The sequence below is a fragment of the Nelumbo nucifera genome, chromosome 3 (assembly GCF_055504915.1).
Source record: "Nelumbo nucifera cultivar China Antique chromosome 3, China Antique-T2T, whole genome shotgun sequence".
In the NCBI taxonomy this organism is placed as follows: domain Eukaryota; kingdom Viridiplantae; phylum Streptophyta; class Magnoliopsida; order Proteales; family Nelumbonaceae; genus Nelumbo; species Nelumbo nucifera.
Window position 1 is genome coordinate 40838319 of NC_142651.1, and position 60948 is coordinate 40899266.

At 37.9% G+C, this 60948-nt stretch overlaps 2 protein-coding genes, 1 long non-coding RNA gene, 1 other non-coding gene and 1 pseudogene across 5 annotated transcripts; 4 read left to right on the forward strand and 1 right to left on the reverse strand.

Annotated features, from left to right (window-relative positions):
- Positions 1 to 14378: 14378 nt before the first annotated feature.
- Positions 14379 to 14481, reverse strand: LOC148801150 (U6 spliceosomal RNA). Its single transcript, XR_016084820.1, has one exon. It is a non-coding gene; the product is annotated as a U6 spliceosomal RNA (small nuclear RNA).
- A 10053-nt stretch (positions 14482 to 24534) lies between these two features.
- LOC104603981 (subtilisin-like protease SBT2.5) lies at positions 24535 to 25402 on the forward strand. Its single transcript, XM_010268175.3, has 3 exons — positions 24535 to 24716; positions 24846 to 24993; positions 25122 to 25402. The coding sequence occupies exons 1-3, from the start codon at positions 24640 to 24642 to the stop codon at positions 25182 to 25184; spliced, it is 288 nt and encodes a 95-aa protein (XP_010266477.1). The 5' UTR covers positions 24535 to 24639; the 3' UTR covers positions 25185 to 25402.
- A 7645-nt stretch (positions 25403 to 33047) lies between these two features.
- LOC104603980 (uncharacterized) lies at positions 33048 to 37424 on the forward strand. 2 transcript variants are annotated; one of them, XR_736305.3, is made up of 6 exons: positions 33048 to 33180; positions 33333 to 33419; positions 33926 to 34338; positions 35028 to 35077; positions 36557 to 36654; positions 36740 to 37424. It is a non-coding gene; the product is annotated as an uncharacterized LOC104603980 (long non-coding RNA). The 2 variants fall into 2 exon arrangements; XR_736303.2 differs by lacking the exon at positions 35028 to 35077.
- A 4358-nt stretch (positions 37425 to 41782) lies between these two features.
- LOC104604095 (dynamin-related protein 4C-like) lies at positions 41783 to 45041 on the forward strand (annotated as a pseudogene).
- Positions 45042 to 45532: 491 nt separating this feature from the next.
- Positions 45533 to 57226, forward strand: LOC104603979 (alpha/beta-Hydrolases superfamily protein). Its single transcript, XM_010268173.3, has 6 exons — positions 45533 to 45820; positions 45937 to 45998; positions 46251 to 46386; positions 46489 to 46561; positions 55423 to 55488; positions 56849 to 57226. Exons 1-6 carry the CDS (start codon positions 45681 to 45683, stop codon positions 57062 to 57064), a joined length of 693 nt encoding a protein of 230 aa, XP_010266475.1. The 5' UTR covers positions 45533 to 45680; the 3' UTR covers positions 57065 to 57226.
- Positions 57227 to 60948: the final 3722 nt, after the last annotated feature.

Sequence of the window (60948 nt, forward strand, 5' to 3'; positions counted from 1 at the left end):
TAGAGCTCTTTGGCTTTCGTTCTGTTGGTTCTTTTAATCACTCGGTTCTTTCTGGTAGGTGAACTCTTCTATTCACGCCTTGGCGGCCCAGGTGGAGAGGAGCTCGAGGCAGGCGCGAGCTGCCGAAGAGGCTCTTCGCGCTGCTGAAGCGGCTGCTCGTGTTGCCGAAGAGGCTGCTCGTTTTGCACGGATCAGGCAGGCGAGGTCTTAGAGAGATGCCGAGGCCATGGGAGTGGTGGTGAAGCACATGGCAGACTTGAGGCTGGATTTGTAGCATCAGGTTGAGTACCTTCAGGAGGACATCAGGGAGAGGACGCAGATCTTTTCTCAAGGTATCGAAGATGCCAAGAAGAAGGCTGTCGATGAGTACATTGCTTCGCCGGGCTTCAATGATCTGATGGTGGATTCATACAGGAGGGGTTTTAAACTAAGCCGGTGGATGATCCGGAATATGTACCCCGAGCTCGATATCAGTGCTATATCCACTTCGCGCATCACTCAGGAGATGGCCAATGCTGCGGATGGTGAACCGGATTCCGAGGGCGAGGCAGGGCCTTCGGGTATCATTGAAGTGCCTTCCGATAATGAAGAAGTAGCTTCGGGCCTGTAAATTTGAAATGAAATGGCTTTTTTTTTTGAATGTACATTCCATCATTTGAAATGAAATGGCTTTTCTTTTGGTTAAGTGTTGGTTGTTCTTTCTCCGAACTGAACGTTTTTGCCGAACTGACCATTCGTCCGGTCTTTCCTGCCCGGGTTACCGTACTCGCGTGGCCTGTTTTGGTGTTAATACTGAGATGTCGATGTCCCTACTAGCTCGTTGTCTCTGCTTCGCCTTTGGCTCTTCTTTGCTCGCCTGTGCCTTGCTTCCTTTATTATCTCGGCATCTTGGGCCTTGGACTTTGGTGGCGATTTTATCCACCTTGCTTGGTGGTCTATAGGTAGTACCGCCTTAAGTAGACGATATTCCATGCTCGGGGTATTTGCTTACCCTCTAACGTTTCGAGCTCGTACGCCCCCCCGAGCGCTCCCTTTACTTTGTAGGGCCCTTCCCAATTTGGTCCGAGTTTGCCCACGCTGGGTTCGGGTACCATGATTTTACGGAGAACCAGGTCGCCAGCGCGGAAGCTCCGCTTCTTTACTCTGGCGTTGTAGTACCGAGCTACTTTTTGCTGGTAGGCCGTTGTCCGGATGTGCGCGAGGTTTCTTACCTTATCCAGTAGGTCGAGGTTGGTGCGTAATTCGTCTCCGTTTGTCTGATCGTCATATGCTTCCAGTCGTAGTGTAGGTATTTCGATTTCCACTAGGATTACCGCTTCGGTGCCGTAGGTGAGGTTAAAGGGGGTCTCTCCCGTGGCGGTTTTTTCCGTAGTTTGGTGAGCCCATAGAACACTTGGTAGATCGTCCGCCCACAATCCTTTAGCTCGGTCCAGTTGTGCTTTCAATCCGCAGAGGATGGCTCTGTTCATTACTTCTGTTTGACCGTTAGCTTGCGGGTGTGCGACCGATGTGAAGTTCTGACGAATTCCCATATCTTGGCACAATTCTTGGAACTTAATATCCTCGAACTGCTTGCCATTGTCGGAGATCAGTACCCGAGGTAGCCCGAAGCGACATACTATGTTCCTCCAAAAGAAGTTCTGTATGTTTCAGGTTGTGACCGTTGTCACAACCGTTCGTCTATTATGACGTATTTGGCTGCCTGGTGCTGCACCCTCTTGGTTGCATTGCGATCTGCGGGGAGGGATCCATCTAGCAAGAAGCCTGCGAGTGGGTCGATCCAACTCGGTTCTGCTTCAAGGACGGGAGCGACCTCCTCTGCCCCACCGAGAATGCTAGGCCGAGGTAAGTCTTCTATGTACACGGTTCTCATGGTGTTGTGACTCGTGCTGGCTAACCGGGACAGGGTGTCGACCTCAGTGTTCTCTGACCTTGGGATTTGTCTGATGAAGTGTGACTGGAAATTGAGCAGAGCCTTCTTTTCTTTTGCCAAGTATGCGATCATAGCGAGCTCGCGTGCTTCGTATTCGCCCGTAACCTGGTTGACCACGAGCTGGGAATCACTGCAGATGACTATGTGCTTTGCTCTTACCTTTTGCGCTAGGTTCAGCCCGGCTATCAGTGCCTCGTACTCTGCCTCGTTGTTGGATGCCGCGAACTCAAAGCGTAGTGTGTATTCCAGTTTCGCGCCACTTGGGCCGCACAGGACTATTCCAGCCCCGCTACCCTGCTGGTTCGAGGAGCAATCTACGTGAATGATCTAGGGCTCCTCATCCCAGTTCGCGTTTGGCCTAACCAGGAGAGATGCCACACTGGCTGTTGCTTCACGGGGTTCAGACTCTGTTGGCTTGGGAGCTCCGAGCTCAACCGAACTAGGGAACTCGGGCTCAACTGGCCCAGGGGCTTCAAGGCTGAACGTGCACTCAGCGATAAAGTCTACTAAGGCTTGGCCCTAATAGCAATTCGTGGCTTATACTGGAGGTCGTACTCGCTGAGCTCGATGGCCCACTTTGTTAGCCGACCGGAAACCTCGGGCTTAAGTAAGACTTGCCTCAGGGGTTGGTCAGTCAAGACCACGACGGTGTGGGCCTGGAAATACGGGCGGAGTTTCCGAGCTCCAATTACCAGTGCATACGCTAGCTCTTCTATCTGCGGGTACCTCGCATCTGCTCCTTGCAGGATTTTACTAACATAATAGACGGGTCGCTGGACCCGATCTGCTTCTTTTATAAGTACCGAACTGACCACCTCGTCGCTTGCCGAGAGGTACAGTTCTAAGACTTCGCCCTCCTCGGGCTTGGCCAGGGTTGGTACAGTAGCGAGGTAGTTTTTTAGCTGGTCGAACGTGAGCTGGCAGTCTTGTGTCCATTCGAACCCTTTGCCTTTGATTGCCTTAAAGAAAGGTAGACAGCGGTCTACAGATTTGGACATGAAGCAGCTCAGGGCGGCTATGCGGCCGTTTAGCCTCTGAACTTCTTTTACTTTTCGAGGTGGTCTCATGTCTAGGATAGCCTTTACTTTGTCCGGGTTGGCCTCAATACCACATCGGTTGACAACGTACCCTAGGAACTTACCCAAGGTGACACCGAAGACACACTTGTTTGGGTTTAGTTTCATGCTAAATCGACGCAGAATTTGGAAACAGAATCTAAGTCGTATTAACTCCTGTGAGAATTGCGTCTTGACGACCATGTCGTCTACATAACACTTTATTTTCGTGCCGATTAAGGGCCGAAATAGCTTATTTACAAGTCTTTGGAAGGGCGCCCCAGCATTCTTCAGTCCGAAGGGCATGACCTTGTAACAGTATAGGCCGAACTCGGTTATGAAGCTGGTTTTTTCCTCATCGGACTGGTTCATCTTGATTTGGTTATAACCCGAGTAGGCGTCCAAGAAGCTTAGCAGCTCATGTCTCGAGGTCGCGTCCACTAGGCGGTCAATCCTGGGGAGGGGGAAGCAGTCTTTTGGGCAAGCTCGATTCAGGTCGGTGCAGTCGACCCACATGCGCCACTTGCCGTTTGCCTTTTTCACCAGCACCGGGTTGGCCACCCAGCTTGGGTAATGAACTTCTCTTATGAAGTCTACTGCGAGGAGCTTTTCGACCTCCTCGTCGACCGCCCTTCAACGCTCTGGGGCTAAGTTGCGTTTCTTCTGTCTAACGGGTCTGACTACAGGGTCAGTGTTAAGTTTGTGAGTTATAAAGTCAGGGTCAATACCGGGCATGTCGGCTGCGAACCATGCAAAAATATCCAAATTTTGGAGTAAGGCCAGGGTCACCAATTCAGTTCGTAGAGGTTCCTCGACGGAAACACCGATCTGTATTGTTCGAGCTGGATCCATAGCCGAGGTTGGTATTGCGATAGTCTCCTCTGTGGGCGAAACTCGTTCCTCGCCCTGCTCCGTAGGCCGCTCCAGTTCGAGGTCGTCGGCCGCCTTGGTCTTTCCCTTCAGGGCGGCAACATAACACTTGCGGGACTCAAGCTGGTCGCCCCACGCTACCCCCACACCGAAGTCAGTAGGGAACTTCATTGCCAGATAGTAGGTGGAGACCACTGCCCGCAGAATATGCGTAAATGGCCGTCCTATTATGGCATTGTATGGGGAGGGGGTCGCGACTACCAGGAAATCGTGGTTTAGTCTGACCGCACAGGGCCATGTGCCAACTTCCACAGGTACTGTTATCTTCCTGAGAGGCTGACTTCCTCTCCGCTGAAGCCTACTAGAGGAGTATTTGAGGGCTTCAGCTCGCGTCTCTGCAACTGTAGCTGGTCAAATGCTGATTTGAAGAGGATGTCTGCCGAGCTTCCTGAATCCACAAGCACACGCTTGACTTCGAAGTCGCTGATCCTTAGTTTTATGACGAGCGCGTCATCGTGAAGGTAGTGGACACCTCGCGCATCATCTTCCGTGAAGAAGATCGGTTCTTTTGTCTTCAGCCTCTTTGGAGGGTTCTGTTCTTCTCGGGCTGCCTCGCGAACCGACGTTCGGGCTACTGCCGAAGTACACCCTGCCACCACTGAACCTCCCACTATAACATGGATGGTTCCTTGGACTGGCCTTTCTTCCGGAGGCTGTTGTAGCAACACTTCGGCTGGTTTGCTGCTGGATTCGGGGATATCCTTTCCGTGCTCCCCTTGTCGACCTGCCTTATTATTATTATTATCATACTGTACGAAATTTCTCAAGTATCCGCGACGGATGAGTCCCTCTATCTCATCCCGGAGATTATTACACTGTTCGGTACTATGACCGTGATCTTTATGAAAACTACAATATAGATTTTTATTCCTCTCGTTTGGATTCCCCTTCAGGTGAGGTGGCCACTTCACATATGGGGCGTCCTTGATCGTCATCAAGATCTCAGTCCACCTCGTGTTTAACGGCGTGTAATCCGTTCGAACTGCTAAGGGAGCTCGGGACGGCTGGCTCGGCTTCGCCTCTCGGGCCGGGTTTCTCCTGTCACTTGGGTTGGTGGACTCACCTTCTCTTTTCCTTTTCTCGACCCCGACTTCGGTCCTTTGGTTGATCTCTTCCTCTTTTCTCATGAACTTGTTCGCGAGTTTGAGGAATTCGGCCACGGTCGCGGGCTGGCTGGCTACCATGTGCCATTTGAACTCCTTGTGCGTTACTCCTCTTGGCCGCCGCGAGCTGTACCGCGGGGTCCAACCGCGGTATCTGTAAGCACGCTTCATTGAATCGCTTGATGTAGCCCCGGATGGATTCCCCTTCTCTCTAGACTACCCCGAAGTTGCTTTCCTCAGTTCTGGGGCACCGCTTGCTGGTAACGAAGTGTGCTGTGAAGACCTGCACGAACTGAGTCTAGCTTATTATTGACCCTGGGGGTAGGTTCCTGTACTAGGTGTGGGCCACCCTCCTGAAGGTGGTGGTGAAGGCCACGCAAATGCATGATTCACTGGCCCTAGCGAGGTGCATTTGGGATTGGAAAGCATCGACGTGGTCGTTGGGGTCAAAGGACCCATCGTACTTGTCCAAAGGTGGGAGCTTGAAGTCCCTGGGCATGGGGACTGCCAGGAGTTCCGATGCCAGGGGGGAAGGAATTGAGAGAATCGGGGCAGCTCTTACCTCGTCCGAGCTCGTCTCTTCCTTACCTCTGAGCTCGGACAGGACACGGGTGGCGGTTCGGCGACTTCGCCGGCGCCTTCATTGAGTGGGCCTGGTACTGGCGCTGCTGGCCTCTGTGTTGCCGAGCTCGATGGGCCCGGAGTGCTGGTAGTCTGCTACTAGGGCACTGAACCGGTTCTCTGTGAGCGGGAACTCGGGCCTGGAGCGCCGAGGTGTTGACCTCGCGGGCGAGGTTCCTGTCCCGCTTGCGAGCTGCGAGGCGGGGGTGATTTTCCTTCCCCTTTGGCCTAGGGATGAGGCTTGACTGTTAGAGGGGTTCTGGAGCTGGGAGGTTTGTCCCCGGTGAGGGCATCCACCTTGAGGGGAGGCCTTAATCGGCTTCGGGGCAGGGTGCCGAGGTGGAAGCAATGACTGGTTCAAGGGTAGTTGGGGGAACTGCTGTTGATAATGATGTTGGGAGAGGTGGTGTAGTGCTTGGTGCTGCTGGAGTTGATGTTGCTGGAATTGCTGCATTTGGACCTGCATCGCCCGCATGCATTGCATCAGGTCGTCCAACTGGTTCGGGCGGGTCACCAGGGGGACAGCAGTTGGTTCAACAAAAGTTGTTTCGATAGGGAATGAAAGAGGGATGTTCACAGTAGAAGGGTTTACGGGCGCCACTGTTTGAGGCGCATCCAAGCTGGGGATCCCATCCACAGGAAGGGGGATGGTGAACTGTCCGATGCATACTACGGGGGCTTGGAGTCGTTCCCCGGTGGTGTTTGTCTCTGTGCCACGTCCGGCGTTGCTGGAGGAAGCCATGAGTGTTGGGGTTTTTGGAAGAAGAGGAGGTTATGAGAGTTTTAGAGGGAGGCTTTTAGAAGCGTATTCCCACAGACGGCGCCAATTGATGGTGCGCAATCCGGCTGGTCCTAGCTGTCAATGACCTTGCCTCTGAACGGAGCTGCGGGGAACCTGAAACGGAGAGAATGAGGAAGCTCCGGGGGAGACCCGGTGTGGAGGCTCCGAAGCTCAAGTTAGAATCCTTCAAAGACAAGATGAAACCAGATAGCGCAGAGTTTTGCATACCTTGTTCTTGGGGGGTCGGGAGCCTTTTATAACCACCTCGCCACTCACTTCCAGGCTCTGTCAGATCGGGCATGATTATTTCTGAGCTCCTGCCAGTTCGGATGTCATCCCCTCTGGCTGGGCAGAACCGCCACTGCTCCCTTTCTCGGAGCCGTCTCTGCGACTGGTGACGATGGTGGCGGGTGGCGGTGGCAGGAGGCCGTTTGAAGTGCGACTGTCAAGCGTCAGATCCCAAATCAGTCAGGTGCGCCGCCTTTTGATACGGACACCCTCGGTGTCAGGTGTGGTACGTTTGGTCAGCCTGGCGCTTGGGAGGCGAAGTGCTGGAGTGGGGAGGCGAGATAAAGTCTTGAGTTCGGATAGGGGAGCGTCCCGAACTGCCATGAGGTGGGCCAGTTCGGGTCACTGCCTTGTGAGGCTCGAGCTCTTTGTAAGGAGCTCGGGTCTCCTAGTAGGGAGTTCGGACTGCTGGTTCCTTTGACGCCCGTGCCTTGGGTGCACTGTTTGTCCCGAGCTGTTTGATTTTGCCACGTGGAGTGATTGCGAGATCAGGCCAAATCTCCCTTCATCAGGAAATGTTCCCAATCCACGGCTGCAATGTGCTCTAAGGTTGGTGTGACGAAGAACACACTATGACTCCAAAGAGATTTGAACCTCCCAAACTCAGGTCAACCCCAAATACTCCTCATGAATGTGGGAATATTTCCACCTCACTATTAGCTTGAAAAAAGAGAAGAAAAAGAAATAAAAAATATTGAACAAATTTCTTAAACTATCCTTACAGTTTAGCTAATTAACAAAATATACCCCCACTGTAATGTCTAACAGTACCCCTACTACTATTTTGGAAAATTATCATTACCGTTAAATATTGACGGAAGGGCTGAAATGTTAGTTTTACCCTTCCGTTAAATCTCGTCTATTTTTTCTCAGCATCTCCTTCCCAGATTTTGGAATCCGACTCCCGCCCAACCCATCCCCTCCTCTCTCTCTCTCTCTCTCTCTCCCCTATCGGATAGGAAAGGGGTCACCGGCCCTGTTTTGCTCTTCCATTCCTCTCTCTCTCACCAACTTCGGCTGACCCTGTTCTGCTCTCTCTCTCTCTCTCTCACACACACACCCGACTCTGGGCAGCCCTGTTAGAGAAAACACTGACATTCTCATCCTATCTCTAGTGCCAATTCGAGAGTAAGAACGACAATCGCTACGGGTGACTGCCATTTCCGCCATTATTGCCGGCAGAGACCCAGACAGGATGGCGTAATTGATGTTGTGGCTTGGGAGAGGGTCCTTCTACTGTCTGGATTGGTTCCACTGTCTAGATTGGTTTCATAGGAAGAATGGGGTTGCTGCAGTAGAAGGAGCCAGCCACTGTAGAAGGAGCTGGCCACTGTAGAATGAGCAGGTTTCAAGTTCTAGTATCAGATCTGGGACCTATGAGCAAGAGAGATGTGCTTCCTCTTGAACTTTGTAAAAGATCTGGGATCTAGGACCGCTATAGAAGATCTGGCACCTGTGAGCAAGAGAGATGGCATGCTTCCTCTTAAACTCTATAGAAAATCTGGGATCTGGGACCACTGTAGAAGGACTAGGTTTTGTGTTCCAGTAGCAGATCTAGGACCTGCAAGCGAGAGAGATGTCGTGCTTCCTCATGAACTCTGTAGAAGATTTGGGATCTGAGACCACTGTAGAAGGACCCTCTCACATGATGTCCTTAGCCTCCTAGAGCTCTAGGATTTCCATTATCCTTGGCACCATCCGCTCTCTCAGTAAACAATCACTGAGAGAGCAGCACCGACGGTTCTTGTCAAGAGAGAGAGATCATGGAGAACAGGTTTGTAAAATAACAAAACCCGAAATAACGATGGCAAATTTGGAGGAGAACAGGAAGAAAGAGAAGGGTGGAGGGAAGAGAGAGAGGTCGGAGGAGGTAGGGACTGGCAAGAGAGGAAGGGGATGAAAGTAATATTGGGTTTTAAAAAATTTTAGATATCGCATGGTGTCGGTGTGTATGGATTTTGACAGAACATTAATGTATATTAACAATAAGGGCAGAACTAATCAATTGTCAGAAAACTTAGGGATACTTTAAGACAATACAATAGTTAAACAGTAAGAGTACAATTTATCAATTAACTAAACAGTAAAGATAATTTAAAACATTTGTCCAAAATATATTATACATTATTAATATATTTTTTATTATATAAAATATTTTAGACCCTATTCGAGCTTGGGCTGGATATCATTGAGAAAGCTCTAGCCCAATCCAAAAAAAGTCAGGCCTAGTGTGTTAAGCCTGAACTCAAACTAACATGCCTTAAATCATATCCAAGGCCGACAAAAAATGGCTGGACCAGACCAACCTGTGGGGCTCTACATGACCCATGAACAGGTCTAGTTACGGCTTAGAGGCTAATCCTTTGCCCTGGCTAATGTTAGAGTGGAGACTTCACTTGCAGGCAGGCTCGTAGTTGGCACTCACTTGGCCGGTTTACTCAATTGTGAGCAGGCCCAAAACAGATCAAATCAAATCAGATATGCCTATATTCAAAATTAATTTGTTAATACTTAGAATTTTAGATTGAAACCAAATCTTATCCTTCTACCAATCTACCAAAAAAGTACATAAATATAATCTTATTCATTGGATTTGAATTAGATCTGAACGAGTTTGAAGTTTAAAAACTTATTCGGAGACAAATATTAATAATAAGTAGACTATAATAATGACCATAATATCTATTACTTTCAGGAAAATCTATGATGCGGATAAGATATGGTATGGTAAGTGTTTTGACCAATTAAAACTCACCCATGAATTTTGATAAATAACACCTGATTGGCTACCACGTTTATGATTTCAATTTGCTGGTCAGAAGTTTTTCAGATATCATATCTTTTCCATATCATAGTCGAACAAACCCATTACTTTACAATATATTAAAATAAGGCCATGTCAGATGGCCTGTCTCTATCTCTCTCCATTACCTCAACCCTGCAATTCTAGAGGTGCATTATTCCATTTCTATTCCTATGAAATTGCCACATCAGCATGCCCCTCTCCCTTTTCCACCTCTCATACATCACATTTATTTATTTCTATTAATCCTCGGTTCCCTATTACCTAAAAATCTTCTCTCTCTTTCTCTCTCTCTCTCTCTCCAACACATTAGGAAACTTCTCCAGTTTTCACGCTACCCTTAGTGCGCCTTCCTTATCTTTATGATCAACCTCGTACCATATTTATCATCTTTCCATTTCTTCTTCCTCCTTTCAACATATTCCTCTTACTCTCTCTTCTCATCACAACGACCACATATTAGATGACTCATTTATAAAACAATGTTACATAAACATGACCCATTCAACATACCAATTGCCTTTAATCATATATGGTTACATATGCTACATGCAAAATCACATAATTGACCTGAACTATCCTAAATTAACATTAACTTAAGTTCATTTAACTCAGATTAACTTAAATTAACATAAGCTTCCTTAAATAGAGATAATTTATTTAACATGATTAAACTTAATTATCTTAATTAAGTTTCATTAACCTGATTTTCTGATCAGACCACGGGAGTTCTTAGATTACAAGTTACATATCTCTGCAATAAGTTGGACAAGTTAGAACATGAGATAGCTCACTTGATTTTCAAAAATAGACTATAGGAACTCTACAGTTTTGCTTTGATAGGAATCTGCAACCATGATTTATTTAGGAATCAGTAACCATTTTGTCAAAAAGCTGATTTTCTAAGCATACTTAGATTGTAAAGGTTTCGCTACCTTTCCCTACATTTTCCTTCAAACCAAACATACGCCTTAGGAATCAACAATCCAGAGAATCTGCTTGTAGAGTGAAGATTTTCACCTTGCCGTAACTTCACTTGCTTAAAAATGGATGCTCTGTTTTTTACCCATCAAATACATCTTCTCAGTTTCAAAACCATATAGAGCAATGGTTTAATTGCTTGCCGAAGAAGGGGATAGCCAAGGAGGAGATAAGATTAAGTTGCAGTTTCTCCCCTGTTTTCTCCACCAAATATGGGCTGGATGTTTGTTTTAATTTATTTTCGATTTTCTTTATATTTAATATTTTGAAAATAAAGGAACCCGCCAAACGAAGAGTCTCAGCATGTTAAGTGGCTCGCACTTGCCTTCAGAACCAAACTGTGAAAAATGCTGATGTGTGCCAGTCATTGGAAGTGCAGTAATACGTACAGAAATAAGAGTGTAGGAGATCCAGACTCGATTGAGCCATTGGAAAATAGAGGTTTGTGCAGAGTCACTAGACACAGAAGGGGATACAGGTAGCGAAATGTTCATAAATGAAAAGCAGTAGATCAATTTTTTTTTTAAAAGAACTTACACAAATAACTTATAATTAGGCCTTCGTGGTAAAATCTTGATAAGGAACAAGAAAGAGATCATAAAAACTTTTACATAAACAAACTAAATCATTACCTAAATTAACAAAAAAAGGTAATTTATTACCAAATAATATACGATTAAGTTGCAGTTTCTCCCCTGTTTTCTCCACCAAATATGGGCTGGATGTTTGTTTTAATATTCACAATTAACATCTCCTCCAATCCCCCCCCCCAAAAAAAAAAAAAACTCTGCTACTCATCACATCCCTCAGCTCCATACTGTCCACCTCTAAAGCCCGACTTGTGACCACAGACAATTCAATCCTCTTTACCCCCAAAACTACAACCATCCACTCTAACAACAGACCCATTAACATTCTATGCTCCAGAAACCCTATATCCACTTCCTTCAGAACTGAGGAAAAAAAATATCCAATTGTATCTTCTCTCTTGGCTTTTCTTTGTCTTTATTTTATTTTTCATTTGTCTATCTCTCCCTTCTAACTCCTGAAACATAGTAGATAAGTTTTCATAGCAGAAGCCAAATCATTATGCCCCATAGGTGCGTTTATGCAGCTTGTTTTACCAGTTTTGTAAATATGGACTTACATCCTCATTAGTAATTGCAACTTGGCTTATTTTGGCAAAAAAAAAAACTCCCAAAACAGATTTCTTCCAAATTCACCTAAACAGAAAAGTCCCAACATTTTGTCGTTTGTGCTTCTTTATTGACACCGTCATTTTTCAATCAACCTTCCTATTCAATTTATCATGTTTATTCAAAGGAGCATTATTTTCCTCACCTTCTTGCTCCTCTGTTCCTTCAGCCCCTTCCCCAACAAATTATACCATCATTATCCTCTTTCTCACTTGGATCATCAGAAATTGGTGGAGTTCAATATCTCATACTCTCAGATACAGAAGTGATCCAGAAATATAATGTTACTGCAGACAATTTGGCTGCCGTTGAAGTCTTGAAAATGCTTCCATTATTTGGACCTATTGATCCATTCAGATTCATGTTCAACAAAATGGAACACGATAAAGCATAAGTTAATCCCATAAAATCCATATACCTGATGAAGAAGACTATGTTATTTGTGACATGTTTATCTTTCCTATCCATGAATAGAAAAATCAGTAATATGCAGACCTAGTGTAAGACATCAACAGTGACGTCACAAACCTTAGACACCCTTGATTGTAACCAACAGCACATTGCTGGGGAGTTGGGAACCAACAGTATGAGAGATCATTGCGATACTGTGAAGGTTTGATTTAAGTCTGCCTATTGAAACCAACAGTAAATGGGTGGATATTGACGAGTCAGAACTAATGAACAGTGACTTTCATTTATAAACTCAGTGAAAAGCTGATTCGGGTTTGCTCTAAAATTACAATTTGTTTTGACTATTCTGTGATCCAAGTTCAATGGCAAATTCTCAAATGAAGTATGTTGGAAGGTGGTTTGGCGCAACACAACTGGATAGGATGCCATTTCCCCCAAACTGACCTACTGAAGGGGAAAAAATAAAAGAAAAAGAAATCAATTGTGAAGTTCTAAATACTCAAACCTTTTAGCAACAAGCCCAAAGGCTTTCTCTTTCCAAAAGGTTCCTCAATGAGCCATTTCTCTTTCCGTCGAAGAATTCAACAAAGATACAAAATCACAAAATGATAAACAACACAGTCAATTTTTTGGTTGCGAGGGTAGTAGCTATTTCTGCTCGTTAAGGAATTAAAATTATTAGGTTATTCCGACTCTAATTTTTTAGTTGAGGCATGATATACAGAATTCATTGTTTTTCTAAAGATTTTAACATAGATTTTTAGAATTTTCTTTTTCTAGTTTTAGTTGGAAGCCCTCCAGCAATTACGGATATCACCAGAATGATAATAAAAGAGAGGGAGAACTACAATTGACACAACAAAAGCCTCAGCAGACAGAGAAGCAATATCCGGTGAGAGGAATATTCAAAATTAGAGCTGTGTGTGCATGATGCTCTAATAGACATTGAATATAACTAAACGGGAAGCTTCTCTTCTCATCAATCCAAATTGAATCCAAACACAATTTGAAATCAAATGAAATAGCAGAACAATTCACTCAACGAGAATCAACGGGCGCTGCAACGAGTTGATATAATGTCTATCATTGGATTACCTGAAGAAAAATGTTCCTTGACGGCAATCGTCTCACTGGTTCACCGCAGGCCGCAGCAAGATCCGTGCGTTTTTTGAGGGATGGTATTATATTAAAGGCCTATGTATTTCATATTTAAACGATGCGGGATGTTAATCAAAAACTAAAGAGGGAATATATTAAGGGCCTCTGGGCTTGTATGCTATATCATACAAGTAAACAGAAATCAGAATGATCTAGCTCACAGACTAGCTTATAAAGTCTGCAAGAAGGGAATCGATCTGCAATATCAACTACCGCCTCAAGGCTTGGATGTAAATATGTTCAGAAATATCCTTCAATGAAGTTTTTCTTTGCCCACAAAAAAAAAAAAAAAACTTTTAGCAACAAGCCCAAAGGCCCTTCCCCCACCCCAAATGCCATTGGGTCATTCTATCATTAATCAATTACAGGCTTCTAGTTCCATGAAGTTAGTTCCTCAATGAGCCATTTCTCTTTCCATTGAAGAATTGAACAAAGATACAGAATCACAAAATGGTAAACAACACAGTCAATGTTTTGGTTGCGAGGGTAAAGTAGCTATTTCTCCTCTTTAAGTAACTAAAATTATTAGGTTATTCCGACTCTAATTTTTTAGTTGAGGCATGATATACAGAATTCATTGTTTTCTAAAGATTTCAACACAGATTTTTAGACTTTTCTTTTCCAGTTTTACTTGGAAGCCCTCCAGTAATTACGCGGTCTTACGGATATCATCAGAATGATAATAAAAGACTGCCGCACGAGCAGAGGGAGAATTACGATTGACATAACAAAAGCCTCAGCAGACAGAGAAGCAATTATCCTAAATAGAGTGAATCAAGCCTCTAAGGTCTGGTGAAAGGAAAGTTCAATATTAGAGCTGTGTGTGCATGGATGCTCTAACAGACATTGAATATAATTAAACGGGAAGCTTCTCTTCTCATCAGTCAAAATTGAATCCAAACACAAATTGAAATCAAATGAAATAGCAGAACAATTCGCTCAACAAGAGCTGCAACAAGTTGATATAATGTCTATCATTAGATTACCTGAAGAAAAATGTTCCTTGACGGCAATTGTCTCACTTGGTCGATTAAGGGATAGAAGTCCGAACACTGGTTCACCACAGGAAGATCCCTGGGTTTTTTGGGCTTTTAGCAAAAAGCAGGAAAAAAGTCAGAAAAAATTTGGACCATTTCTCGATTTGTGCGTGTCATCCTTGCGCAGGGGCCATGCTAATCTTCTCTGTATCGTTCCAATTTTATCAGATGTCTCCGAAGAGACACTAATACATCAGTGGTGCTATAATATTAATGGCCTCTTCCTTTTATACCTAAACGATGTGGGACTTTCATAAAAAACGAAGACCACGTGGCAAATCTAACAATGGCTTCAGTAGACAGAACTCAACGGGGAGGTGGAGAACTGATGATACATGAATCCAAACAGACGAGCTCGGAATCTAATCCCCTCATTAGCGATCCAATCCGCTGGACTTGAAGCGTTTCTTTCTCTTAAGAGTGTGAGTGCAGACATATAAAAAAAAAACGTTTTCGCTACTCGTTTGTTGTGTAGAGAGTAATGAGGGTTTGATTTTCTTCTCGTTTAAGAAGCTGTTAATGATCATTTTTGAATTTTGAGTCTTTACTTTAATCTTCTTTACACCAGTCTCCTTGGTGATGGAGAATGGAGATGTGATATCCTTGGCTAAACTTGCTTTGATTATCAGAAGCGTTGATTTCCCATAAACTGGTGGCTTAATCATGGTTTTGAAAATCAGATTGGACTGGACGGTCGGATTATTTGACCAGAAACTGGTTATGGCTACGGTCTGATTTTGAACCCAAGAACCATTTGGTCAGAGTGGTCCGACCGTTTGACTGGGAACCAGTGCTGAAAATCTCTAGTCTCGTCGCTGTAAATGACAAAAAAATCATGCCGAACTCACTTACTCGTTTAGAGCTAGGCTTACCGCTAACATCATATAGGATAAAAAATCATGTCGAATTCATTTTTTATATAAGAGTAGCTGGGACCTATGCAATGTATGAGAAAATTCTATCCAATTTGATAACAGAAATGATCAAAAGGATATACAAAGTGTCAGTTACATGGATAACCCAATATCCAAAAATAATAATAAATTATTGAAAATCAAACAAATTTTTAATAATTATTTACTATAGAAACTAAACAAATTTTCAATAATTTTTCAGAATTGCACAAATCCAATAAATTTAATTAAAACTTCCAAATTTTTGAAAAGTACATTTTTTATATTTTATTTTCCAAAATATGATATTCCAAAAAAATAGGAAATGTAATAATTTACTGAAAAAAAATTTCAGAAAACTTTTGAAAATGCAATAATTTTCAGTAATTATTGAAAATACAAAAAATAAATTTCATCAATTATTTACAACATTTTGAGGAGATTTTCCAAAAGTATACTAATAAATAATAAATTTTGAAAAGTACACTGAATTTATAATTTAATTTCCTACAAATTAACTTTCTGAAGATTATTTTTGTTGATTTTTAATATTAATTTATTATAATTTAATAACATATTCAAATAAATTAAAATTTAATTTACTCTAATTTAATTATGATATTCAATAACTTTATAATGAAATCTACACAAATTTTCAATAATTTTCCAGAATTGCACAAATTTTCATTATTACTATTATTATTAATGAATAAAAAACTCATGTATTAAATGGTTCGGACCTATATGGTTCAAGTGGTGTAATAACAGGTTGCTAACATATTTTACAACATTTTTGGTAATTTTCCAAAAGTACACTAAATTTATAATTTAATTTCATAAATGCTCTCTCTAAGTCACCTTAATAAATGGTCATCCCTAAGTACAAATTAATACTAATTTTTATTATTTGTATTAACTTTAGTAATTTTTCTTCATTATAGTTCTTAGGTTTCAAATTATATATAAATTATTATTATTATTATTATTATTATTGTAATTATTATTATTATTATTATTATTATTACTTTATTATTATTATTATTATTATTATTATTATTATTATTATTATTATTATTATTATTATTATTATTATTATTATTATTATTATTATTATTATTATTCTTGTTGTTGTTGTTGTTGTTGTTGTTGTTGTTGTTGTTGTTGTTGTTATTATTATTATTATTATTATTGTTATTATTATTATTATTACTATTATTATTATTATTATTATTATTATTATTATTATTATTATTATTATTATTATTATTATTATTATTATGTCTTGTATTACATGTTACATAGGGGTGAGCAAGACAAATTGAAAAACTGAACTGAATCGAAAAACCAACCAAAATCGAACCGATTAGTTCAATTTTGGTTCGGTATTTTTAAAAACTAAAGGTATCGAGTCGGTTTCGGTTAACCAGTATAGAAAACCGATGGTTAATTGAACCGACCAGTATATATATTTCTATATATTTTTGTTTATTATATATATTTTATACAAATTTTATATTTTCTATATATTATAAATTAATAAATATATATTTAGAAAATATAATATACAATATATTATTTATTATTTAAAATATAATATTGTATATATATTTATATATTTTTTATAATATATATTGTAAAAAAACTAATAAACCAATCAGCCAACCACCGGCTAATTGAACCGATCAACCGGTTAACTGATTGGCTTTGGTTACCGGTTTTCCATAAATTGGTAGTACCAGTTCGATTAACCAAACTGTGAGCACCCCTAACGTTATGGATTTCTAGACAGACTTGTTTAGCTTGTGTAGTATGGGCACTATGCACAATAAAGGTTTCAACTCATAAATTTATTAATTTTAATTAATCAAAAATAAATTAATACAAAGTTATCTATTAAAACAAAAACAAAAAAGAATAAACAAAACAAAATACAACATTAGAACACAGGTTGTATTTGCAATATATTAAACCCAAATTTAAATTATAATATTATTAAAACTATAAATTAATATTTTTTGTATTTAAATTTCTTATTTTTATTAGTGTTTATTAAGTTTGATTTTTAAGTGGAATTGAAATGTTTTTTAATTTTATTAGTGGAATTTTATTTAAATTTCTTATTATTAAAGTTTGATTTTTATTAGTGTTTTTAAGTGAAAGTTTAGTTGATTTTTAAAATAATATTTTTATTTTTGTTGTTTTATGTTTGATTGTTTAACCTCAACCTATTTATATTATTTGACTTATTAATATTTTACTTTAATACTATTCTCTCTCTCTCTCTCCCTCTCTCTCTCTCTTAAATGTCTTTGTTAAATATAATAATAACATGCATTAAAATAAGAGGCCTCGGAAAACCCAAAAGTCTCTCTAATAGTGGGAACCCATGTGATGCACGGGCTTTGCTGAGTGAAAGTAAAATAATGGAATTACATAATAGTAAATTGCATTTTTTTCTATTTTCCATTGTAACACTATGAACTAATATCATCATAGGCAAGGATTATAATGTTTAAATTATATAATTTATAATTTATACGAAAAAACAAATATATTTTAAATTCACTATGAACTAATTACATTTACTCCTTGAAGATGAATGATAATTAGTACATATTTCACAAAAGTTAGTTTAATAGCTATATATTTTAATTTTTGATAATTTATCATACTTATTGGAAATCATGTTAATCCATTTTTGATATTTCTTGGATAATTTTTGGTAATAATGACAAAATTATTGGTACTTTATTTTTTTTGTTATTTTCTTGGCTAATTTCTGTTCATTAAATGTAATACTCCGTTATTTATAGCTAAAATAATATTTAAATAAATAATTTAAATATAATTACTTTCAATTACAATTTAAAGTTTAATTATATTACTTACAATTGCGAACATAATTTAAATAATATTTAAAATACAATTTAAATTATAACTAACATTAATTAACAATTTAAAAATTGTTAATTAATGAATTAATAAAAAATATTAATATTTTTAATAAATACAATATTTTAATAGACACTGTTAATTAATAAATACTACAATTATTGAAAATACTATAAAATATCGTTGATTATTAATACTGTTATTATTAAAAATACTATTAATAAAAAATACATTATTTTTAATAAATAATGTTAATTAATTAAAATACTGTAATTATTAAAGGTACTGTATTAATTAAAAATACTGTTAATTAATAATATTGTAATTATTAAAAATACTGTATTAATTAAAACCATAGTTAATATTGTTAATTAATAAAATACTATAATTATTTAATTACTATTAATTAATAAATACATTATTTAATACTATTTTTGAATAAATACTAATAATTATTCAAAAATACTATTAATTAATAAATACTTTATTTTTAATAAATACGATTAATACTATTAATTAATAAAAATGTTGTTAATTATTAAAGTATTGTAATTATTATTAATAATGTAAATATTAAAATACAGTAATTATTATTATTACCCCCCCCACTCTCTCTCTCTCTCTCTCTCTTTCTTAAATATCTTTTTTAAATGTAATAATAACATGCACTAAAATAGGAGGCCTTGGAAAACTAAAATGTCCCTCTCTCTAATAGTGTGCATCTTTATCAATCTAATCAAGATAAGCAATGATTACTCTTTTTATATTTTTAAAACTAAAAAAGAAAAAATGCAAAAAATTGAGAAAATAGATAAATAACTTTATATATATATATATATATTAATTTTTGGTAATTTATCATATTTATTGGAAATCATGTTAATCCATTTTTGGTAATCGCTTAGATAATTTTTGGTAATTGTGACAAAATTATTGGTACTTTATTTCTTGTTATTTTCTTGGATAATTTCTTTTCATTAAATGTAATTTTCTACAATTTATAGCTTAAATTATTTTTAAATAAATAATTTAAATATAATTACTTTAAATTATAGATTAAAATTTAATAATATTACTTGCAGTTTAAAATATAATTTAAATAAAAAATAATTATTTTTTATAAATAATTTTAATTAATTAAAATACTAAAATTATTAAAAATGTTGTAATTATTAAAAGTACTACATTAATTAAAAATACTGTTAATTATAAATTCAGTATTTTAATAAATACTTTTAATTAATTAATAATACTAGAATTATTAAAAATATTGTATTAATTAATAGTACAATCAATACTGTTAATTAATAAAATATTGTAATTATTTAATTACTATTAATTAATAAATACTGTAATTGTTAATATTGTTTTTTAATAAATTATAACTTACTTTATATTAATTAGTAAATACATCATTTAATGTTGTTTTTTAAAAAATACGGATAATTATTTAAAAATACTGTTAATTAATAAATACAATATTTTTAATAAATATGTTTAATACTGTTCATTAATAAAAATGCTGTTAATTATTAAATATATTATAATTATTATTAATATTATAAGTTTTTAAATATAATAATTATTATTACCACTCCCTCTCTCTCTCTCTCTCTCTTAAATGCCTTTTTTAAATGTAATAATAACATTCATTAAAATAAGAGGCCTTGAAAAACGCAAAGGTCTCTTTCCCTCAAAGGAGAGACATGATGACATGGACCGCCCAATTTTATTATAGATGGGTGGATTCTTTTTGTCAATGCATAAAATTTACCTCTTTTGAATTCATCTTTTAATTAAAAAAGGGCAAATTAGTGATAATTAGGGTTCATTTGGTTTGGTCCAAATGAGATTTTCATTATAGAGTTTCTCAAAATGCAAAGAATTCTTAAAAAGCCCCAAAACTAAATATTATTAATAAAATATTAGTATAAAATAATAAAATAATATTACTATAATAAATTATTAATAAAATCTTATATTAATTATTAAATAATAATAATAGTAATATATTAATAATTAAATCATAATAAATGAATACCAAAATAATAAAAGAAAACTAATAAAATATTACTAAAAAAGAATATATTAAATAATAAAATATAAATTAATAATTTAATTACATTGCTATTAACAAATGAAACTTTTTCAAAGCAAGAAGGGATTAACCTGACGTTGTCCACAAAAAATCCAACATGACCAAAAAACAAAAATAATTAGATTCATTTGGCACTTGATCCTCCAAATCAAACCGACCTTATACCCTACCTTGCCCCATAAATTATACCATTCATTTTAATATCTGATAAGTACACTGCAACCCATTGCAGAATTCTGAAATTACCACCCCCATAGTCTATTAGTAGCCCCCCTATAAACCGCATCTTGCCCTATCCACAATCAGGGTTCATCCCACCTACGATGGGGCTAAGACTTCTAAGGTGGGTTGAACAGTCATTCTCCCTTTTAATATCTACTATTAAATGTATCTGTACATTGCATGTGATAATAATAATAATAATAATAATATCATTCTTATTAAAACTCGTTAAGTAATTAAAGCATGGGATGCTAGTTGATTTAAATTTTATAACTTCTTATTTATCAAATTTATTTTTGTTTAATATGATAAATATATAATATTAAAGTTGTGTACAATTTTTTTGATAAATTTTTGCATTTTTCCTAATTTTTTATTTCTATCTACTTTTTGAGTTCTTTATCATATAATTATGGCATTATGTGTTAACACCTTAACGAGAGGAAATTGAATTAAGTGAAATAGCGATAGTTTAATTGCATTTTTTGCCCTTACAATTACAAAGGGACCAAATTCAAAAGTAAGGGCTTTTAAATGAAGAAAAAGTCCACAATGTTCATTTATTTAGTATACAGTAAATATATGATTTAATGAAAGAGTATGGGAGTTAATACCTTAAATTAAATATAGGACTTAATAAAAAACTAATGGATTGAATTTAATATTAGTAGTTTAAATTATGTTTTTGCCCTTATAGCAAATGGGAGGGGGGGCTGAAGCTTATCTCATTAATTAATAGAAACCAATCAGAGCAAAACTAGAGACTCCCAACTAGGAGAGGAGACAGAAAAGAATTCTATCAAATCCTAGACTCATGAAAGTGAATTTAGCATATATATTTTTTCTCATATTAATAGAATTCAAAATACTGGGGATTAAGGGTGGGAAAAGAGCAGGATGGACAAGAACATTGGCCTTAGGGTTAATCAATGTTTTCAAAATCAGATCGGACAGTCAAACCGGAAAAACCTGGAACCGATCACCTGATCGGTTTCATTTTACCCCAAAACCGATTTTTGGTCTTAAATCGTTGATTTGGTTAGTGAACCTTTGACTTAGGCGGTCGAACCATTGAATCATGACCTGGGAACGGTTTTTGGCCGGTTTTTATGTTTTTAATTTGTTGTTAGAGCGGGCTATCCATTCGGATCGAACAATTGGACCATTTGACCCGGGAACCCGACCTAGAACGGTTCCTATCCATTCCGATTTTAAAAACTTTAGGTTTAATCCCGCTCTTCCATTATAGGAGGCACACAAATTGGTTATATCTGAATTCAAAATTGTATTTTTGTTTGGGTAAATAAAGAAAAAAAGGAGGTCGGGGGGACTGAATAGGAATAGCTCTCAGGGGGCTTCGCCTTCCCTAGGTATCAAACAGCCAGAATTGGCACCAACAAGGGGAATTCAACTATTTTATTTTAGGCTATCTTTGGTTTAAAAGGTAAGGAAAGGAAGGGAAAGATAGGGAAACCTTTCCTTACCTTTTCCTTCAAACCAAACGCAGCCTTAATATCTACAAGAGGAATGGAAAATTGAGGGAAAGTTACTAAGCAGCTTGTGTTATAATCACAGAATTACTTATATGTACAGTGCAGCTAGTAGTATGTATTTGTATTTGCGTTCTTTCCAAATTTAGCCCCAGAAGGAGCTGTTCAAAACCCTGCATTTTGTTTTATTTTCTATGTATTTGTAATTTTGCATTGTACATATTTGTATTTACACTTTTTTCAAACTGAGCCTAAAGAATCTTTTGTTTTATTTTCTATTTGTAATTTTGAAAAGAGTGCAAATATACATATGTACAGTGCAAATACATACAAAATATAAGGTTTTGCACTCTATAAATTTGTATTTGTACCCTTTCTAAACTGAGCCAAAAAAACTTTTTGTTTTATTTTCTATTTGTAATTTTGTTTCTTTTATTTTCTATGTATTTGTTCCTCAACTTTCATTCAAATTAGCATTAACAATTATTATCCATACTATATAATGTTCATACTTGCCTTTTATCTTTACTTGAATAAGTGCATAACATGTAACCCTACATTATTAGGGCCTATTCATTTTCTCTCAACTCTTATCTCTTAAGAGGAATCTTTAAACTTTAAGAGAAAATTGATTGTTTATTTTCTTGTATCTTTTATCTCTTAAAGTGTAATCATACAACTTTTTGTTTTCCAATGATACCCCCAAAAAAGACAAACAAAAATTTCATATATGGGATGGATATTTGATAATTTTCAGAATTCAGAATAACATTCTCTTCATTGAGAGTTAAGAGGAAAGAAAAGTTCACCAATACCAATATATCTCTTAATGTGATCATTGCATTAATTTACTCTTAATGTAGTCTGTCATACTTTGGATATAATTCCCTATCCTAAATAGGGGCGGGAAAATATTTTTTCCCCAAACTAGGGATGGGGTTTACATATAATTCCCTGAACCCGATGGTAAACTAGTAAAATATTCATAGATTTAATATTTCTTTTTATAAGTTTTTTCAAATTCTTAAAACCCTGAGGTCCATAATTCCATTATTAAAGTATGCTTAAATTGTCATAATCTAATTCCTAAAATATTTTTAAATTTTCATAACGATATTTCTAAAATATCCATAAATTTGATTATTTTTAAATAAATTATTTAAAGTAAAAAAATTCCATAATTCCCATCTGTATAAGAAGTAGGTGCCCTGCCCGGGAACGAGGCAAAGACAAAATAAATTATATTTGATAATGGGGCAGGGAGGAGTGTGCCCGGGCCCGCCCTGAACCCGCCGCGTTGCCATTCCTCCCTCGGCTGAGAGCCACATCCACCAGGTCCCTCCAAACAACCTGGTAGTTACAGCTTTCACTCACGTTGAGACTGTGAATCTTCAACGAATCTTCTCCTGCTTCATCAGTCACTGAGACCCAGACTGAGCCTGAGGACTGTCCACTGGCTCTCTCTCTCTAGCTCATGGTCCCCCCCCCTCTCCAAACAACTCAATTAACAACTACTTGCTGTTCCAACACCCCCTCCCCCTAGGAACAGGATCTGCTCTTTACACATGGGCGTCTCACAGATAAATCCATCGTATATTTAGAATATCTCTCATGAACAATAATTTATAAGTACAGAGGATGTTTTCATTGCATGGTAGGATGTACGTGTGGGGTCAATGCGAGGCGCCCGGTGTAAACAGCAAATCCGGTCTCCTGGCCCTACCACACTTTCCCGCTCACTTCATTCATTAAATAATTAAATTCCCACGGTTTCACCTTTACTAAACAAATAAAAAGTTTACCCAAGATTCAAATCCACGTATCAGTTAATAAAACCATTTCATATTTCCTACACTTAACCTTATGACGTCCCAATACATCCACTGCTGTTAACTCAAGATTATAATAAACACCCAGTAGTCAAGAACTTAAACCAAGACCTCCAATTATGTTTATCACAGAGACTACACGATTACAAAGTCTCTTCCACAATACCAAAGAAGTCAACTAAGGAGGCTTACACAATTAATTTGGATTTCCAAGGTTAAGAGAGTAGAATTGAGTGCCCATGTGGTTGTGGATAAGGGAAATATGGTTGGACTCTATATATTAGATCATGTATTACAAACTTTGACCTCTTGAATAGATTCTCATTGGGCTTAGAGGGTTGATTAGGATAATGGATTAAGTTTGGATTATGTGGGCCTTTCTTGGTATTAGATATATAATCAGTCAGTAACATATATGGTTGATACAATGTATTCTTTGACTATTTTTACAAAATCTTTAGTTGTATTAAATTGTTGACTTTTCTTCTCCAAACCTGCTGTAGTCAACAATTTAGTAGACAAACTCTGTTAATTTTAATTAAAATAACTAAGAAGATAATTTGACAGACAATACTTCAGTAGAGAATTAATATTCGTGGTGTCAATACTGTTAAAAAATAAGAGAGAGAATTAAAAATCATCTTAGCTTATGGGCATCTGGGTGAATATATATGCTATAACAATACTCATTTTGGATATTAGAAATAATTGTTGAAAGAAAGAAAATTGCTTTTTTTGATTAGTTCTGAAATTAGAAATGTGGGTTGGTGTGGATTCGGTCATCGATGTCGACAATTTTGTATAAATAGCAAGAAGAGGAAACCAAGAACCACATTCAGATTCCTGTGTGTTGTTTATGCTGCATAGTTTACCACACAGACACCCACTGAAGAAGAAAAGGAAGGGGAAGAGGTGGTTATGGGAAGTAAAACAGATGAACTCTACTTTGTATTCATGAACTTTGATCCTGAATACGAGCGTCTTCGAGCTGATCGGTGTGTTTTCTGACTTTCTGTTTTGATCTCTACTGATATTATCTTTTTGTTTGAATTAATGCCAGCAATTTCTAAGAATTTCTTCCTCTGTCTCTGTCTGTCTGTGTCAATGGTTTCTGTATAACACAGAACGAAACAAGGGGCTTACGAACTTGATGTGTATCTGAGCAATAAACACGATCAGTTGTTGGCGAGCACACTGGAACCTGGGACGTACAATAAGAGATTTTCTTTGGTTATTGTTGATGGATTTGCTGTAGAGATTAGTGATGATCAGGTGAAGCTTATAAGTTATATCCTTGGTAGTTATGCTGTTATTAATGTTAATATCTACTAGGATAATGAATATATCTTCTTGTTTCTGGATTTCTCTGGTCTATATTCTGTCCCTTTTGTATGAACCAGGCCAATATGCTTAGATCTGCAAAGGGAGTGAGAGTTGTAGACAAGAACCAAGAGCTTGCTTAGTGGAATAAGATGCTGTGCTTCTTCTGGCGGGGGAGGTGATTTGTGTTGGTATGACTTTGTAAATATTAGGGTTTCTATAATTTGCTTTCAGCAGAGAATACTTGCTTTTGAGCTTTTGAAGGTTCAAGTTCAACTCATCAGGTTGTAAATGTTGAAAGACAGTCGATGGGAATCCCCTCTCTACTGGCGTTTTAATACCACGTGTCTATTTTTTTAAAGTTTGGATGTCTCTCGCCAAGTCCAATGGGTGTTTAAAGAAACATAGAAGTACGGAGATGTTCCCAATGCAAGGTTATAAAGGCTATTACTGTTCAACAGACTTTGTACTAACTGAATCTGATTTCTTTAAAATAAGGCTGTCAATGGACTGGATAATGAGTCCAACGAACCATTTTGGACTGATTCATCAATTCAATGTCTGGACCCTTCCAACTGTTCGAATTGGTTTTAATTTAGATTGGATCGGATCCCATTGACACCCATACTCTTATCTTATGCCAATAGACTGGATATTGATTAAATTAGATCCTGTATAATATAAATTTATTGCAAACGAACCAAGCCAGATCCAATCCAACAAATATTTTGGAACATTAAGTCTGGACTGCTCCAATTAAATGTCTTATGGGTCCGTCGAATCCACTCAAATTGATTTTAATTCGGATTGGTATATTGACACCCGCAAGTTCAAGGGCCACTAGGCGAGAATCACTTGCTGTATTGATGTCTGATCCAATGGCGGGCCAAACTGCGGTTCCATATTCCTACAATTTCTTCTAAGCAGGTGTCAGTTGGGCCTTAATAAGTTTGGGCTTTAACAGGATGGCCCCCGTTGGTACTGGCCTATCACAAATCAACCACAGTATTACCCTTGGAAAGACAAAACATACGAGACGAGGTGATTCGAGTTGAAATGAAGCATCCCATTATGGAAAGGATATATTCCACTTTGTTTTTAGTTTGAATGAAAGCAAAAGTGGTTCACTGATTTGAGATTTGACATATATCTCATGACATATTGACATTCTTTTTCCATCCCTCGATTGATTATAATTAGGAATGACAATTTTTCTCATTTTTTCGATTTTCGTGAAGAGATTCATCCTAAATGGAGCGGGGATGGAGATGATTTTCCCCCACGGGGATGGGGATGCAGAAATTTTCATCCCCATCAGTGGGGATGGGGCAGGGACGGAGAGAGCACTCCCCGCCCCGCAGGGATCCCCAATCTCCACTTGTGGGATCCCCACTAATATATATGTATATATGTACACATACATCTACATATTAATATTTTTAAAAGTATGGTTAAATATGTTTGAATATTTTCTAATGGGATTATAAATTTTAATTATTTTATCTTTAGTTTTTTAAATAAAATAAAAGCAAAAACAAAATGATTAACATTATAAAAAATCACAGGGAATGGGGATCCCCGTGGGGATGGGGATGGGGATGGGGATAACCTTATCCCTATTAGAGGGGATGGGGACAGGGACGGGGATGGGGATGGGGAGAGGCTCTCCGTCCCCACCCCACCCTGTTGCCATTCCTAACTATAATTATGTTAGCAAGGATCAAAGGTGAATCCAATTGTCATATCCACAGAGATGCTCGGAGTTGTTTCCTATTTTTCAACAAGTGTTAAAAGAAAATTTGATGTGTATGTCCTGTTTAACGTTGCAACGACTCACGAGACACTATCAGTTCTCTTACTCAATTCAATACCTTCAGCTTTCAAACCTATTCACCCATGGAAATCGAATATTCTTGTTAGTTTAAGATTATGGGTGGTCACAAGTCGAGCTTTTCAAAATTTAATTAGTATTCGTGAAAAAATATCAGTTTGGGTAGATTTAAATCAAGCTTTGAGCTGAGTTCGAGCCTAATCGAGCGTTTATATATATTATATATATGGGAAAATCTATGATGTGGGAAAGATATGGTATCGGAAGAGTTTTGACCAATCAAAACTCTCCCATGAATTTTGATAAATAATACCTTATTTGCTACCACATTTATGATTCCAGTTTATTGGTTAGTTATTTTTCGGATATCATATCTTTTTCATATCATAGTTGAATATGTAGAATAAAAATATGTTAAATAAAAAAAATAAATTTTATATGTATAATTTTTTTTATAAAATGTTTGGCTCACAGTCGAGTTTGAACTTACAAACTTTTGACTCGAGCCGAATTCGAGCTCAAGTCTTTAGTTTGAATTGAGCTCGAGCCTCATAGTGTATTGCTTATTTAAGCTCGAATAGCCAGATATTCGGCTTGGCTCGACTTGAATGCACCCCTACTCAAGACTTCAAGTCAAATTCATATAATTGGGACATAATTGTGGGTCATTTATGAACTCAGATTTAGTGCACACAATTCCATGCTCACAATGTTCTCATGGTCACTTGCAGAGTTCAGTTGTGCATTGGGAATATCTCCCCATGAATAAAAACGTACAAATATGGCACTCTATCTCTACTACCCACAAAATGTTCCCACATCTATACCCATGGGACACCACCATTGTATTTTCGAAATATCTCCCTATGAATAAAAAAGGAGATGTTACTAATGTGCAACTATAGTGTCCCGTGCATAGAGATGTGGGAACAACTTGTCAGGTAGAAGATTCGAATAGGGATGCAAGTCGGGCAGGTTGGGCCAGGTTTATGCTCAACCTAGGCTTGACCCTAAAATTTGGTCTTAAGGCTTGAGATCGAGGTCAAGACCAATCTTCCCAACCCGAGCTCAACCCACACTGTAATTTGATGCACTCGGGTTGGGCTCGGGTTGGTCAATGAACCCGCTCTAAAATTATATATGCATTTATGAAATATGTATACAAATATGTATGTATATAGGTAAATATGTATACACATTTGTGTGTGTATGTATATACATATGTATTTATGAATGTGTATAGTTGGGCCGTGCATGGGCCGGGTTCAGTCTACCTAAGGGCTAGGCCCAGACTCGGTCCAAAAAATAAAAAAGCCTAACTTCTTGGGCCCAAGCCTAGCCTGAAGACTAAAAATCCAAACCCAACCTATGTAAAATTTTGGGTTGGGTCGGTTCGGGCTCAGGCTAGACCCACCCAAGTTGTGCCCCTAGATTTGAGCCCCAAGTATTGAGATATTTCCAATACATGATTGCAAGTGGGTGTGAGCAAGGTCTTGTGAGTATTGAATATGATCTCGTCATTTACATATTTACACTCTAGTCCGATGAGAGTGCACAAAGTATGAATTAGACCTCAAGTTGTTAAATCATCAAGAGACTTTGAAACCCCTAGAAGGTTTTTGGTCTGAACTAAATTTTTGCTGAACATGCAAATAGACAAAAGTTCAGATGCTAACCACAACACATTGCTGGTCACGTTCATCCTGTGGCACATCAAGAATATTGGCGATATAAAATACAAAAGACATTCGTAATGTGCGGCTAGATGAACGTGGCCAGCAGATCTGGACTCCATGAGAAAACAATAGTTTTTTTTTCGATTAATCCCTTAAACCTCCCCTCAATGTTGACCAGTTCTTAGGCTTCATTTGACATTCCTTATTTTAAGGACTTATATCCTTTTTGTTGTTAAAAACTCAATGTTCATAAGGGCATTTTAATTGCAAAAAGAACACAAGTCCTTAAGATAAAGAATGTCAAATGCAGCCTTAAACCTCTTATTACTTTTGGGATGAAGGGACTTATAAACCTGTCCTAACTTTTCATGGTGAACTGAGGGGTAGCCCAGTTGGTGCACTGGATGAATTGTCCTAGCGCTAGTGTGGTTTCAAATTCCACTATTATAATCTTTGTAAGAAAATAGCTATTGATGTGATGTTGTATTGTTCACTTAAAAGAGTAACGACCCCCTATGGGGGTGTCAAGTAGTGATTAATACAAAAAAAAAAAGACTTTTCATGGTGGATATTAAATTACCTTTTATCATGTAACACAAGGGCAACCGTAGAAACACAAAATTAACATAAATTTGATCCAAGGGTGATTTTAATTCAATCAGTTTATAATTGCATTAAATATGGACCCACCCCTATTTATACTAGTGGGAACCCGTGCAATGCATGGGCTTTGTTAAGCGAAAGCTAAACAATAGAAAGACATAAGAGTATACTACTGTTTTATATTTTAACTTTTAATATAATTAATAATTATTTATATTTTATATACTATTTTTACTAATTTTTTTATAATACAAAAATAACTAATTAATTTCAGTTAGGGTTGTTCATCAAACAAATGAAACCGACCAATCTCACCCAACTTGACCCGAGTTGGTCAGTTTCTAGTATTTCCAATTGGACTTGGTTCAAAAATTTCCCAACCCAACCAAGCTAGATTAGTTTTCGTTTGGCCATTTGTAAACCGACCAAAACCAAACTAACCTGACCATAGGTATATATTAATATTTTATATTTTAAATATATTTTTTAATATGGGAAAGTGGGAAAATTCCCATATTCCTTAGTCTAAAATATTTTATATCACAAATTTATTTTTTAATAATACCACTACAATTTTTTTAATTTATTTTTTTTTTCAGTTTAAATCTTTTGAACTGAATAACAGAATTGAAAATCGACCCAAATTGATATAACCCAACTTGGCCAGTTTTCACTAATGGTTAGTTTGTTTTGGGTGACCAACTCCCCAACTTGACCAGGTCGATTTGGTTGGCCAAACTGCCTGCAACCGAACCGAACTGAACCAACCCATGAAAACTCTTAATTTCAACTAAATTAATAGTCTAATCTCTAATAATTATTGCAATTTTATAATGAAAGTACAAAAATATTGAAAATAAATTTACAATGAAAATACAATATAGAACTAATAAAAATATAATAATTACAAAAAATACAATAAATAATGAAAAATATATAAAATTAGTCAATAAATAGTGTAATATCAACTAATAGTTTAATCTCTAATAAATATTAGTGAATAAATTGTAACAAAAAGACATAATTACTAAAAATAAATTGATAAAAATGCAATAAATACAATAGGTGCAATAAATTAAATTTAAAAAGTTAAATATCAATAGTTTAATCTTCAATAATTATTTAATGTTTTTTTTGTTAAATAAAAAAACAAAAACAAATTTATACACAATTATTGAAAATATATTTATCACAAAAACAATAAATAATTACTGAAAATACAATAAATATTAATTTTTGTATATATAAATATACATTAATATTTTAAAATTATTATTAGTAAATATTAATTTTTTGAAAGTCATTTTCTAGAATTATTAATTTATTTAAGTGAAATTAGTTTATAGTATTACTTAGTTATTTAAGTAATATCATTATTTAACATTTTAAAATATTAATTATTTATTGAATTTAATAATTCATAAAATTATAATTTATACTATTATTACATAATTTTATTATTAATTTTGTAAAACATTAAATTATTATAAATTTTAATGTTTTTAAATCTATTATAATTCTTTTTCTACTTTTAAGAAATTTTTAAAATTTATTACATAGTTTCATTATTTTAACTATTTAAAGCTTAGTTTTGTTAAATATTTTGATATTTAAAATATTTAGTTATTTAAATATTTAATTATTTAATTATTTTGTAAAATATTTATATTTATTCATTATTTTTATTTTACTTATTTTAAAGCTATTACATAATGTTAAATATTTTATTATAAAATTATTTATCTATTTTTAATATTTTTATTTAAGATATTTAGTTATTGAAATATTTAAATAATACTTTATTATTTAATATTAAATTTTTATCATTTGAATATCATTTAAATTAAATAATCCATAAAATTATAATTTACATTGTTAATACATAATTTTGTGATGAATTTTGTAAAAATATAAAATTATTTTTATAAATATTATGAAATCTATTATAATTATTTTTGTGTTTTTAATAAATATTTTAAATTTATTATATAATTTCATTATAATATTTAAATAATTCTTAAATTCATTAATACAAACTTTCTTTAGATAGATATAGATAAAAAGTGGGGGAGAGGATAAATTGGAATTAGAGATAATTTTGCTTATATTTGTTTCCTTAGTGGTTTAATGGGCAATTATGTGGAAATAAAAAAAATAGAAATTCAAAAAAAAAAACAAGAAATTAGGAAGAAGGTTTGTAGCAAAGACAAGTATGATGATAAGGAGAACCTTGCTTTATATATATATATATATATATATATATATATATATATAGTCATATAAATAGATAGTATCAAATTTGATCCAATAGATTGTTGAGGAAGAGGCCCATATGAGGTATGGTATGAAGCACAAGTCCCCATCTGATGATGCAAATACAACCTTACCCCCACCCCACTAACCATACGTGAGAACCCAACACTAAATTAAGATGGCATCTACAGTGCCGCTTTAGAGTTAAAAAAAAAAACAATCTATTTCAAACATGAATAAATAAACAAAATGACTATTTGAATATAGACTGATCCAATCCGCCATAACCCGATTCGATCCATTAATTATGAAATAATATATATTATTTACATATTATATATTATATATTTTAATATATTACTATATTATATTATTTATATTACATTACCAAGTTTTTTATTACAATTCTAAGTAGAATCAAATACGACAATATTTTCATTCTATTGAAAATCTGACAAATTCTTATCGAATACAGATCGGTCGGATTTCCTTAGTTGACCTTTGATAGGTAATTTGAGTTAAGAATTAAAAGGATTTGCTTATAAATAAAACAAGGATTATGGGCTTCACACTTTTCGTTTGTTGGGAAGCTTGGTAGTAAATCTAATGACACAAATATGAAATAGAGCAAGGTAAGGGGAGCCGAGCTCCAAAGCCTACGACAATGACACAGTTATATCTTCACCGCAATGTCAAGTGAACCGAAGGATGAGGGGGAAAAAAACTGTTCCAAAAGAGAGATCTTGAAGAAGCCATGATGAAGACTGAGAAGGCTTTCAACTTGCTTCTGAGAAGCCAAATAGATGCCACCCACCTTAGAAGTAACATTAATGGCAACTTGATATATGGAGATGGGCATCAAAACTCTGAACAGGCTAGATTTGGCCTCATAGAGATGTTAGTACCATTCTCAACACGGAGCCCAATAACCTTAATTACTTTTTCAATTTTCATTGCTGCTTTTTGGGAATGTTTTATAAGCCATTCATTCATGGGCAATTTACGCATTTTAAAAAATTTGAAAACATGATGTCAACGTTTTAAAAATCGATTTGGAATTGAAACCGTTCTGGCCACTAATTTTTAGGTTGATAGTTTAATCGTCCGGTTTAAACAGATGGTCCCTTTCAATTTAAAAAAATAATTAAAATAAAAAACATTGAACGGGTTGAATGGGTCAATGATTCAACTGTCCAGATTAGCGGACTGCTGACCAAATCAACGATTTAGTTGACTTGATCACTGGCCAAAAACCAGATTAAGGATGAAACAGAAGTGATTGCCGGAACGGTTTCCGGGCCAAATAATCCGACCATCCGGGTTAACGGCGGTTCTAAAACACGCTTGATATCGTCGATTTCTATTTGGTTTCTAATGTCACACTAATGAGAGGAGTCACTAACTATAATTTGTTTTTGCCATAGTTAAAAGTTTAGGATATGTTTTTGTAAGAAACAGGAGAGGTTTTAAGTAATTTACCCAATTATATAATCGATTTGGGTCTTAATTGGTCCGAAGCAGCAAGAATCAGTCCGGACCCAAACCAGAGAGCCAGAAGGCCCAGAACCAACACAATCAGTTAATTCGGTTCGGATCCATCTCATAGGCACAACCCATTGACAGCTTTATGGTCGTGGATTCATGGTGTCGACATTTTGTAGACATAGCAACGAAAGGAAACCCTGAACCATATCCATATATATCTTAGTTGTTTATACTGCACGGTTTACCAGACAGACACCTGCTGGCCGCTAAAGAAGAAAGGAAGTAAAACAGGTGTGCGAACTCTACTCTGTATTCGTAAACACTGATCGGAATACGAACGTCTTTGAGCTGATCAGTGTGCTTTCTCTTTTGAGTTCTGATTTCTACTTGTATTATCTCTTTTACTTTGAATTAATGCCAATGTCTATAAATCTGTAATACAGAACGAAACATGGGGCTTATGAACTAAGCAACAAGAAGGATCGAGTTATTGTTGATGGATTTTCTGTAGGGATTGCTGATAATATCAGGTGAAGCTTATATCCTTGGTATTCATCATCTTGTTGAGTTTAATCTTAATATCTACTATACTAATGAATATATCTCTCTTTTCTCTTGATTTTCTGGTTTATGTTCTGTCTCTTTTGTATAAACCGGGCCAATATGCTTAGATCTCTGCAAAGAGAGTGAGAGTTGTAGAGAAGAACCAAGAACTTGCCTACGCTATACTTCTTCGGGCGGGGGAGGTGATGAGTTTCCTAATTTTGTTTTTTGGGAAAATTGCAAAAATACTCTCTGAGTTTTGTAAGAATCCATTAAATCTCCCCTGTTTTTTTACCCTAAAATCTCTCCTCACTATTTGAGAAAAAAAGTGCAAATACCTCCCTCGCTTAGTTTTTTTAAGGAAAATGTTTGACATAATACATTGATTTTTTAAATTACCATATTTAACCTTATCCAACTTTCTCCATATGTACATTTACTAAAAAATACCCTGGAAAGAATAGTACTGATCATCAAACTATATTGCCTGTAGACTGTAGCTACTACGACCTCGTTTGGCCTGTTCTATGCATCCATGCAGATGATGAATTGAAAGCTATCTCTTTGTAGCATGTACTCAAAGGCCTTGTTGATCTCTGAGAATGGGATTTCATGGGTTATGAATTTCTCCAATTCAAGTTCCTCCAAAGCAAGAAAAAAAAGGGTTAAATATTACTACAATGCAGGTGAAAGTAATACAAATAGTGATTGGTTGATCTGAAATACAATGACCATTCGCCTGGTTCATGTGTTTTTCGACAACAGAGGGTATGTCAGAGTGGGGCTTGTAGTTTCCAAAGAAGGTGCCGTTGTGAATTTTCTCAATATTCAAAAATGTTCATTGGACGGGAATACAGTGATCCAGGTTGTCTGTGCCCTTAGTTGTGGGATCCATACAGGTTGGAGGTAAAACGAAATCCCTTTTCACTTCCTTTGTATGTTGGTAGTTTGGATCCGCTGGCCACAAAATGCTGTGGACATGATCCCTGCAGCCGTACATTGAGGATATATCTTGTATTCTACGTTTTCATTCATGGGAGATTATGCTCTTAATGTGCGGCTGTAATGTCTTGTGTACAGAGTTTGTATAGCTCACCTTTTCTTCTCTAAGCTTTAATTTTACATGATTAGGCTGCCGAAGGCATTTGCAAATCCAGGAGTAGGGGTATACCTAGACTTCATTTAAGAAGTTAAATTTTATTTAACCCCCTACTATTTCATTTGAGTGAGGGCAATTGTATAAAAAATTAAATTTATTTATATACATATAAAACATTTACAAATCTGATAATTGCCCACACTAAGACCCCGTTTGGTTTAGGAATAGGGGTCTGGAATCGACTATTCCGATCCCAACTGTTTGGTTGGGCGGTATCAGAATTCCATTCCCATTTTTACTGGAATGGCATTCCCTCATTTGAGGGAATGGTCATTCCCTGCCTCTCTCTTAGGAATGAAATCCCATTCCTGCTGATTTTAATTCCTATTCCCATTCCTGTCTGAACCAAACAGACTATAAGAATGGACCATTCCGATTCTAATTCCAATTCTGATTATGAACAAAATGGACCCTAACATCTACATTTTCATTCCAGGGGTTTTAAAAATCATTGGTATCGATCTGAAACCAGGTGATTCAATGAAGGTACTTTTACCGTAGTACAATTAGTACTATCTAGTAGTGTAGTTGTAAGGGATGTATCAAAATTGATTCCCATAATACAATTAGTACTATCTAGTAGGGATGTAAACAAATCAGATTGGATCAGATTTGAATCCGATCTAACATTGTTCATGTTGGATCCGATTGAATTTGATAGGACTCGATTTGAATGCGAATCCTATCGGATCTTTAGATCTGATTTGATCAAACTTGTTTTCTTTAAAAATTAATAAATTATTAAAAAACATAAAATATACCAATTTAAATAAAGAAAAAAAATATAAGTATTTTTAATTATTTTCATCATATATACATGCTTTTTATAAAAAAAATATATTTATAAATAAATAAATAACATATATATGTATATTATATATATTTATATTTATAAATTTATAACACATAGGATCGGGAGGAGGGGGTTCAATCCGAATCTGATTCGAAGATCCGACTAGGGGTGATCCGAATTTGACCAAATAAGATCGAATCGGATCATGATTAGATCCATTTGCACCCCTACTATCTAGAAAATTTGGTGTGACCAAGTTTTTGAACCTGAGGCTCAGTTTGGGAAGAGTATAATAACAAATATGTACTGTGTAAATATAAGACTTAGAAATATAAAATACAATGTTTTGTATCGTACATATTTGTTTTTATACTCTTCCCAAACTGAGACTGAAGAACTATTCATGAAAAATTAATTCAAGAGGTTAGTTCCAAGCATTTGAACATAGGGCTGTATTTGGTACAGTGCAAATTTATTTGCACTAGTAGAAATGCATGGGAGTGCAAATATAAAAAATGCAAATTCTTGTTTAATTTTGTTTTGGATTTTATTTTATTCTGTTTCATGTCTTAATTTTTTTCATTTGTACTGCAATCAAGTAAAATAAGTTAAAATTTGAATAAAAATAAGTCAGGATTTACACTCAAATCATTTACACTACCATAGTTTTGCATCAGTGTAAATTTATTTGCTTTGCAACCAAACACAGCCCAAGGAAGTTCTTGAGGTCAATTTTAGGTTTGGCTCAATTTGGAAAGAGTACAAATAAAAATATATACAGTATAAATGCATACAAAATACAAGGTTTTGCATTTTATGTATTTATATTTATACTCATTCCAAACTGAGCCTTAAGCTGTGTTTCATTGCCATGAAAATAAATTTGTACTGATGCAAAACCATGACAGTGCAAATGATTTGAGTGTAAATTCTAACCTATTTTTGTTTCAATTTTTAGTTTATTTTGTTTGGTTTCAGTACAAATAAAGTAAATTAAGACATAAAGCAGAATAAGGTAAAATCCAAAACAAAATTAAACAAGAATTTGCATTTTTTACATTTGCACTCCCATGCATTTATACTAGTACAAATAAATTTGAACTGCAACCAAACACAGCCTCAGCAACTAATTTGGCAGAGACTAAGTTTTCTTTCTGAATTTCGTTCACTAGGTGTTCGCTGGAATAACAAGCAGAAGAGATGACGGGAGCAATATGGAGTATACTGGCAACATCAATGCCATGACAACAGTGTTCTGATGCATTCCAATGTAATTTCTGATCAAATCGTCAAGCTCCTCAAATCTATTAATAGAACAATGAAAGGAACTGAATTTTGGGGATGTTTCTTTGCAGGGTTGGTTGGGGCGTTGCACTACTTGTAGCCGTGGGCGTGCCAAGCAAAGATAGTCGATTCAATAGCCACCCAATGAACATTTTGAATGAGAGAACTCTCAAAGACACCTTCTTTGGAAACTACAAGCTCCACTCTGGCATATCCTCTGTTGTTGAAAAATACATGAACCAGTTGAATAGTCATTGTATTTCAGATCAAGTATTACTCCAACCTGCCTTGTAGTAATATTTGACCCTTGAATTGGAGAAGTTGATAATCCATGAAGTCTCATTCTCAGAGATCAACAAGGTTTTTGAGTACCTGCTACAAGGAGATAGCCTTCGAAGCGTCATTCGCAAGGGCGCATAGAACAGGCCAAACGAGGTTGCAGTAGCTCTAGACAACGTAGTTTCCTAAGCAGTTGAGTACCATTCTTGAGAGCTTGTTGTGGACTGAAGTTTCAGTTGTAGGATATAGGAATGCCCTGGTTTACTTTTGATTTGAGGCTAATGGAGTATGGTAGTTCTTCTTTAGTACAACAACTGTGCAAGACTTCGATTCGGCAAGAAATTTTATCATTTACAGCGGTTGAATAGTTTAGACCATAAAAAAAAAAAATTAGAGAGATGTATTAACAGAGATGCTTGAAATCGGTTCTGTTTTTTCAACAAGCGTTAAAAGAAAATCTGACCATTAGTTGTTAAATCATCAATGTCTCTGAAAAGGTTTTCAGAGAGAATTAAAGAAGTAAATTTTGGCTGTACATGCACAAGGACGAATAGTGGTAGTGCATCGTCTACGCCCGATACAAGACATATCTTACCGGTATCAGACCCCAAAAGACATGTCGCTGAGTTGTGCATCCATGTGAGACCTATGTACGGATATGCGGCTCCGAATTGTGAACTTTGCTGATGAACTCAAATAAGCAAAGCCGAGTTTTTGACATCGCCTCAATTTCCTGAACAGAGGGAGAAAATGAACATGCTGGGTGCTTACAAATGGATGGCTTTAACACATGAAATGCATTACTACCCATTTGCCCCCCGTTCGGGAGTGGTTATTGAATAAATAACAAGTGATTAAGTGCTTATGAGTGTTTTGATGAAAAAGTGTTTACTTTAAATGGGGTTATTTTGAAAACTATGTGATTAAGCGCATAAAGTTCTTCTATAGGTATTTTGGAAATTATGTGCAATTCAAGAAAGGCAAAAAAAAAAAAACAATAAGCATATTTTTCAAAATCACTTGGAAAAAGTCAAAATTTTAGTTTATTCAATATGGGTTTATTTTCTGAAAAACAAAACATTTATTTGGGCTTATTTTCCAAATGCAAATAAGTGCTTATGGCAGTGTTTGACATCGATAGTGCCACATCGGTGCCACGTCAGAAAAAATAGTGCTTTAGAAAACAAAAAACGACCTCTTATTTGGCATTGTTTTTCAAAAAAAAAAAAAAAGTTTCTCCAGACCATGCCTTGGAAATTAAGAAAGTGTGGTCTAAAGAAACACCAAATTCAATGTTTTCTCAAAAAAAGAACCTGTTGCTACCAGCGGTGCAATGATGTGGTATTAATGTGACATCATCTTGGGCGTTGGATAATGTAGACCAATGCTGAAAACGGTTATACAACACTGATGCCAAACAAAACCACCCAGAAAACAGCCTATGCGGCAGCATCGGTGCCTTAAAAGAGTTGTTTTCTGAGAAAACGGTGCAACATACCCTCATGCATAGAAAACCATTTTCTAGGAAAACATCTCTAAAGCAACAACATCGATGCCGAACACCTACTATATGTTTGCCTAAAATAAGCACTCCCAAATGGGGGCTATTTTATAAATGGTAGAAAGTAGGGGTGTGTGCAGCTTGGGTGTGCCTAAGCTGGGCCTGAATTGACCTAGCCCAAAGTTTTATACGGGTTGGGCTTAAATTTTTGATCTTTTGGTTGGACTCTAGACCAAGTTTTAGGCTTTTTATTTTTGGGGCTGGTCCCAAGCCTAGCCCTTAAGTAACTTGAACCTGCTCCGACCTTGTCTCAACCTGAGCCCAACCTGACTATACACATTCATACATACATGCATATATAGATGTATGTATGTATGCAAATATGTATAAGTATATGTATGCATGTATGTATGTATGTATGTATATATGTACATATATACTAGCGGGGCCCGTGTGATGCATGAGATGGGACACCCCTCCTTGTCCATCACTCCCGTAAGTCAAGACACTCTACTCCATCCCCACCTTAGCCTCAATGGCGAGGCATGTTCGGGGCGAGGCACCCATTCCCCATCAGGGTTGGGGAATCCCAAAAATTTCCCCACCTTGAGGCAACCACCTAAGAAAACTAATTTATGAATATTTTACAAATAAGATTATGGGAATTTTGGGGTATTTTATGAATTAGATTATGACAAATTAGGGGTGTTTTATAAATGAAATTATGGGATCCTCGGATTATAAGAATATGAAGAAAACTTAGAGATATTTTAAAAATCAATATTAAATCTATGAATATTTTACTAATTTACTATCAGGTTCAGGGAATTACATGCAAACCCCATCCTTATTTGGGGCAAAAATATTTTCCTTGTCCCCACCCCGTTCCCGTTTAATATTCAAGAAAACTTGCTCCGTTTGGGGCGGGACAGGTGGAGCTCCAGTTTTACAGGGAAAATTTCCATCCCTACAATTCTAATAATTTTCTATAATTGATTAACTAATAAAAATTAAATAACAATAAATTACAATATTTTATGATAATTTCCAAAAAATTATTGAAATTGCTATTGATTAGTAGTAATGCATAGTTAATTAATTATTTACAATAACAATAAATTAATGTAAATTATTTACTTTTTAAGCCAAAATTATTTATTATTAATCAAAGTAAATGTAATTATAGTAAATTAATGTAATTATGGTAAATTACATTGTTTTTAATTAAAAGTAAACCATTTGTTGTTAATTAATGTAAAATAAAGTATGATCGAAGTCAACCAAGTGGTCTAGATCGGTGTAGATATATACTTAATAATTATTTATTGAAATAATAATAATGAATTGTTATTTAAATAATTATGAAACAATTTCTGATAGATTAATTTCCTAATTTAATTTTCCAAAAAATTTTAATTATTATTTAGTTGAACAATAATAATGGATTATTATTTAAATAGTTTTGGAGAATATTTTTTCATAGATTAATTTCTTAAATTTTTAATTACTTATTTAGAAAATAATTATGAATTATTAGTTAAAGAGTTTTCCTAAATAATTTGATAATTGTTAACAATAATTATTGATTTTATATAAATTAGTAAATTACACTAATTAGTAATATCTTTTATCAATAAATTATTATTGTAAAGATTTAATGAAAAATTATTAAATTACAATGATTAATGTAAATTTTTCTAAACATTGAAATTATGGACATTTATTAATAACAAAAAATGATTAAATAATGATTTGTTTATTAATTTTTGGTAGAATATTAATTTTTTTAATGTTTGTTAAATAATTTATTATTTATGAAAAAAAATCTTTCATAATTTTTGGTAGAATATTTTCCAGAAAATTTTAATAAATTTCATAACTAACGGACTTTTTAACAATTGATTATCATTTAGGAATAGATTATTTAACAATTATGGAAGATGACATGAATATATGGGAAACATTGAATTCCCTTTATTCCCCTCTTTAATTTGCTTGAAATCATGTTTATATATATATATATATATATGTATATATATATATATATATATATATTGTTTGATTTAGAAACCCAAATCTCAATAAATTATGGCCTCATTTTTATGGGAAAGTGGAGAGAATAGAGGGGAATTAGAGATAGAAGTGAAAGAGAGGATAAAGCATATATTAAGCTAATTAAGGAGAGAAGTTAGTTTGTTATAGAAAGTGAGATACATGAGTTGTGGGGAGAGAGAGTGAACCCAATGGAATGGGAATGGAATGAAGAGAGAGGGTAGTGTTGAGATGGCAAATTGGGAGTGGTGGGAAGGGGGAGAGGAAAGAGAGTCAAGGAGAATGCAAGGTTGAGGTAATGGAGCAAGGAGAAGCAAGGTGACGTGAATCGTTTTGCTATATATATAAATAGATGTATATATATATGTATAAATGTATAGATACAATGTATAATTTTAGAATGCATTCATTGATCAACCCAAAATAAGCTTGACCCAACCTAACAGCATCAAATTATAATGCGGGCAAAGCTTGGATTGGGAAGAGTAGGCCTGACCTCAAGCTCAGACTTTAGGCCAAAATCTTAATATTGGGCTTTGATTGACCATAAATCTAGCCCAGCTCACCATACTTGCACCCATAGTAGAAAGTAGAAACATCTATGGATCTGGCCTAATATCGTAAAATACCTCTTGCATAAAGATTTAAAAAAAAAAGAAAAAAAAATAGTTGAATGTCCTAATTTTTCTTCCTTCCATATTTACATTCCTAATTTTTTCTTCCTTCCATATTTACATGTGTTGACCCTTTTTTGGACGAAAAATATTCATTGATCATACTCTTGAGTATAAAAATGAAAAGGGCAAATTTCTTAAAATATTTAAATAATTAATTCTATCCTAACTGTTTAGATATTGTCTTAGAGCACCCCTAAATTTTCTGACAATTGACTAAAACCTCCTCTACTGTTAATTTTTCGTCACACTCGGTCATATGACATCACGTGACCAATACTTTTTTCAAAAATTCCAAAAATACCCTTTCTCTCTCTCTCTCTTCACCTCCTTTGCAGACAGTGGGCTCTCAACAAAGCCATTGATTTTGATGCCGCTGCAACGGTGCAACCTTAAGCGGTGGTTCTCTCTCATCTCTCGCTCTGATTTGGTTGTTGTAACTCTTCCCTCAGCTACTCCCTTCGCACATGTTCTTATATCCACTTCCACACTGCAAGCTTCCTTCAGACGGTAAAGCTACGCAGCTCGTAGTAAGCGTCCCTTCCTATATCCACTTACAATATCAGCAATTCTGAGAAGAATGCAAGCAGCTTCGGTTGCTGTCTTAAATGTTTGTGCCTTCGTATAAAATATTTATTAGATTGAGGAAAACATACAAAAACAGGATTGCTAAGGCATGTGGGGCTGTTGTTGTGAACAGACCAGATGAACTGCAAGAGTTTGATATTGGTAGTGGGGCTGCACTTTTTGAGGTCAGGAAGTTTGGGGATGAATTCTTTGCACTCATTGTTGATTGGAAAGATCCAAAAGCTTGTACTGTTCTTTTAAGAGGTGCTAGTAAGGATCTGAATGAAGTTGCATTGAAAGAAACCTGCACAATGCAATGTCTGTAGAAAGAAATATAACCGAGAACCCAAAACTTGTTCCTGGTGGAGGTGCTACAGAGCTAACTGTATCAGCAACATTGAAGCAGGAGAGTTCGTCTATTTAAGGCATTGAAAAGTGGCGGATGCCTGAGCAACGTCGATCTCCAGTTGTAACAGCTCAAATTACAAGAAATGAAGTTTAACTACAACGAAAAAATATTTATCTACCCAGATTATATTTATATGAAATACATGAAACGGAAGGTCAAGTTGTGCAGTGCTCTTGCTTGGATTGGCCGTGGGATTTGCTGGAAAGCCAATCACATCAGGGAGAGTTGTTCTTTCAGATGGATCTTTCTTCCATGCCGTCAAGGTCAAGGAGTTCCCTATGGGCCGAGTGAAATATCTATTTCTCTTCTATCTCGAGTCTTTCTGCTTGGATTCTTCCATGGAAGGGATTTCTGCAAATAACTCAGTTACATTATCTATGGCCTCGTTGTTTCCTATGGATCTCAGAAGGTCTGTCAATCCTCTCATATTCAGTGATGCAATTTGTTCTCAGTTACAACAGCTGCAGCGATGATTCTGTTGATGTTGTTGAACCACGGAGGTGAATGTTTCATTTTGAAAGTTTGATGGAGAATAATGGGTAAAATGGTCTTTTTATCTTTATGTTAATGGGCTTTAACGGTAAGAGGACTTAGTCAATTGTCAAAAAATTTACGGGTGCTCTAAGACAATATCTAAACAGTAAGGGTAAAATTAGTCAATTAACTAACATAAGAATAGTTTAAAAAAAATTGCTAATAAGGATCAGGAAATTGTTGTTCTACCATAGCAAAGAGGTCATTTGTTTTTTTTTTGGGTAAATTACAAAGACCCCCCTGTACTATGGGGTTTGTGACAAAGACCCCCCTGTACTATGACCGTGAGACAAAGATCCCCTTCCGTTGTCCTTTCGTCCAAAAAGACTGTTATAATATTTTTTAATCCCCATACTACCCGTGAAGATGGGAATTGAAAATACCCCAACGTCTGGATTGAACTCATTTAATCCCAACTACAACCACAATGATTGCTTGCTTCAAACTTCAGAGTTGAGAGTTCAAACATCAACACCACAAGATTGTACCAACTGGTACTTGAAAGCTGTTTTGGTGGGAATCCCTGTGCTTTGACTGCCAAAGGTGATATAAGCCGGAGATCCAAGTACCCACCTTCCACCTGAGCTTTCCATTAATCTTGATTTTGATCAAGACGACACACAGATATAGTTTCTATAAACTGCAAAACTACTTGCATCCAAGAGAAAATGGCTAGGTTTGGTCTCAAGGAAGAAGACAATGAGCTTACCCACAATGCCGTCCCTCTCTACTCCACGTATAGTGACCAGATTCGGCCCCTCCTTGACATTGTCGACCAGTTGCACCACCTCAAGGTGACGAAGGAAGGCATTGAGCTCCTCACCATTGTCATCTTCGAAGACCAATCCTCCGGCAAGTCTAGTGTTCTCGAGTCCCACGCCGGCATCAGCCTCCCTCGGGGCATAGGCATCTGCACTCGAGTTCCTCTCGTAATGTACTTGCAGCACCACTCTACAACCAACCCATAACTCTACTTGGATTACCATGACAAGAAGGACAACACCAATGAAACCCATGTCACAGAAGCCATTGTAGATGCCACCAACGAGATCGCCGGCAACAACAAGAGCATTTCCCATGGTCAAAAAGAAGGGCGCCCCTGACCTCACCATGGTCGATTTGCCCCGGATAACTAGGGTCCCTGTTCTTGGCCAACCCCAGGACACCTACGAGCAGATTTCCTACATCATAATGGAGTACATAATGCCCAAGGGTTGCATCATTCTGAAAGTCTTATCGACTACTATTGATTTACCGACCTACAAATCGATTAGAATGTCTCAGCGCATTGATACCACCGGTGAGAGGACGCTGGCAATGGTTACAAAATGTGATAAAGCTCCTGAAGATCTGCTCGAGAAGGTCACTTCTGACGATGTGAACATTGGGCTTGGCTACATCTGTGTGAGGAATCACATCAAGGACGAGTCCTACGAGGAGGCCAGGGTTGAGGAGGCGAGACTTTCTGATGAGTGGTGATTTGGCCCGACCTAGCAAGTAAAGGACACGTGGACACAACCTGCTAGAAGGATGACAACTCAGCAAGGGGAGCGTTGTCAGCAGTTCGGGAGCCCGGGTGTTCGAGCACCTCGGCAGCAAAGCCACTTCGACACCCGAGTACCGAAGTGACATGTAATCAACTCCAAAAGCTTCTTAGCGGACTCCAAATCTCTCGGGATCACGCTGCGTAATGACATGCCTTATCCTCTCCCCGCTCGGATCAGACGATAACGATAGACTTCATTGACTGGTACATTACTCTCCTTCTAAAGCGGAAACGGATCTCATCTACGTGGACTGAGGATCTTGGAGTCGTTTTGTGAGACCCATGGTAGCTCAACTATATAACCCCCCCCCCCCCCCCGCAAGGACCCAGGTACGCGCGATTTAGTGCATTCTAGCTCTCCTTGTTCTTAAAACTCTCAGCTCGCATATACTATTACTGACTTAAGCATCGGAGGAACCTCGCCGAATTGGCCACCCCGGGTTCTCTGATACCTCCCTTTCTTTGCAGTTCTAGCAACCTACTTAGCGACAGGCGTCCGAGCTGCCCTACAACTAGGAGCATCCAGATTGCACACCATTAGTTTCTGTCGGATCCCTTTCTCTCGCAGATCAAATCCATCGTGGTCATCCCTGTTTTGGCTAGGAGACTGATGCAAATTCAAGCTTCTAGTCTCTCGAGATGCTTTCCAGACATTGTGAAAAGCATCAACGGCAAGCTCAACTTGAACGTTTCTGAGCTCAACAAATTGCCCCAACATCTATCCTCCTCAGCGGAAGCCATGACTGCTTTCATGCGGATTCTTGGGTCTGTAAAGGAATCCCTCAAGAAAATCCTCTTGGATGCCAATTGATTCCATCGCCATTTTGTCTGGCACACGGATATAGTTTCTGTAAGGAGACTAATATGTACAGTTTTAGGTGAAGAAGTTCCTGTCGAAGATGTTAAACTCGTACACTATAGCGTCTTGCGGTATGGATTGGGGCTTGAAGGGTTGGAGGATCACCCATATAAGGAAAGAATGAGAGAGGACAGTGGGGGAGGGGAAAAGAAGAGAAGAAAAGAAAATTGACAAAAAAAAAAAATAGAAAAAATTTAATAGGGTATTTTAGTAATTTAACGCATTCCATCATCTATCTTAACAGTTCAAGGGGGTTTTTGTCTCACGCTCATAATACAAAGGGGTCTTTGTCACAAAATAAAGTACAGGGGACCCCATAGTATTACAGCTTCATCTATTTATCTTGGATGGTTGAACCGTTAAACCATTAAATATGATAAAATTATACGACTGCAGGTGATTTTATAATTTTATATACATTTAATTTAAATTGAAAAAGGATTGAAAGCTTCCTGTGTAACTCATGGGTAACCGAGCTCTCATTTTTATCTCATTGACGCGCGAAACCTCACTCTGTTGTTTTTTCTAGGTTGCTGCCTTGCTGGTTGTAGTCTTGTAGAGAGTGAGGGCTGAAGCATCTCTTGTTGTACCATGGCTTCTCGTCCTTCGAAGCGTCTTCGTAAGAACCAGAGTGAAGACGATTCAACTGATGCTTCTCTCGATAAGAGCTTGCCTCTTGTGGTCTTCGCCCATGGCGCTGGAGCTCCTTCTACTTCAGATTGGATGATAAGGTTCATCCTCCCACTTTCTTTCGTTCTCTGTCACCAAATGGATTTCTAATTAGTTGGGTATTGGTTCACACTTCAATATTGAAATTTCGAACTAAGAAAGAGCGGCATTTATGCAGATGGAAGAACATGCTAGGCAAGACATTGCATGCTGTTGAAGTAGTTACTTTTGACTATCCTTGTGAGTTACCACCAAAGAACATGTTTCTTTTAGTATCTATTCGGAAGCTAGCTTAAGCTGTTTTAGTCAATCTTAGGCTTGTCTGTCAAAGAACTTGAATTTGGAACCCTAGCTCAAGTTTATACTTTATAGTGACCATTGTAATACCGCCATTTGAAGTTCCTTTCTCCCCATTGCAATGTTTATGCTTATAGATCAAAGGTCTTACTTATTGCGGAAATTTCTGGCTTTCTATTATGAAACTTGTCGCAGACATCTCTGGCGGGAAACGGAAGGCACCTCCCAAGGCAGAGAAGTTAGTTGAGTATCATTTGGATGTGGTCAAAAAGGCTGTTGCAAAATACCCCGGCCATCCACTAATTTTGGCAGGGAAATCTATGGGTTCAAGGTATTGGTCACTTTGTTGTCTATCTTGCTACCACTGAAAGGATCTTCTATGCTCATTTTGCTTTCAATGCATTATTTGGTATGCGTTCTGTTTTTTCTGCAGAGTCAGCTGCATGGTAGCTTGTAGTGAAGAAATCGATGTTTCAGCAATAGTTTGCTTGGGCTATCCGTTGAAGGTTTGCAGTTAACCATATACCTAATTTCCTCATCTGATTTTTCATCTTTTATGTTTGAGCTATTTTATATTATAGTACATACATGCATTGTCAAGTATCCATATGTGGTGGGAAGAAAAACTTCTCATTATATGGTTAAGGTTTCTGGAATGAGATTGGTGTAACAGTTGGGGGGAGGGGTGAAAACACAACTCTGGTCTCTGAAATAATGATAATCTGGTTGAATAACTTGGTTTTTTCTTGGAACGTTAATTCGGTTAAACCTGAAGTATTTGCGTTGTAATGGACCGTGGACAACAAGATAGGCATATAATGTGCAGTCTACAATGGCCCCACCCACTCGTATTGTGCCTCCTATTTCTGTATATTTAGATTTACGTTGCTATGCAGAGCAGAATGGCAGAACAGGATGATTCTTGTAGTTGACCTCATATACTTGGGGCAAAGTTTAGTTAATTTTATTTATTTATATATTTTTTGCTTCATGGGGTTACAGAACTGCAAGAGGGGGGTAGCCTGTCCCCCAAATCCATAACCCCCAACCCTGCCTGGTTGCAAACTGGCAATGGGATTTGATCCCAAGTCTGCTACAACTAGCCACCATCTGACTATCAGTTGGTAAGGCTCAGTTGACTTGTTGTTGAATTAGATCTATGCATTTTCTGTCATGTGAATGTAAGAGTACTGCTCCATACCGCACAGTGAAAAGGTGTGCTTGAGTTTTTTTTTTTTTTTTTTTTTGTTTTTTAACAGTAGGATGGAAAATTGATTTTCAACACATCTTCTACTGACTTGAAACCATGTAATAGTAATACACAATTCTTACCTAGAATTTAATTTTAGAATATATGTCCATTAAGGTACAAGTGCTATTTGCATTATTATGGGTAAAGATGTCTGAATTCTGAAACCATTGATTAATTCTTTAGTTCTTGGCTTCTTGCTTCACTTGTAATTGTAAAATGACAAAAGTGTTATAGATATTGTTTTAAGCTTAAGAAAACCACTGGTATTGTAAATCAAATAGCACATCTTTAAATGAAGAGAAACCTACTTGATTGCACAGCCGTTTTCTCAGCACATAAATTGGCCTTTTAGAGGTAGTTGCTTTTATGAAAAGATCAACTTCACTTTACAACTTTCTAGTTGTGTTCTGTGATATTATTTGTGTTGATTGTGGACCAGTAGATCCTCCTTTAACCCCTAGGCCATACTTCTCCAGTGTCTAAGTCTAAGCATAATTGAAGTTTTTCTAGGAGTCTTCTGCTCCAGCGCAACAAGACCCAAGAAGAAGTGCCAGAGCTTCATGATTTCTTGGCAATGAAGGAGGTGGTTGATGAATTCCCCATCTGGCCATTGCTAAGGCAATGATGCAAACATAAGGGAGATGTCCGATCACTTGACCATCTTTTTTTGAGCGATATTACATGCATTTAATTTTCCATAATAAGCCTCCAAGATAAAAATTGATACTCTAGGTGTCATGGTACCATAACTTTCATAGATTTCTTTCTGGAAAGTCATTTGCTTCTAGGTGGGAGATTGTAGAAAAAAAGATTCAGTGGTAAAGATGCCAGGCAGAGTTAGGGATCAAATGTGCCTACCAGAGACTAAAGGTGACCTGTAAACCCTATGAGAAAAGAGAGGTGATTTTCTATCTCTCTATAGGCCTTATGAGGTCTATGAAAACTGAGATTTCAAGAGAAGATATCTGCAGGTAGGAATGGAGACCTTGGTCGTTGGGGCAAAATAAACAGTAAATTTTGGTAAATGCCATGTTTAGTGGTTGCTTTCCTCATCTCAGATCATGCCAGAATTTGATATGTTTCTCATTGCCTAAGCCATATCTGATGAGAAGGATGAAAGAATTGCAAAATTTGAAAATTTCTTTCATTGGTAAGACAGAGAAGTGGTGCAGGTTGTGGTTGCTGTTATATCTGTTAATGTTCATTCTTTACTTCTGTAACCATAGCCCAAAAACATTGATGTTCCACTCAGAACCTCTAAAGCCATGTCCTGAGCAAAACAACATTCTAGTGTGAGATTTGGCCCAACCCAAAACCCCGTTCCTTTTTTGGTTTTCTTATCTCCTTCCAGCTGACTAGGTATTCTTTGCACCTTCCACCCCAAAGAAAGTTCTGTTGAATCTATTCACCACAGTCCCTAACTTTGGCTGAGATATGGAACACTTATAGGAATTAGGAAATAAATAGGAAGTTTAGGCAATGTACCTTGATGATAGTAAACTGTAAACCTGCCCCCTTTAGATATGCGGTTGTACTTCCAAGTGGGCAATATATTCTTACACGTTTCAATCACTGTGTAACGGAAATAGATAGGAAGGTTAGACAATATAGCCTTGATGGAAGTCTATCCCCAGTAGATATGCAATTGTGTGTTGAGGGCCCGCAAATAGGATCTCGTCACGGGTCGGTCCACGGGGAAAACCTCCTGTTTTTCCTTGTTCCTCCCTGCTCTTGATGAACCTATTTTGGCGCCTTGGTGATTTGTTCAAGAGATCACCAACTCTCCTAACTCACTTCTGGACTGAATATTCGATGCCTTCATTCAATAATGGTGTCTCCTTAAATAGGAGATTACAAGAGTCCTAATCCTAGGGAGACTCCTTGCTGAATAGGGAGACCTCCTGCTCTATCTTGATAAGATAAGACTGTTAGGATAAGATAAGTCTCTCTTAATCCTAATATGATAAGATAAGATAATCTAATCTACTAATAAGATAAGAACAAGTAGGATAGTCTAATCTAATATGATAAGGCTGTTGCTGCCGAACTGGGTAGGATGAGAACATTGGATCACTGTTGCTGCCGGCGGCGATGATACTTCTTCCCGAGGAACGCGTCCATATCATTACTCCCCTCCTGGACTAAGAGCTTGCCTTCAAGCTCGAACTCCGGGTACGTGGCCTGGAACTCGGTCAAGGGGATCTAGGTGGCTTCGGCCGAGGGTAGGCTGTCCCATTCCACCAAAACTTCAAGAATACCTCGATTGATACGAGAGCGGATGAGAGCCCTAGGCTGGGGAACAAGTTTGCCTTCTTTCAAGGGTGGCAGGGAGGGAACTTGGTCTGGGGGAACGCCCGTAAATGGTTTTAGCAAGGAGACGTGAAAAACATCTTGAATCCGGTTGTTCTCTGGTAATGCCAGCTGGTATGCCATAGTGCCAATCCGTCGCAGAACCTTGAAGGGGCCAGTTCAGGGCCAGCCTTATGGCGCAGGGAGCGTTGCCGGTAGGGCTGGAGTTTCAACCAAACAAATTGTCCTGGTTCGAATGACAATTCCCGATGGTGCTTGTCATAGGTGAGCTTCATGCGGAGCTGGGCCTGCTGTAAGCGAAGGTGTACGTCGGCTAGGAGGGTGTCGCGTTCCTGTAAGGAGCGATCAATTTCCTCCAATTGAGTAGAACATGGTTCGTAGGATAACGAGCGAGGAGGGTCCCGGCCATAGACGACGCGAAAAGGGGTCATGCCGAGGGAAGAATGGTAGGTAGTGTTGTAACCGTACTCGGCCCAAGGAAGCCAATCTACCCACCGTCACGGCTGATCCCCCACGAAGCAACGGAGATACATCTCGATCGTGCGGTTTACCACCTCCATCTGTCCGTCGGTCTGTGGATGATATGCTGAGGATAAGGCCAGGGTGGTGCCATGTAGCCGAAATAACTCCTTCCAGAAGGCACTAGTGAAAACCGGGTCCCTGTCGCTGATGATGGATTCCGGTAACCCATATAAGCGGAAAATATGCGTAAAGAAGGCGAGGGCAACCGAAGTGGCATTGTACGGGTGTGATAGAGGAATGAAGTGGGCATATTTAGAGAAGCGATCTACCACCACGAACAGGACTGATTTGCTGCCTACCTTGGGTAGCCCTTCGATGAAGTCCATGGAGATGTCAGCCCATATCTGTGTCGGAATTGAAAGGGGCTGAAGGAGGCCTGCTAGGTGCAGGTTTTCTGATTTATGCTGTTGACACGTGGAGCAATTTTGGACAAAATCCCGAACAGAAGTCTTCATACCCTGCCAATGGAAATCAGTCTGGACGCGGTGCAGTGTTTTCTGAATGCCCTCATGGGTGGAGTTATGGATGCCGGAGACGATGGCAGGAATCAACAGGGAGTCTGGTGGAAGATGTACCCGACCTTTATATAGTACCAACCCGTCATGAAGGGACCAATTGGAGTCGGCGGCGCCGGACTGAATCTTTTGTACAAGGAGCGACCATTCCGGAGATTGTGGCATTGCCTTCTTGATGTCGTCTAACAGAAAGATCCGGGGTTGGGAAATTCCACACAGAGACATCGCATCTAGACAAAGCATCAGCTGCGCGATTTGAGGATCCCACCTTGTATTCCACCCGGAAATCGAACCCGAGCAGTTTGCTAACCCAGTGCTGCTGAGGGGAAGTGGTGAGTCGTTGCTCCAACAGGTACTTGAGGCTGTAGTGGTCGGTTTTGATGACGAACGACCGCCCCCACAAATACGACCTCTAGTGCTAGACGACACTAGCTAGGCCGATTAGTTCGCGCTCATAGGCTGGAAGTTTCAAATGTCGGTCGGCCAGCTTGTGGTTGAAGAAGGCAATCGGGTGCCCTTGCTGCTGTAATACGGCCCCGATACCCACTCCAGAGGCATCACACTCGACAGTAAATTCGAGAGCGAAGTTTGGTAATTGCAGAACTGGGGTGGAGGATAGGGCATCTCTTAATGTCAAAAGAGCTGCATCGTCCCACTGGAAGGAATTTTTCTTTAACAGGTTGGTTAACGGGGCAGCCAGTAGTCCATAATTCTGCACAAATTTGCGATAGTAACCTGTTAACCCTAGGAACCCGCATAAGGCCTTCGCGGATTGTGGCTTGGGCCATTCCTTGATAGCTTGAATTTTGGAACTGTCAACTGTCACACCTTGCCCGTGGATGACGTGACCTAGATAAAGAACCTGCCGCTCCCCGAAGGAGCACTTGGACCGTTTTAGGAAGAGTTTGTGTTGGCGTAGGAGTTCGAAAATGGTTCACAGATGGTGCACATGTTCCACCCATGATTTGCTGTAAACGAGGATGTCATCAAGGAATACTAAAACAAATTTGCGCAGATAGGGCTGAAATACCTCGTTCATCAATGACTGGAATGTGGACGGGGCGTTGGTGAGACCGAATGGCATGACTAAAAATTCAAAGTGACCGTGATGGGTTTGAAAGGTAGTCTTCTTCACGTCTCCGGGAGCCATTCGGACCTGGAAATACCCGGACCTGAGGTCCAACTTGGAGAAGTACTGAGCACCATGCAACTCGTCCAGCAGTTCGTCCACAACGGGAATAGGAAACTTATCCTTGACCGTCCAGCCATTAAGCTCTTTGTAGTCAACGTAGAACCTCCAAGTTCCATCCTGTTTCTCCACCAACAGAACCGGTGAAGAGAAGGGGGAGTGGCTATTGCGTATGATCCCTTGTTTCAGCATCTTGGCACATTGTTTTTCTATTTCGTCCTTCTGTAGGTGAGGGTAGCGATAAGGCCGGACAACGACTGGTTTTGAACCCGCCACCAGAGGGATTCGATGATCGCATGCTCGGGGAGGAGGAAGTCCCTTGGGTTCCTGGAATACGTTTGAAAATTCGGCGAGGAGTCTTTCCATGGCTGCCGTGTGTGCTGTTTCTGTCTGAAGCGCATGAACCTGTGGTGTCTTCTCCTTTACCCTGCAACCGTGCCAAGAGACTTGCTTCCCATTCAAGTGGAATGTCATTGTTAGTGCGCTGAAGTCCCATAAAATTGGACCTAGGGTGATCAACCATTTGACCCCAAGAACAATATCGAACCCATCCAAGGAAAGTACGAATAAATCAGTAGAGAATAGTTCAGAGTCGACCTGTATCTGGACGTCCTTACAGATTCCCGGATTGTGAACCTTTTCACCGTTTGTGACGGCTACCTGTAATCGTGGCCGGAGTTCCATTGGTAGTTTTAACTGAAGGGCGGCATGCTCACTTATGAAGTTGTGTGTGCTCCCTGAATCGGCGAGTATGTGCACCGGATTACCTGCTATCTGAGCCTGTAACTGCATGGTCTGAGATGTTTTTATTCTGGTGATCACGTGGAGAGAAATCTCCGGCTCGAATACGACGGGTTCTTCTTTGTCCTCCTCTTGCTCATCCACTAGGAGGCAAAAAAGCCTCTTGCACCTATGTCCCGCCGAGTAGAGGTCGTCGCAGTTGAAACATTGGCCCCTTGCTCGGCGTTCTACCATCTCGGCCCTGGTCAAACGCTTAATGGGTGGAGCTACCATGTTGCTTCCTGCACTTGTTGCCGATCTAGAGGTGTTGTTTGTGTGAGATCTCAGTTCCCGGCTGGTTGCAGTCGTTGTCGCTGATTTCTGGGTTGCCCATGAAGTCGGCGGACGTCCCATATTGTAGGTCCCGCGGCTGAGTTGCAGCTTGCGCTCGAAAGCGCGGGCTAAGTTCATGGCTGTAACCAGGTTTGGAGGATTCTGCATCTCCACGTCCACCCGCAGGGGTTCTGCTAACCTTGCCGTGAACATGTCTACCTGTTGGTCCGTCGCACTGAAGACGCCCTCGCGAGGAGGGTCTGGAACTGGTGTTGGTATTCTGCCACCGTGCCGGTTTGTTTAAGGTTAATCAGCTCGCCTAAGGGATTGCTTGTCAGTGGGGGCCCAAACCTAAGAAGGCAGTAGGACTTGAACTGGGGCCAACTGAGCCCGGGTTCTTCCTGTTCTAATCGATAGAACCAGAGTTGCGCTTCTTCTGTTAAGTGAAAGGCGGCTAGGCTTACCTTATCCCGGTCGTCTGTCCGCTGATTTCGGAAAAACTGCTCGCACCGGTACAGCCAGCCCAAGGGGTCTCCGTTTCCGTTGTACGACGGGAATTCTAACCTGCTGTACTTGGGGATGACTGCGGCCCCCTGGTTGATGAACTGCTGTTCGCCGGAAGACTCCGGCTGATCTGGTCGGCAGCCGCTAGTGGCTGTCACCCCTTCTATGTTCTTCTCCTTGCTAGCAAGGAATAACTCCATCAGACGTCGAAGCTCCCTAATTTCGTCCTTGATCTCACGTACTTTGGAGCTGGTCTCCACGAGCTGGTGCTCGAGATCGTGGACCCTGGACGGCAGCTGCTCCAGATCACCCATGACGCCTTGCTCTGATACCAAATTGTTGAGGGCCCGCGAATAGGATCTTGTCACGGGTCGGTCCACGAGGAAAACCTCCTGTTTTCTCTTGTTCCTCCCTGCTCTTGATGAACCTATTTTGGCGCCTTGGTGATTTGTTCAAGAGATCACCAACTCTCCTAACTCACTTCTGGACTGAATATTCGATGCCTTCATTCAATAATGGTGTCTCCTTAAATAGGAGATTACAAGAGTCCTAATCCTAGGGAGACTCCTTGCTGAATAGGGAGATCTCCTGCTCTATCTTGATAAGATAAGACTGATAGGATAAGATAAGTCTCTCTTAATCCTAATCTGGTAAGATAAGATAATCTAATCTAGTAATAAGATAAGAACAAGTAGGATAGTCTAATCTAATCTGATAAGGCTGTTGCTGCTGAACTGGGTAGGATGAGAACATTGGATCACTGCTGCTGCCGGCGGCGATGATACTTCTTCCCGAGGAACGCGTCCATATCATTGTGCTTTACCAGCCATTTCTCCACTCTGCACCCCAAGATATTTCTAAATCCTTCCAATAGTTATTTGGAACATGCTTACTCATTAATCTGCTTCACTGCTTCAAATCACTTTATGATTCTTTTGATGTTTCTGAAATTGCCTTTTTTTAGTATCAAGGACTTGCACCGTATCTTTTTTTTTTTTTTTTGAAAAAAAGGTTAACTTTATTTGAAATAAAAAAGAGGTACATGAGGAGATGTACACAACAATTAAGCACTCAGAAAGTTACATAGGCAGAAAACTATCACTAAAAAGGTAATCCCTGTGAGCGCCAGATTTAGCTAGACTGTCAGCTTCAGAATTTAGCTCCCTCGGGATCCAGACTACATGAGCATTAAGAGAAGAGAGGATGTCTCTCGCTTCAGCCAGGTAGTGAGCTAAGGCCGAAGGCCCACTGTCAGGATTAGAAAGCCAATTAATGGTGTTGGCTAAATCTCCTTTAATGGTAAGGTTTAGTAAGCCCATGTCTTTTGCAATCCTGATGCCGGTTAGAGCTGCCATGACTTCGGCCTTTGCTGAGGAGGCTATTCCAATCGGCCCACTAAAAGCCCAGTTGATAATGCCATTTTTATTTTGAATTACCCCTCCAATACCCGCTGCACCATATCTTCATCAACTGCAAATGAATAATGTGTGGTTATGAGCAATCTAATCACTAAGTGATCCCCTAAGTCCATATTGGGTGTTGGTCCTATTAGTCTGGCAAGAGATGCCATGTTTCTGGAGTATCATGGTTGTTGCTTAAGTTCTACTCTATATCCCTGCCATGAAATACATTTTTTTACTAAATAATTGCTATTTTATTATTTATTCAAATTCTTATGTAATTTAAGCCTTTCTTGGCACTTCTTAGAAGTATACTTTGGATTTAATTATAAATTATTGATACAGGCTGGCCTATGTACCCATCAATCTGAATTTCCAAATGATAGCATTGTTATGAAATGAAATCAGCTGATGTAGTGACCATAGTTGTTTGGTCAATCATTTTGTTTCTAAAAAAATCAATAAAAATATTAACTGCAATTAGCAAAGTTTTTCATGAAAGGGAAATTACATCAATGCAGTTCTAGGGTGGAGACTTGGATTATCACCCATTATCAACAAGCTGTGTTCCTTGATACTGGTAGGATGCTCATACTTACATAGGAGTTTTATTTTGTACCAGGGTATGAATGGAGCTGTCCGAGATGAGACATTGTTGCTACTCAAGATTCCTGTGATCTTTGTACAGGTAAAAGGAAGTCAACTCAACTCTACTAAGTTGTAATCCCAATTATTTGGGGTTGACTAGGTAAAGAAAGCCCATCCTCGTAATTTTCTCCTTTTTAGGTATATGATTGGTACATGCTGTCATTACAGTTTGACAAGAGATCTTTTTAGTGCATATGCATAGAACAGCTGAACAGTGCCTACCATCTCCTGGGTTTAGCATTTCTCTTGCCAAAATACCCCATTCCCAGATAGTTCCACTTGCAGCAACCTTCCTTGTAAGGGAGGTCTCAACTTCAAGCCCCTAAAAGTAAAGTGCTTCAGCTGGTTGAGTAGTTTGTCATGCATTTGGGTGCCTCTTTCCAACTGATGGTATAACTGTTTTATAATGAGTAATCAAAATCTTTATTGATATAATCATTCATAAAAAAATCTTATTGATATAAATGAGTGTGTCATGATGTACAAGAAAGGCCAAGCAGATATAAGCGTTACAGTATACTGCACTGTACACCCAAAAGGAAGGACATATGGACTAAACCTCTGTGCCTCAACCTCTTTAAACTCATTGAGAATAAGGGCAAGCCCATTAAGTCTCACGCAGTTGCTAAAAAAGGGTTTTCCTATGTTTATTTTAATGGAAAACTTATGATGCCACATACACCAGAACTCTAGGCTAATAAAAAAGATTCTGCATCTGTGAGACTGTAACACATGGTCGGTATGTTACTCTGTATTGGATGCTTATATGTGGTAGCTGAATCTTGGAGTCATTTTAGGCTCTAACCATTTAACCCTACATGTTGTACCTTGGCCCTGCAGGTAGATGCCAAAGGTTAGGTCCATATCTGGTCTACCACTCCAAAACCCTGGCTTGCCAAGAACATTTCTGGGCAATGGCCCTATCTTGTATCTATTTATAAAAAAAAGGCCCTATCTTGTATCCTGCATGTGTACCTTATGTCTGTGACCCTGTATATTAGATGGTTATACCTTTATGTATGTGTTTTTTTGGTAAAACTAGGAGGAGCTACACAAGACGGGGGCCGGGGGTAGCTTGGATGGTTATACATGTGTTAGCCATTAGTTGATTCTTGGAATCTTGCATGTGTCTCTGGGTTATTGGTAGCCTGTTCTCACAATTTAATGAGTGGCCTCAGATGTCCAATTTAGTGCTACTGCAATACTTTAACAAAATTGTTGTCTTTACCGATGATGGGGCATTAGATTTATTCAATGTCACCGTTTTGCAATTTTTTTCCCGCTGAAATGGCACTGCAATTGAATGCTCATTCTATGTTCTTTCCCCTTCTCCATTTATTTTTGTTTTCCATTTTTCATGGTCTTCTGTGCCTACTTACACAAATATTTGTTCGATGAAGGGTAGCAAAGATGGACTCTGTCCACTAGGTAATCTGTCTGCAGTTTGCAAGAAGATGAAATCCATCAATAAATTGCATGTGATTGATGGTGGAGATCACTCCTTCAAGATTGGAAAAAAACACCTACAATCAAATGGATCAACCCAAGATGAAGCTGAGGACAAGGCAGTCAAGGCAATTGCAGAGTTTGTTGGTGAAACTCTGAAGAGTAAGTGATGTCCTGTAACTCCTGTCCTTCTGAGACATGCATCTTTTTTGTATCACTCGAGACTTTTTGATATTTTTATCTCACTTTGGTAGCCTATGTAAATATTTCCTTATGTTGGAATAACGTTGGATATTCATGGGTAGTTTATTAAAGATTGTATCGATGTATTCTATTGTGGTACTGCTGAAGAAATTGGACATGACCTGAACTTAACAGCCATATAGGAATCAAAGAACTGTTGTCCAGTGACCTGAACTCCAGTCCTATTTAGTAAATCAAATACCCCATTGTATTGGATAAGGAATTTTTCACATGAGGGTAATTTTGTAAAATAAGATCGAGGTTGGTAGATAAGTCTGTTATATTTTAGTAATTAAAATTTCGGAGAAGTACGGATTTGTCCAATGCAGATTTCTGAATCGGCATTAATCCCGAGCTGGCACTTACCCCGACAGTACTTTGAGCCTATAAATTCTGACCCTGGGTTGAACCGTCATTCTATAAAAGCATGCAAACAAAGGAAAAAAACATAAATTAACGATCCCTGTTGACTGTTGCTTCCCAAGCCTATCCTATGTGACAATATCATTAAAACTTCCGCTAACCATCTAGGAACCTGACAAAACAGTTTTCCTTGATCCAAGAAGCCCCTAAGAGCCGTAAAATAAGTTGCCATATTTCAAGCCTCTTAACAAACTTAAAATTTATATTAATTTCTTTTGCCAATCGTAAACTGTCCTGAATTGCATTTGGCATTCCTAATTTTAAGGATTTATCTCCTTTTTGAGGTTAAAATTCCCTTATGAACACCGAGTTTTTTTCTATAGAAAGGAGTCTTTAAAATAAGGAATGCTAAATGCAGCCTAAATTATGTAGACTTTTGATGAGTTTGAAAAATTGATTACCAATAGGGCTGTAAATGGATCTGATTTGGATTGGATCCAGTAAAATCTGAACTTGATCTGATTATTGAAAAATTGCATTTGAATTGGATTGGATTTGGATTTAATCTTATTGCACTTTAATTTTTAAAATACAAAAAAAGAAAAAAATAATTACTTTTCAACTTTTGTATATAATAAGTTAATGTAAATATAACATTAAATTTATTATATATATAAATTCATATAAAATATAATATATACAAATATATTTTTATATTTTAAATATAATTATATAAATTATATATATTAAAATTAATAAATGTTATAATATAATCAGATTTTGATTTTAATTGGATCAAATGGAGTCAAATCCAATCCAATCCAATTATTAATCAGATACAAATTACAAAATCTGAATGTGAACTCATTATATAAATTCATCATTCGAATCCAAGATAATCAAATGTGATATTAGATCGGTTTGCGGAGTTCTGATATCATTCACAGGCATACCTACTATCAGTCACTCCCCACGATTTCCTTGTTAATACTCAACTTCTTAACCAAGACAATACCTTTTGCTGTCATCACTTAAGATTGTCGGAGCAAATTAGTTGGACATGAGCTAGACCTAACAGCTAAACAGGAATCTTGACTATCTCTCACCACATCTGTGAATGCAGCAGTTGTTAAACAGTGTATGCCCTTAGCTCCAATCAGAATGATGTACATTATGACATTTAATGTAAATGAATAAAGTACATATTTGATTCATATTATTATGGTGTGTTTCTGTGTAATACCCTTAAACTGGACATATGTGAGACTCGTGTTAGTTTAGAATCTTCACAGTTGTTGGATAGATCTGAGGAGATTTATCCTGCCAAGATTAACACTGATGTGCCGCTAAGTTGGTTGGGGTTGCTTGTCTCAGCTCCAGGGTGAGACGTGAGGTGCATGCAGTGTGAGTTTTTCTTGAGACCCTGAACCGGATCAGAATTCTAGTATTGTCTTGGACCTTGGAGATTGATGGGCAAAATTGGAATGTTACACCTGACCCCTAGACTTGATTATGATACTGCACTAGGTGTTGGATTGAGCTGTCTTTGATATGTCAATCAGTGAGATCCTTAGAGGGGGTGAAAAACTAGGTACGTTGGGACAGTCTGAGAACTAATCTGAGTGGGTGATCATAGTAACAGGATCAGCCCCTTTGTCGGACAATGATAATGATCGGGGATGCACTCTCTCTGATGGAAACCAAAGCTGTCGGCAGCCGATTTCAATCGTTGAAATTTGTTTTTGCAAAATATATTTATATAAAGAGATACATATATATTACGGTTTCAAAATATTTGCAAAAAGTTTTAATTCCCGGGATCCATATGAGTAGAGAGTGCAACATTGTTCCTTGCAGCCGAGGGAAATGTCCTCTCTTGTCAGGCAGTGTTTGATCATTATGGGCTGAGAGGTTAAGTGTAAGACCATTGAGGGTAATACCTGATGGGCTAATCTTGCATCTGCCCACAGTCCCTGGGTTTTTATAGGGTGGCTTGGCCCAAGGACCACCTAGTGTAAGTATTGGGCCCATTAAGAGCCCATGGTGATGGACTCAGGGGTTCACTGTCCATTACAATGAATTCGGCCAGGCCTTGTAATAGAGATTAGGCCGAACCCATGTGGTTGATGTGTAGATCAATGTTTGGGTCCCACACCATACAAGAAAACCCAATTTGGCAGCAGTTTTGAAGGTTAGTGAGCACATGGATTTAATGGGCCTAAAGCCCAATTCGAACCGGTTTAATTAGATTAATTAAAGAGGGGCGAATCTGGGATTTGAATCAGCAGATAGGATAAGGGATTATCCTTATCCACTCAGAGAGTCCAGATCCAAATACAGATTTGGATTTAGAAACTCCTAATAAGATTAGGAGGACTGATCTAATCTGCATATAAGATAAGGGCTTATCATTATCTCTTAAAAAGAGTACAGATTCAAATAAGGATTTGAATTAGGAAACTCCTAATGGGATTAGGAGCTGATCTCTTTAAGGCTATAAAAGGAGGAGGAGGGCGAACACACAACAACTCAATCAGATCTCAGATCTCAGAAAGAGAGAAGACAACAACAGTAAGACTGCACCATCTTCTGCTCTTGTGCCCTCCTCCTGCTGCCGCCATTGCCAGTTCGTTCTCCACTGTAGGAGTGATCAAGAAGGGTTCTTGATATTAGTTTTTGGTGAAAAACTGATATGAAGTCGTGCTTACATACCCTCCATCGAATTCTTGCTGAAGGATTCAGTTCTTGTGAAGAACCACCTGTTGATTCTGCTCCACCCTACGCTGTGTCATCTTCAGTGGGAGCAGTCTTTGGAGTTTTCCTTGGGTGTGAACACCTTCGTTGGGAGTTACTGCTATTTCATATCAAGTATATCCCTCTCCTACCTTTTGGTTTCAGATATGGTTCGGTTTAGGTTCAAGATTGATCCTTGAAAATGCAGATTTTCTAAAACATGGAATGTGATTCCCACATGGGAGAGAGAAATTTTTGAAAATTCGCCCAACCTACCTGTAGGGTTCGGCCATCCATATGATGGATCTCTCATCCCTTTAGCAGTATTTGAGCCAACAAAACCATCGTCGATGTTAACCTTTATCCATTCCAGTGTGTATACCTGATGTTTATTTCACTAGTTGGCAATGATCTTTACAAATTTGACTTCAAAAAACCATCTTACCTGAAACATTTGAGAACAGAAAACTCTGGTTGCATTTGTCACGTCTTTCCGCATAGTCTTTCGGCTGTTTACAAGTTGGGAAGACCAATTTTCATTCTATTTTCGTTTGGTGCATAGAAGATTTAGCTGCCAAAAGACGGAACACCGAAAAGATATGAATAGCCCATTTTAGGCTGATTTTGGGAAGCTCCAAATGAAACTTATCGTGTCTTTTGCATTTTATTCTCGTGCGGAAAGACGCAATGAAAGATGTGCATTTGCCAAATGTGT

Coding starts and splice junctions, on each gene's coding strand:
- LOC104603979 (XM_010268173.3), top strand. CDS start 45,681: ATGGCTTCTCGTCCTTCGAAGCGTCTTCGTAAGAACCAGAGTGAAGAC. Junction 45,821..45,936: donor ACTTCAGATTGGATGATAAG/GTTCATCCTCCC, acceptor GCATTTATGCAG/ATGGAAGAACATGCTAGGCA. Junction 45,999..46,250: donor AGTTACTTTTGACTATCCTT/GTGAGTTACCAC, acceptor AACTTGTCGCAG/ACATCTCTGGCGGGAAACGG.
- LOC104603981 (XM_010268175.3), top strand. CDS start 24,640: ATGGGAAGTAAAACAGATGAACTCTACTTTGTATTCATGAACTTTGAT. Junction 24,717..24,845: donor GAGCGTCTTCGAGCTGATCG/GTGTGTTTTCTG, acceptor TGTATAACACAG/AACGAAACAAGGGGCTTACG. Junction 24,994..25,121: donor TAGAGATTAGTGATGATCAG/GTGAAGCTTATA, acceptor TGTATGAACCAG/GCCAATATGCTTAGATCTGC.